Source organism: Scylla paramamosain, chromosome 32 (assembly GCF_035594125.1).
Source record: "Scylla paramamosain isolate STU-SP2022 chromosome 32, ASM3559412v1, whole genome shotgun sequence".
Taxonomy (NCBI): Eukaryota; Metazoa; Arthropoda; class Malacostraca; order Decapoda; family Portunidae; genus Scylla; species Scylla paramamosain.
The window spans coordinates 10313845-10385933 of NC_087182.1; the positions used below are offsets into that span (position 1 = coordinate 10313845).

At 40.1% G+C, this 72089-nt stretch overlaps 3 protein-coding genes and 1 long non-coding RNA gene across 20 annotated transcripts in view; 2 read left to right on the forward strand and 2 right to left on the reverse strand.

Annotated features, from left to right (window-relative positions):
* Window positions 1–20243: 20243 nt before the first annotated feature.
* On the reverse strand, window positions 20244–32528 carry LOC135089173 (transcription initiation factor TFIID subunit 1-like). 12 transcript variants are annotated; one of them, XM_063984479.1, is made up of 8 exons: window positions 32259–32520; window positions 28978–29080; window positions 28226–28421; window positions 26446–26487; window positions 26031–26227; window positions 25178–25333; window positions 23858–24835; window positions 20244–22411 (listed from the first exon to the last, which is right to left on the reverse strand). In XM_063984479.1, exons 3-8 carry the CDS (start codon window positions 28237–28239, stop codon window positions 22233–22235), a joined length of 1566 nt encoding a protein of 521 aa, XP_063840549.1. In that variant the 5' UTR covers window positions 28240–28421; window positions 28978–29080; window positions 32259–32520; the 3' UTR covers window positions 20244–22232. The 12 variants fall into 12 exon arrangements, 11 of the variants coding, with proteins under 11 accessions (XP_063840549.1, XP_063840548.1, XP_063840545.1 ...); XM_063984478.1 differs by having other exon boundaries at window positions 26434–26487; window positions 32259–32519; XR_010261403.1 differs by adding an exon at window positions 23266–23670 and having other exon boundaries at window positions 22271–22411; window positions 26434–28421; window positions 32259–32522.
* Window positions 32529–32841: 313 nt separating this feature from the next.
* LOC135089174 (uncharacterized) lies at window positions 32842–41116 on the reverse strand. Its single transcript, XM_063984486.1, has 5 exons — window positions 40948–41116; window positions 36435–36488; window positions 36032–36228; window positions 35234–35389; window positions 32842–34892 (listed from the first exon to the last, which is right to left on the reverse strand). Exons 3-5 carry the CDS (start codon window positions 36225–36227, stop codon window positions 34447–34449), a joined length of 798 nt encoding a protein of 265 aa, XP_063840556.1. The 5' UTR covers window position 36228; window positions 36435–36488; window positions 40948–41116; the 3' UTR covers window positions 32842–34446.
* Window positions 41117–42902: 1786 nt separating this feature from the next.
* Window positions 42903–45331, forward strand: LOC135089175 (uncharacterized). Its single transcript, XR_010261404.1, has 3 exons — window positions 42903–43043; window positions 44055–44174; window positions 44661–45331. It is a non-coding gene; the product is annotated as an uncharacterized LOC135089175 (long non-coding RNA).
* An 11262-nt stretch (window positions 45332–56593) lies between these two features.
* The window catches only part of LOC135089177 (protein C12orf4 homolog), a 116456-nt gene continuing 100960 nt past the window's right edge, over window positions 56594–72089 (forward strand). For 3 of the 6 annotated variants that reach the window (XR_010261407.1, XR_010261408.1, XM_063984489.1), the window contains exon 1: window positions 56594–56742. The gene's annotated coding sequence lies outside the window, so the exon portion shown is untranslated. Of the gene's footprint in view, window positions 56743–57758; window positions 57775–72089 lie in introns of all 6 variants that reach the window. The other 3 variants (XR_010261405.1, XR_010261409.1, XR_010261406.1) reach the window with 2 other exon arrangements.

The following is a 72089-nucleotide window of genomic DNA, read 5'->3' on the forward strand; positions in this document are numbered from 1 at the left end:
GGGATCCCTGTGGTATGTGGTGTCTTGCCGAGGAGGGGAGTTGGTGCTGAGTGGCTGTCCAGGGCTATTACAGTGAATCGCAGGCTCGCGAATCATTGTAGGAGTAATGGATGGACGTTCATCAACAACTGGGACCTTTTCTATGGCAGGGACACCTTGTACGCCAGGGATGGAGTGCATTTGTCACGCCAGGGTGTTCGTGTTTTGGCCGAAACACTCGAGCGGGAGGTAACTGCACTCCAGCACTTTTTTCGTTAGTCGGGAGGGAAGAAGGGATAGTGAGGAGAAGGCAAGGGGCAAATTAGTTAAATCTAGAAAGGAAGCTAGCTTAGGGATGGTGAGAAATAGCTTAAGTGTTTACTACACAAATTGTAGAAGTATTCTGAATAAAATAGACTTGCTTAGAGGAATAGCGAGTGTAGAGAAATTTGATATCATTGCTTTAACTGAAACTTGGTTAGATATGTCAGGAAAAGTATTTAATCCAGAGGTTAAGATAGATGGGTATACAATGTTCTATAAAGATAGAGAAAACAGGAGAGGAGGAGGTGTCGCGTTATACGTTAGGGACACATTACAGTGCGGTATGAACAATAGAATTAAAACAGATAACAAAGCAGAGTCGATATGGGTAGATATTAAGGAAGGATCGCAGTCAGTAGTACTAGGGGTAGTTTACAGACCACCGACCAGTACAGAGGAAATTAACACCTCACTGTGGCAGGAATTAAATAGAGCAGGCAGGTACAGTCAGGTATGTGTGGTAGGAGATTTTAATTTTAGGAATATCGACTGGAGTCTGATTGTGGGTAACAAGGAAGCAGAGGAATTCCTTAAGGTAATTCAGGATATTTTTTTAAAACAGGTAGTCGCAGAACCCACAAGGGGGAATAATATTCTAGATTTAATTCTTACTAACAGGGAGGAAGCAGTCACGCAGGTAGAGGTTGGAGGACAGCTAGGTAACAGTGACCATAGGGAAATTAGGTACAATCTAGAATGGGAAGAAACTGTTAGAAATAAAAACACTAGTAAAATACCTGACTTTAGGAGAGCAGATTTTGAAGAATTGAAAAGGTACCTCCAAGGAGTGGACTGGCAAAGGATGCAGGGTGAGGTCAGGTCAGGGACGGAGTTCAGAGAGATAAGGCAGGATGAGGGAGGTGAGGTGAGGCTCCAGAAGGGAGGAGGAAAGAGGAAGGGGGGAGATAGGTGTGAGTATGTTGGAATGTCAGGTCATGCTGAAATGAGAGAGGTAAGGTCGAGGCGAGTTGATGAGGGAGGGGAGAGGATGGTAGGGAACGAGATGAGGAGATTAGGTGAAGTAAATGTAGATGAATTGTATAAATATTTCGTAGATAAAGTTCATACAGGTCAGTTAGCAAATATCCCGTATAAAACAATAAGATCACAAAAAAATGACCCTAAATGGATGACTGCTAGGTTAAAGCATTATATAGGGCGTAAGAGAAGTATATATAAGAGATTAAAGGCAGGTGAGGAAGTTTTAAGGACACAGTATAATGAATTAGTTAGAACAGTCAGGAAGTTAACGAGGAAAGCTAAGGACAATTATGAATTAAAGGTAGCCAGCCAGGCGAAGACGGACCCCAAGGGATTTTATCAGGTATACAGGACGAAAAATAAGGATACTGTAGGTCCATTAAAGGCAGCAGATGGGGAGCTGGTTAGTTCTGGGGAGGAGATTAGTAAACTTCTGAATGATTATTTTTTAACTGTCTTCACTCAGGAAAACATGCAGGATATGCCAGATAGTGAACAGGTGTTTAGAGCAGATGAGTATGAGAAGCTGACGGATATTTCCATAACTAGGGAGATAGTGGAGCAGGAGATAGATAGGCTAAAAAAGTTCAAGTCACCAGGACCTGATGAAATATATCCCAGAGTACTGAAGGAATGTAAAAAGATTATTAGTGAGCCGTTAGTTTCTGTCTTTAGGAAATCACTGGAGTCGGGTGAGGTACCAGTAATGTGGAGGCAGGCTAACGTAGTACCCATCTTTAAGAAAGGGGATAAAACTTTAGCGTCTAATTATAGACCTGTCAGCTTAACTTCAGTTGTAGGTAAAATGTTAGAGTCAATAATAGCCAGGAACATTAGGGAACATTTAGACAAACATAACTTGATAAATCAGTCACAGCATGGCTTCACGAAGGGGAAGTCTTGCCTGACAAACTTGTTAAGTTTTTACAGTAAGGTGTACGAGGCAGTAGATAATGGTGATAGTTATGATATCTTATATCTGGACTTTAGTAAAGCATTCGACAAGGTGCCCCATCAAAGGCTCCTGAGAAAGGTTAGGGCGCACGGGATAGATGGGAAGGTGTTAGGTTGGATAGGGTCATGGCTTGGTAACAGGCGACAGAGAGTGCTAATAAACGGCTCGAAATCCGAGTGGGGTCATGTCATTAGTGGGGTGCCACAGGGATCAGTATTAGGGCCATTATTATTTCTAATATATATCAATGACTTGGATAGTGGAATTAGTAGCGATGTTAGTAAATTTGCGGATGACACAAAGATAGGTAGATTAATTAGGTCAGAAGCGGATGCCATCGCCTTGCAGACAGACTTAGATAGAATGAATGAATGGACGGATAGATGGCAAATGCAATTTAATATCAATAAATGCAAAGTGCTTAGCGTAGGTAGAGGAAACCCACACAATAGGTACACATTAAACACCCAAACTCTGGTAGGTACAGGGTACGAGAAAGATTTAGGAGTTATAGTTAGCTCTGAACTCCGTCTAGGGAAACAATGCATAGAAGCCAGAAACAAGGCAAATAGGGTACTAGGATTCATTTTTAGGAGTGTTAAAAGTAGAAGGCCGGAAGTAATATTAAAATTATACTTGGCGCTGGTCAGACCTCATCTAGACTACGCTGTGCAGTTCTGGTCCCCACATTACAGGAAAGATATAGGTCTATTAGAATCAGTACAGAGGAGAATGACTAAAAGGATACAGGGGATGAGGAGTATTCCTTACGAGGCGAGGTTGAAGCGGTTAAATTTACATTCTCTAGAGAGACGTAGGTTAAGAGGGGACCTGATAGAAGTCTTTAACTGGTATAAGGGTTATAACAAGGGAGATGTAAGCAAAATTCTTAGGATCAGCAACCAGGGTAGAACAAGAAATAACGGGTTCAAGCTTGAAAAATTTAGGTTTAGGAAGGAGATAGGAAAAAATTGGTTCTCAAATAGAGTGGTAGATGAGTGGAACGGACTCAGTAATCATGTAGTTAGTGCTAGGACACTAGAGAGCTTTAAGAGAAGATTAGACAAGTTTATGGATGGGGATAACAGATGGAAATAGGTAGGAGTGTTTCATACAGGGACTGCCACGTGTAAGCCTGGTCGCTTCTTGCAGCTTCCCTTATTTCTTATGTTCTTATGTACTCAGCCATAGACAAAGAAAGACTACTGACTGCAATATGGGAGCCTGTCTTCCAGGACGATGATGATGAATTTGAGGACAACGACACTGTGTTGGATTACCTTAGACAGTATGTAGACAGGATCTTCCCATATGACGCAGCAGACCCTATGAGACTGTCCGGTGCCTCAGCACTTGACTGTCACAATTCCTCTGAGGAGATCCGAAACGCCATCAAGACAAGTAAAGCAACCTGCCCCAGCAGGAGCTCGATCAGTAAGCTCATTTTAAGCAATGTATGTAAGCAATGTAAGCAATGTATGTAATGCAATGTAAGCAATGTATGGATGTAAGCAAAGCTTTCGATAAGGTGTGGCATCTTGGACTCAAGTTCAAGATATTACACCTCGGCCCCATAGAACGTTTGCTTTGCGACTTCCTGGGAGACAGGACTGCCAGGATCAGAATTGGCAACCACACTGGGCCACCGTTCCCTCTCTCCGCCGGGGTCCCCCAAGGGAGTGTCCTCTCCCCCACACTCTACGCCATCTATACCCGGGACTGTCCAAGTTCCAATGCTGGAATAAACGTCCAGTATGCGGACGACATCACTCAGCTCATCTTTCATCCAGGGAGGTCGTCCAGGATGCTCAATTCCAGGACCAGAAGGGAGATCGCCAGAGTCAACAGGTACGAGGAGGAGTGGCGAATCTGGACAAACCTGAACAAGTTCGCAGTCGTCCCCCTGGCCATCCACAACCCAACACCTCTGCTAGTGGAAGGAGATCTGGTCGACTTCCAACCACGTGGGAGGCTGCTGGGGCTTCAACTCTCTAGACGGGGCTACACCTCCCACGTATCAGGCCGGATCCAACAGGCAAGGAGGGCCCTGGGAGCTTTGTACCGCTTCAGGGACCTTGACCGCGAACTTAAGCTCCACCTTATCAAGACTCTGGTGATCCCGGTCCTCACATATCCCCCTGTCCCCACGCACGCCTTCAGCAGGTACGCCATCAGCAGGCTCCAACGAGTGCAAAACACAGCCCTACGATTTGCTCTGGATGTTCGCTGGGATGACTTCCAAACAGCGGAAGCCATGCACGAGGAGGCCTCCATTCCAGCCCTCAACGTCAGGCTCCACGACCTGGCAGCCAGAGTCTGGCAAAGACTGGAGGACATGGGCTGGGAACAGTTCACCGCCCTACAGGAACTATACAGAGAGGCCCCCAACCGCCAACATGCACGATTTCCGTGGAGCCTGCTGACACGAGATGGAGCCCACCCTTGCACCCAGGTACCGGTAGATGAGTTAAACCAAACCCATAACTTCCCTTATGTACGTCCTTGTGTTTTCCTTTTATTATTCGCTTGTTATTCATATATTTCATTCATTCATTTTTTTATTTATTTATTCATTTATTTATTTAATATCTATTAAATAATCAAATAAATAAATAAATAAATTATGGGGCATTAGGAAGGAGGCGATAATGGCTGCTGTCGCTACAATATATATATATATATATATATATATATATATATATATATATATATATATATATATATATATATATATATATATATATATATATATATATATATATATATATATATATATATATTTTTTTTTTTTTTTTTTTTTTTTTTTTTTTTTTTTTTTTTTTTTGATTGAAAGTGATGGCAAGTTCTGTATTTTTGTATTTTTTTTTAAGGTCTTTCTCTTTGTTTCTTAAAAGTGTCCAGTTCTCTTTCATGTGTTGTGTGATTGCTCCTTTATAGTGTGTTAGCTCTGCCAAATCACAATTTCAGGTCCATGACCCTTCTTCAGTGGCTGCAGTGGGATGCTTTACTCTCGATGGTTGGAAGAGGATGAGTAGCTGGTTGGAGTGGCTGGTATTTAATAGCTTGTGACTGGTTGTTCTGCAGTGTCACTGTCCTCATTCTGGACAGAGCTTCCAAGGCTTCTGATTGGATGTTGAGGTTCGGTTCATCTTCCTTGATCTACAGCACTTCTAGGATGGCAAGGCACTTGTCATCGGAGTAGGCTGTGATGATTTCTGTGCTTTCTTCTAATATTTTCCTTGTAAACTGTGACTTGTGTTCTTCTTGCAGATGTTTCTTCAGGCTGCCTGACATGAGATGATAACTGAAGCATCTGGACAGCTTCGTTGTAGTCATGCCAACATAAGTGAAAGGGAGGGTATCACAGTTCCCTTGTTTACAGATGAACCTATAGACAAATTTGTCCTTTTGTCTCACTTGGCCTGTTTCTGAAGAGGAGATGATTTGTTTTCTTATTTCTAGAGTAGATGGTAAAATTCATACGTTTTTTTAGGGTCAGTTGGCGTGATGTTCTTTGTAGGCAGTGGTGTACTCCGCTCTGTAGGATATGTCAGTGGCGTCTTTCTTCCCCGTAGCTCCTTCTTCTTGGTGCCAGCAGTCCATAATTCTCTTTGTTTTGTTGTCTATGTCTTTTCTGTTGAAACCATTGTTTAGTAGCACTTGTGTAGAGCATTCTATTTTTTGACAGACTTGCTTCCATGTGATACAATGAGTGAGTGTCCTTTGTATATACACCGTGATTGTAGAATCCTTGTATCGTTGGGGGCAGTTGCTGTTCTGGTTCAGGCAGTAGCCGGGGTTTGTGCGCTTGTTGGTATTGAAGGTTTCTTGGTCTTGTCTCATCAGGATGTCAGAAATGGTATTGTTCCATTGACATTGTGCTTGATGGTGAAGTTTAGTCTCAATGTCTCTTGCAGGCAGCATCTTATTTGTTCTATCTTTTCTTTCATTGTGGTTTTTATGAAGATGTCATCGATGTATCAGCAATAGATCTCTGCTTTCTTCATTTCCTTTAAGACTGTCTCTTCCACACTCCCCATAAGGAAGCTTGATAGTACTCCAAGTGAAGAACCGATAGCAATCAATTTGTCCATACTTTTCTCCACTGGGGTAGGTGAAGGGTGCCTCTTGGGTGCAGCATTAAAGGAGGTTGTGGAGCATTTTTTCCAGGGATGTCCAGGGTAGGGGTGCTGTTCTCGTGGTATACACTATCAGTTGTGTTTTTTTTTTTTTTTTTATGTAGGAGGGACACTGGCCAAGGACAACAAAAGTCCAATAAAAAATTTTTAAAAATGCCCACTGAAAAGCCAGTCCCATAAAAGGGTCCAAAGTGGTAGTCAAAAATTGAAGGATAAGTGTCTTGAAACCTCCCTCTTGAAGGAATTTATGTCATAGGAAGGTGGAAATACAGAAGCAGCCAGGGAGTTCCAGAGTTTACCAGAGAAAGGGATGAATGATTGAGAATAATGGTTAACTCTTTCGTCAGAGAGGTAGACAGAAGAGGGGTGAGAAAAAGAAGAAAGTCTTGTGCAGCAAGGCCGCGGGAGGAGAAGAGGCATGCAGTTAGCAAGATCAGAAGAGCAGTTAGCATGAAAATAGCGGTAGAAGACAGCTAGAGATGCAACATTGCGGCGATGAGAGAGAGGCTGAAGACAGTCAGTTAGAGGAGAAGAGTTGATGAGACGAAAATCTTTTGATTCCACCCTAGAAGAGCAATATGAGTGGAACCTCCCCAGACATGTGAAGCATACTTCATACATGGACAGATAAGGCTCTTGTACAGAGTTAGCAGCTGGGAGAGTGAGAAAAACTGGCGAAGACGTCTCAGAATGCCTAACTTCATAGAAGCTGTTTTAGCTAGAGATGAGATGTGAGGTTTCCAGTTCAGATTATAAGTAAAGGACAGACCGGCGATGTTCAGTGTAAAAGAGGGGGACAGTTGAGTGTCACTGAAGAAGAGGGGATAGTTGTCTGGAAGGTTGTGTCGAGTTGATAGATGGAGGAATTGAGTTTTTTTGAGACTGAACAATACCAAGTTTGCTCTGCCCCAATCAGAAATTTTTGAAACATCAGAAGTCAAGCGTTCTGTGGCTTCCCTGCGTGAAATGTTTACATCCTGAAGGGTTGGACATCTATGAAAAGACGTGGAAAATTGCGGCGTGGTATCATCAGCGTAGGAGTGGACAGGACAAGAAGTTTGGTTTAGAAGATCATTAATGAATAATGAGAAGAGAGTGGGTGACAGGACAGAACCCTGAGGAACGCCACTGTTAATAGATTTAGGAGAAGAACAGTGACCGTCTACTACAGCAGCAATAGAACGGTCAAAAAGGAAACTTGAGATGAAGTTACAGAGAGAAGGATAGAAGCCGTAGGAGGGTAGTTTGGAAATCAAAGCTTTGTGCCAGACTCTATCGAAAGCTTTTGATATGTCCAAGGCAACAGCAAAAGTTTCACCAAAATCTCTAAAAGAGGATGACCAAGACTCAGTAAGGAAAGCCAGAAGATCACCAGTGGAGCGACTTTGACAGAACCCATACTGGCGATCAGATAGAAGGTTGTGAAGTGATAGATGTTTAAGAATCTTCCTGTTGAGGATAGATTCAAAAATTTTAGACAGGCAGGAAATTAAAGCAATAGGACGGTAGTTTAAGGGATTAGAACGGTCACCCTTTTTAGGAACAGGATGAATGTAGGCAGACTTCCAGCAAGAAGGAAAGGTAAATGTTGACAGACAGAGCTGAAAGAGTTTGACTAGGCAAGGTGCAAGCACAGAGGCACAATTTCGGAGAAGAATAGGAGGGTCCATAAGCCTTCCGAGGGTTTAGACCAGCAAGGGCATGGAAAACATCATTGAGAAGAATTTTAATAGGTAGCATGAAGTAGTCAGAGGGTGGAGGAGAGGGAGGAACAAGCCCAGAATCGTCCAAGGTAGAGTTTTTAGCAAAAGTTTGAGCGAATAGTTCAGCTTTAGAGATAGATGAGATAGCAGTGGTGCCATCTGGCTGAAATAAAGGAGGGAAAGAAGAAGCAAAATTATTGGAGATATTTTTGGCTAGATGCCAGAAGTCACGAGGGGAGTTAGATCTTGAAAGGTTTTGACACTTTCTATTAATGAAGGAGTTTTTGGCTAGTTGGAGAACAGTCTTGGCATGGTTCCGGGTAGAAATATAAAGTGCATGAGATTCTGGTGATGGAAGGCTTAAGTACCTTTTGTGGGCCACCTCTCTATCATGTATAGCACGAGAACAAGCTGTGTTAAAACAAGGTTTGGAAGGTTTAGGTCGAGAAAAAGAGTGAGGAATGTACGCCTCCATGCCAGACTTTATCACCTCTGTTATGCGATCAGCACACAAAGACGGGTCTCTGACACCAAAACAGTAGTCATTCCAAGGAAAATCAGCAAAATACCTCCTCAGGTCCCCCCAACTAGCAGAGGCAAAACGCCAGAGACACCTTCACTTAGGGGATCCTGAGAAGGGAATAGAGCAATAGGACAAGATACAGATATGAGATTGTGATCGGAGGAGCCCAACGGAGAAGAAAGGGTGACAGCATAAGCAGAAGGATTAGAGGTCAGGAAAAGGTCAAGAATGTTGGGCGTATCTCCAAGACGGTCAGAAATACGAGTAGGGTGTTGCACCAATTGCTCTGGGTCGTGGAGGATAGCAAAGTTGAAGGCTAGTTCACCAGGATGGTCAGTGAAGGGAGAGGAAAGCCAAAGCTGGTGGTGAACATTGAAGTCTCCAAGAATGGAGATCTCTGCAAAAGGGAAGAGGGTCAGAATGTGCTCCACTTTGGAAGTTAAGTAGTCAAAGAATTTCTTATAGTCAGAGGAGTTAGGTGAGAGATATACAGCACAGATAAATTTAGTTTGAGAGTGACTCAAGAGCGTGGGCACGAGAGCAGGTTAAGTCATTGCACACATAAACGCAACATCCAGCTTTGGATCGAAAATGAGGATAGAGAAAGTAGGAGGGAAAAGAAAAGGGCTAACATCCAGCTTTGGATCGAAAATGAGGATAGAGAAAGTAGGAGGGAAAAGAAAAGGGGCTTATGTCAGTTGCCTTAGACACCTGAGTTTCAGTAAGGAAAAGAAGATGAGGTTTAAAAGAGAGGAGGTGGTGTTCTACAGAATGAAAATTAGATCTTAGACCGCGAATGTTGCGGAAGTTAATGGAGAAAAAGTTGAGGGGGTGTCAAAACACTTAGGGTCGTCGACAGAAAGGCAGTCCGACCTGGGGACATTTATGGTCCCCTCCCCAGATGGGAAATCCGAGGCTGGTGTAGGAGTCGCCATGATAATTTTGAAATTTTTGAGTGAAGAGTGTGTGTGTTATTAGGTGCTTGTAGTTTTGTGTAGAGGAAGAGAGTTGTCTTTAGAGGACAGGTTGTGACTGCCCCCTTATGTTATGATTTAGTGCCCTCTAAGGGGTGTGATGTTCCCTTGTGGCAGACGATAATTACAAATCCTATCACTGGATTAAGAGAAATACAAATACTGACACTTTTATGATTTTTAGTAAATAATGGAATAATCCGAAATAATAATAATAAAAAGAAAGGAATTCAGAAATACAAAATAAATGGTAGCGTATTCTTCAATTACATAAAAACTACGATGGAGATATTTTCGCGACTACTGAATTGCGGGGGAGACCAGAGAATGAATAAATAAATAACAAATATATACCCAAAAAGTATGTATAGACCTGAGGACAGTCTCACACGGTGATCTCGAACCAGGTGGTTTCACTAGTCCCGTGGAGAAAACCAACAAAAAAAAGAAAAAAAATCCGAATATCTATCCACTCAGAAACAGTTTATCAACAGGAATATCTGAGGAGAATCCGAGAGGGTCTGAGGAGAATCCGAGAGAGACTGACTTTAGTAAAATTATTGTTAAATAAACCTTTACTTAATATTACAGGAAATGGAGGAGGAGATTATCAGACTGCATGCTCACCTGAGGAGAATCCGAGAGAGACTGGCTTTGCTTGTGAGGAAAACGGCGGGAAACTAAGGATAAAGGTTTCCAATGGGGAAATTTATTAAGAGTTATAATTTTGTTTTTTAGTGGGGGGGGACGACTAGGTTGTGAGTTCAGGGATGAAAAATATGAATAATTAAGTTACTGTTTACTTTATAGTTGTTACTTTAAGAAGTTTAATTCAATGGACTTTTGAAATCAATTGGGGAATTAGTCAAAGTCTGGTATCTCTTCCCGGCTTGCGTAGCAACAGGGGTAACAGGACGGCGAAGCAAAGAAGACTTATCAGATTCGTCAACCTCATTGGCGCGGCGTAATTATCTGGGATTTGTTTGAGCTGGTTTAAGACCTTACCATTATAAAATTAATTTTATCGTATTAAGGGCTCCCCATTTTCTGGGATTAGGTGAAAAATTCGCCTCTATAACCTGGCCAAGCAGGAGAAATTACGTTTATTCACGGGGTAAATTTGTTATAGAAGTGGTCAACACAGTGACGCTGAGAGGGGGGGGGAAAAAGCAAGGACAAAAGGACACTGAGGAGAGGAGGGGAAGGGGGGGGGTAGTCACATGGTACTGAGATTCTGGTCATCCTCGCACATTACATGGGCCTTAGCCTAGGAAAAAAGTAGAAATATACATAATTAATTTCCCAGCACTACACGAGCCTTTCATCCGTTCTAGAATTTTTCACCTCTCTCTTTTCTCCTTACCAAAAAAAAAATAAAATAACACCTTCACATCCGAGTAATTAGAACCTCCCCTCACCACCACACAACCAAGCCAGGCTGACGAACTGCACGTGATCTCTGTCGGGAAATAACTCTGACCTTCTCTCCCATACAATGGCTTGTGGGCCATATCACCACAATGTCCCTTGGAGACATAACTCGGCTCTTTCTCTCATCTCAAGGAAAAAGAAAAGAAATTCCACCCCAACCAGCCTCTTGACCTCCTGTGGTGTGAGGACTTAACCTTAAGTCACTCCGTCACTCTCTGAAACGAGATTCGGCCACCCCAGTACTCGGTTCCTTCCACTCGGACAGTCATTTACTCATCCACACATTCACTCATACCACGAGATACTACAGATGATTACGCGAAGCGCTCGCCACGTCCTGAAGTAATCCACCACAGTATGGCCCGAACGGGTTGTCGAGTGCAGTAGTAGTCTGCGAATTAAAGTGGTTCCTTATTCCTTCTCAAATTCTTACATCACCTCTCACATAGTACCCATACCCGTCATACCACGATTCATTACAACCAGTCCAGCCAGACCATGCAAAAGTAAGGGGGGAGACTCTATTTACCCCAAGCACTCTGCTCTTTTCTATACCGTTTTTCCAGCGACATTAACATTCCTCAATATAGCGTCTGGGACGGTTATGCACTCTAGGCGGTAACACTTCAGTTTCTATATCAGGTTGGAACACTGTGTCTTGAGCCGCAACTACGTACTCTTCCTCACTGTGAAACTGTTTGATCTTTTCTGCCGCTCTTTGCACCATCTTTCCCGAGAAAGGGTCTTTCACCACATAACCACCGCCTCCTCTTAAAACTTCCACCACCTTATATGGGCCGTCCCAACGAACACACAGTTTCTTACACACTCCTGACTCTGTAGTTTCTCGCTTCACCCACACCAACGCCCCAATGTCTACCTTCTGCTCCTTGCGTTTCCTGTTGGCCGCATTACGGTATTTCCGAGTCATTTTCTCGTGTGTTTCCCGGATCAGCTGGCGGACCACATCCACGTCTTGCTCGTCACCATCAACTGCGGGTAGCCTGGCACCCACCACTCGGGGCGCATGCCGGGAGAAAAACGCGAAGAAAGGTTGTTGGGCGATACTGGTATGGACGGCGGCATTCATAGTGGCCTGACACACAGGGAGTAGGCGAGGCCACCGTAGCGGGTAACCTCGGCACATGGAAGCCAAGATGGATTTGAGCGTGCGATGGAGTCGTTCGGTGATGGCGTTCCCTTGCGGGTGGTAGGGAGTGGTGTAACAGAGGGTGATGAGGTGTTGCTGGCAGAATTGTTGGAAGATCTGGGAGGTGAACTTGCCCCCGTTGTCCAGGACGATGGAGTGAGGAGTCCCGAAGTCGGTAATGTAGTGCTGCAGCGCCTCTACAATTCCCTCTGATAGTTTGTTTTTGAGTGGATAGAACTTCACAAATCGGCTAAAGTGATCTACGATAGTCAACACATATCGGTAGCCACCACTGCCTGCAATCATATCCGTCAGGTCTATACCTATCCTATCTAAGGGCTTCTCTACTGAAGGTAATTCCTGATAAGGCTGCTGTAACCCTGGAGAGGTTTTAAATCTTTGACAGGTAAGGCAATTCTTTACGTACTGGGTTACGTCAAACTTGAGATTACACCAGTAAAACAATTCTTCGGCCTTTTTAATTGTCTTTTTCTGACCCAGGTGGCCAGAAAGCTCATGTGCATGTTCTAAAGCTTTAGGAATCAGAACCTGAGGAACTACCAATGAATAATGAATGCTGCCATCAATGTTTTCCTTAGCGTAGTACAGCAACTCATCAATTATAGTGAACTGGTGCAATATACTCTTATGATACTTTTTGGTAGGTATAGACCCTCCTTCCAAATACTCTATCATGTCTCTCCACTTAATTTCTTCCCTTTGTTGAATCTTGATTTGTTCTAAAGTCAGGCCTAAATAGTTTGGAGTAGGACATCGCTGAATGATCCTCACTGGGCGAGAGAGCTGATCGGCCACGTAGTTATACTTTCCCTTCACATATTGGATGTTGTATTGGTATTCTCTCATCTCTAGTATCCAGCGGTTCATCCTGGCAGATTTGGTCTTTCTCTTGAATATACTAGTAAGGGGCTGATGATCTGTGAATATAGTGAAGCTAGTTCCCCACAAATAATGATGGAAGTGTCTACAAGAGAGAAGTACTGCCAAGGCTTCTTTATCTGTAGCTGAGTACCTATTCTCAGTGGAGTTTAATTTTTTTGAAAAATAGCCCAAAGGTCTGACGGACCCATCCTCCTGAGTTTGACTTAAGACGCCTCCTACGTGGGTATTACTGGCATCAGTTGTTAAAATGAACGGCTGGTTACTTTGCGCTCTCGCTAGTATAGGGGCCTGGGCAAGAGATCTTTTTAAGGTATCGAATGCCTCCTGACACTTGTCTGTCCAAAGGAAAGGTTGATCTTTTTTCGTTAGGTTGGTAAGTGGAGTGGCTATTTGAGCGAAATTACTGATGTGTTTCCTATAAAATCCTGCCATACCTAAAAATCGTCTCACTTCCTTGACCTTAGTGGGCGGTTTCATTTCCAATACTGCCTCTACATTCTTTGGGTCGGGTTGACTACCTTCTTGTGAAATTTTATGACCAAGAAACGTAACTTCAGTCTTTGCCATTTCGCATTTAGATAAGTTAAGCTTGACTCCGTTTTCTTTAAGTAAAGCGAAAGTTTCACTGAGTCTTTCGCTGAGTGTGGTGAAGTCTGAAGCCCAAATGATTAGGTCGTCTAAGTAATTTTTCATCCAACCCTTCTTCACGAGAGGAGCTAACAATGAGGCCATATGTCTAGTAAAGATAGCTGGAGAACAGCTTAATCCAAAAGGTAGCCTTTTAAACCTATAGAGAGTCACCCCATCACTGAAGGCTGTGAGGTCTCTGCTACCTTCCTCCAATAGAATTTGAAAATAAGCCTCCCTCATATCTAGCGTGGCATAGAACTGATGGCCAGCTGCTTGTTCAACTAATTCTTCTAGGCGGGGAAGCGGGTAAATATCAGTAGTTAGGTGCTTGTTGACATGTCGGTAGTCAAGGCACATTCTTTTACTTCCATCCGGTTTATTGACTAATACTATAGGAGAGAGCCATGCAGATGTAGATTTTTCAATGATATCTCTGTTCTCCATATCTGTTAACATGTTTGATATCAGGGTTTTTGCTTCCTCGGGGTATCGGTACCTAGGACCACGACTAGGCTCTGGATTAGAGATATTAATTTTAGCAGGAGGCCCTTTCATTAATCCAAGTTCGTTTTTGTCTACTATGAATAAATCATGGTGATTGAGAATGATATTTTTTAAGATTGTTTTCTGCTCTCTAGTAAGGTTACTCCATTTCTGTTGTCTTATCAACTCCTCGAGTCTTTGTGGCCTACTCTTTGATTCCTGACACCTTGTTTGGTCGTTGTGTGGCAACAGATCATTGTGGATTTCTAGGGAAGGAGTGGCTTGCTTTTGGTGGATGACTCTGATCGTCGGGGAGGAGATGTTTTCAAAAGTGCCTAATAGGGTTCCTGGTTTGATTGTTTTCCGGCCCTTAGTATCATTAATAAATGGGAGGGGGACCTTTTTATTCTCATCTACTGTCACAATCAAGGGGTGATGATTAGGCGTTAAACATGGCTGAGGCTGGACTAACAAAGTTTCTCCTGGGTTTTCTTTCACCGAGATAGGAAGAAACTGAGCTCGGTAGGGATCAAGTTTGATGGTATGAGTTAGACGGATGTGATCTGTTTGACTTGGAGTGGTAGGAAGAATAGGTACCTCGTGAACTCGTTCCACCTTGCCTTTCTGCCTTTTGATATGATTAACAAGGTATGTGGTTTTACCCCACTTTACTGTATTTGTCTTACCATTCCATTGAAAAGGAGCTTGTGAAAGTATGTCTGTCCCGAGTAAGACGTCAGCGTCAAGGTAGCTATTCGGGACTACAGGGCACCATTGTTTGTGTATAGTCTCTTCACCTACTCCTATCTCTAGTAAGGTCATCCCCAAGATTCGTAAGGGTGAACCAGTTACCCCTTATAGTATAGGTACTGCTCGCCTTTGTGATATAGTTCCTTCTAATTTCTCTACCGCAGCCTCTGTGATTAAAGTATAGCCGCTACCAGTGTCAATGACAGCTTTAAGAATTTTCTTGTTAACTATGAGATTGATAGCGGGGGATGTGAATCCCTGGGTGAGTCATATATTCTGATTTGGTTTTCCGGGGCAGTTTTTATTTCCTCTCCAGCACCCATGCTGTCTACAGTCAAAGCATGATCCACGGGCAGGTTTTCTCCAGCACTCTCTCAGCGTGTGACTATGGGTTCGACAGTGTGAGCAATATTTAGCGGGTTGTGTTGGAGAGGGGGAGGTTCTCAACCTTCCTACTTGATCAGTGAGACTTTTAATCTGCTGCTTAAGTTCCCAAATTTCCTTTGATTCCTTGGATGTTGCATTTGTTAGGTCTGGGGGATTTTGAGTTATTGGGTCAGGGCTACCAATGAATTTTGAATTAGATTTTTCCAGTTCAGGTTTAATTCTAGCAATGGGGGAAGTATGGGCAGCCTCGAGCAGTTGGCGCTCATGTTCTACCCTGTCAATAAATTTATTAAGAGGATAATCCTCATCCAGGAAATCTTCTAGTCTAGCCTTTGCTTCTTGGGTTAAGCCCTGCCACAACTTTCTTTTGATAATTTTCTTACATTTAGGGAGTTTCTCTCCTGGAAAACTCATCTCTAGAGTGGCATATTTGCAAGTGAATTTGTCGGCAAATGCTTGGGGAGATTCTACCCAATCATATGTCTGTGCGTCTATGTCTCTCCACGCCCTGTCAAAGTTAACCTCTTGGGAGAATTGTGATAGAAGCAATTGTTTAATACTATTCCAGGTGTGACAATGATGTAAGGTTTGATGGTTATGTATGAGAGCCGCGAGCTCGCTGCTGACCCTACTCTTTGCAATTTGCACTTTGCGGGTGTCCTCATTGCTACTTTGCTCCACCAGTTCAATGAAAATTTGCAATTGGGTAGTTGAGTCAAGACCTTGTAGGTGGTGGAGTTCAAGAATTGGGATATCTCGGGGTTTGGTGGGAGTGCTAGGTGCTCTGTGTAAATTAGGGATGTTAGCCAAGCGCCCAATTACCTGATTTTGTTGATTTAAGATTTGCTTTAGTTCCTCTACTTCCTGTTCTAAAGTGTTCAAGTCTTTCCCTTTACTTTCATGTTTAACTGCTCCCAGGCTCTCTCTGGTGTTATGATCCATTAAGTCCTGCCACGGGTCTAATCCACGCCTTGGGAGGCGAACATTATCAGTCATCTTTGCTCACATGGAAGTTTAATGTACTGGGTGTAGAACACAATCTCTCAGGGTGATGGTTAGGTGACCTGCGATACACAGTATGCGCTCAGGTTTTCTTCTTCCAGGACAATGTGTTCTACTCCACTGCCTCTCTATTGCTACTGTGACCTTCAATAACTCTTTTGATCTTACTGATACTTGAGCTTGGCCTCTCTCGTCCCAGTGAACACCATCCTCGCTCAGTTCTTGTACAAATTGAATATTATTAAAATGAATGTTTGGGGTCTTCAGGGCTCTCTTTACTCTATTATTGATTCCTACTTGGAATTTCTTATATTTCTCCACTGATATTCCCCTAGGGTTGGTCCTGGGTTCAATTTGGCAGACATGCACTAGTGATTGGCATTTGGCAGTGATTTCTTTGATGATGTTCTTAACATCGGAGAAAATCCTAGCGGGATTGGTAGATGTTTCTATGTCGTTGCTGCCTATCCACAAGATGGTCAAGTCATGTTGCCACTCGAGTACTCGATTTAACCGATCATCCTCAAAGAAAGTCCTAGCCTTTGCTCCAGGGGCTCTGAATATCCTAATTTGCACATTTGTTACCTCTAGATGCCGGGGAATCTGGCTATGCCCTACAAGTGCCACCTTCAACATTTACACTTATTTCCAGTCTCCACCTCTTTCGGTCAGTCGCGAAATAAATCCCACCGCTGCCACCAGTTTAGTGCCCTCTAAGGGGTGTGATGTTCCCTTGTGGCAGACGATAATTACAAATCCTATCACTGGATTAAGAGAAATACAAATACTGACACTTTTATGATTTTTAGTAAATAATGGAATAATCCGAAATAATAATAATAAAAAGAAAGGAATTCAGAAATACAAAATAAATGGTAGCGTATTCTTCAATTACATAAAAACTACGATGGAGATATTTTCGCGACTACTGAATTGCGGGGGAGACCAGAGAATAAATAAATAAATAACAAATATATACCCAAAAAGTATGTATAGACCTGAGGACAGTCTCACACGGTGATCTCGAACCAGGTGGTTTCACTAGTCCCGTGGAGAAAACCAAAAAAAAAAGAAAAAAATGCGAATATCTATCCACTCAGAAACAGTTTATCAACAGGAATATCTGAGGAGAATCCGAGAGGGTCTGAGAATCCGAGAGAGACTGACTTTAGTAAAATTATTGTTAAATAAACCTTTACTTAATATTACAGGAAATGGAGGAGGAGATTATCAGACTGCATGCTCACCTGAGGAGAATCCGAGAGAGACTGGCTTTGCTTGTGAGGAAAACGGCGGGAAACTAAGGATAAAGGTTTCCAATGGGGAAATTTATTAAGAGTTATAATTTTGTTTTTTAGTGGGGGGGGGGCGACTAGGTTGTGAGTTCAGGGATGAAAAATATGAATAATTAAGTTACTGTTTACTTTATAGTTGTTACTTTAAGAAGTTTAATTCAATGGACTTTTGAAATCAATTGGGGAATTAGTCAAAGTCTGGTATCTCTTCCCGGCTTGCGTAGCAACAGGGGTAACAGGACGGCGAAGCAAAGAAGAGTTATCAGATTCGTCAACCTCATTGGCGCGGCGTAATTATCTGGGATTTGTTTGAGCTGGTTTAAGACCTTACCATTATAAAATTAATTTTATCGTATTAAGGGCTCCCCATTTTCTGGGATTAGGTGAAAAATTCGCCTCTATAACCTGGCCAAGCAGGAGAAATTACGTCTATTCACGGGGTAAATTTGTTATAGAAGTGGTCAACACAGTGATGCTGAGAGGGGGGGGGAAAAAGCAAGGACAAAAGGACACTGAGGAGAGGAGGGGAAGGGGGGGGTTAGTCACATGGTACTGAGATTCTGGTCATCCTCGCACATTACATGGGCCTTAGCCTAGGAAAAAAAGTAGAAATATACATAATTAATTTCCCAGCACTACAATGAGACACAAAGGGAAACGTTCAGTGAGGTCACAGCTGGGTTTAATGATAAGTTCTCAGCACCCCCTGAACAGTGCTTTAGACCTCACTGGGAGTAATTATCGTTTTGGCAGTTGTCTACTGCCTCCTCTTCCTGTAGCTGATGATTCAATGAACTGGGACATTCATGAAGAGGGACTCATCGTCTAGTGATGGAATGGTTCCTCTTGCCATGTTGGTTTTTAAGATGACCAGGAAATCCATGGCCGAATTCAGGCTGTAGGTGGCTGATACGTAGGTGGTCAGGATGACACAGAGCTCCATAGCAATATGGTAAGTAGGAGTGGTTATCTGCAGAATAATAGGTCTCAGTTTGTTTCCCTGCTTCTGTGCTTTTTATGTTGCTGTAGCAGTAGCCCATGCTGTACTCTCTGATGAGCTTGTTAAACCTGATGGTGTTGCTTTCGGTGTAACAGATGAAGATGAGCTTGTTGAGTTTTTCTTTGGGGCTTCTGTCGGATCTCTAGTTATTGTATCGCAGTTTTTATACTTGAGAGGGCAGAGATTACACTAGTCCTCCCTGAAAATCTATCATGGTCATCCCACTCACCTCCTATAATCTGTTCAGAGCATGAAGTCCGTTCAAGGTGTGGCAGATTCTGGAATTCCCATGAGTGCGACGCTGCCAGTTCGTCCGCCAATTATCGGATTAACAGTCTGTCTCCCTTCCTTCGGACCTGTTTCTCTCTCTCTCTCTCTCTCTCTCTCTCTCTCATATATATATATATATATATATATATATATATATATATATATATATATATATATATATATATATATATATATATATATATATATATATATATATATATATATATATATACACACACACACACACACCTACGTGGGAGTGCTAATCCCTTTTAATAGAATTTATACAAATCGTGTAATAATCCTAAACATCCACACTCATTGCACTATGTACCTTCCTTTACTATATACAGAATACATAAAATATCACTTTCAAACAGCACACGGATGGGAAACAAAAGAGAGAGGCCCATGTACGAAGGTTGATATGGAAGCATGGCAAGAGGTAAACCACCATATTTTCCCCACCTTGATTGGACTTCATGCTCTGAACAGACTATAGTCGCTTTGAAGAGCGCGCTGGACGTAATGCATTCAAAGTGGCCATGTAACTCACTAGAGCGAGAATTCTGCACAATAGTCATGCCATAGGAGGTAGTAGAAGATAAAAATATAGATCCCTGGGTGATTAAATAATTCTGATAAGAACCTCGGCGAATCACCAACCGCTAGGCTACACAGAAAAATGCCACCAACTTCGCCCAGGACCCACAGAGCCTCCCCCGATCTTTCTGGCCATAACATGCTTCCCAGGCAGACACACTTTCTCCTGTACCCAGGCCAGAAAACCAGACTCCAAACCAAGGCAGAAATGATGAGTAGATGACCACCATATGCCAACAACACCCAGGGGGACAGCCAGCAGAGAGGTGAAGGCACCAACCCAGTGGGCAAATGTCACGTAATTCACGTGGAATACACGTGGATCCTGCACGTGGATTACTCATGGATATTTGATGGAAAATGCTAAATCGAATTCACGTGAAAATGAACACGTGGAATACACGTGTACAAATTCACGTGTAATACACGGTAATATCTGGTGGAATAATCCATGTGTTTTTTTATCCGTGAATTATCTGAGCTTTTGTAGTTGATTCCAACAAGTTTGAAGGCTGCATTATCGTGCTCTGGTAATCTGCATGTCATCAGTGCATCCAGTCTCTCAGTATATGTTTCTGTATCATTTACGTAAGCTATAGTCGAATAGGCTATTATAAACAGAAACATATCCTTTACGAGACCGCACATTGTTGACAGGCAGGCTGGTAGAGCACGATAATGCAGCCTTCACACTTGTTGAATGCAACCATAGTACTGTGCAATTTCAGAATACAAGGTAGGCATGTAAAAAATACAAGTAATACAGAAAGTGTGTATATATATATTCTTCAGTCTTACACTTTTTCATAAATTTAATAATCTTCATCCTTGTAAAAATATCAAAACCAAAATAATTTCCATATTTTATGAAAAAAAAAAAAAAGTTAGTGCTTGCATTTTTATATATAAAGGCTTTCAAGATATCTGACTTGAATGAAGAATAACTGCAATATATAAATGGATGATCCCAGTAATACAAAAAATTAAAACTTTGTTTAGCCACAATCCATCCATAGCCTGACACCTGCTCCTATGCATTACCTCCCCATGCCATGGTCCAGAACAGCAGAAACCACCCTTGAACTGTGAGGGTGACCATCCGCCATCCCGGGCCACGACTCAATAAATGGGTTCCCATGGCACTTGTGCCTAGCATTATCCCTGGGCATGTGCCACAAGTGGGACTATAAAAGGTAGAGAAGAATGGGCAGATCCCCAGCCTAGTGTCACCCTAAACAGTAGAGGTATATAGAACAAGAGAAAGACAGAAATGGCTATGGGAAGTAAAGGACACCAACCCTCACTCTGACAAAGAGTCAGCCCACCACTCGGAAAAGTAAGAGAACGTAAAAGAAAATGGACAGAAAGCAAAGGGAAATGAGAAGGGAAAATATGTCAAGCGGTAAAAAGACCTGCTATGGGCTAGTAAAAGAGATCCCCACCCAGGGCCAGAATCAGTCGCCTCTTACGGCACACAGCCGACATGGAGAGGGCTACATTCTAGTATCTATGTAGCCCCAGGGGGAATATATGCAAAGAATACCAGGCCTGCCACAAGTACACAATATGCTTAAAACAATACAGACCACAGTTGTCAATGAAATTAAGCATTTTGTGAATTGATACTTGTGTAGCTCCATACTTTTTCATTTACGTAAAAATACATGGGAACCTAAGTGGTAGGCAAAAGCAAAATTATAAATTAAAATGTTATATCTATTACTAAATTACAAAATAAATCACTGTTAATAATACTAGTTTGCTTTTATAATCTGAGATCATTAATATCATCTCACATAAATATCATGAGGTAATATCCCAATCGGTTCAAATTTTACAGCAGTAAGTCTCTCTCCACATCTTAAAACCATTCTTAAGCTTGAATCCCATAACGACAAGTTGAAAGAACCAGGACCAGGTTAGCGTGGTGGCGGGAACAGCTTGTCTGAGGTTCGGTTCTCGGCGGTCCTGGTTCTCTCATTCTTAAGCTTCTCTAACATCCCCCCTTATACTGTTTACACATCAATAAATTTTGTCATTCTGATAGAAAAAGAGCTTCTTTAAGAGAGAGAGAGAGAGGGGGGAGGAAGGGAAATGTACACATAGTTACAATATATAAGGTCATCTGTGTACAATCAGTCATGAGATAAATTTACCAGCATTTTTTTAGTAACATACAAAATGAAAATACTTTATCTAGTCATACCCACTGCCACCAGAAGTCGAACCCGGGTCTCTTGAGTGAGAGCCAGGCAGCAAGACCCCTACACCACAGTGGTGTAGTGGTCTTGCTGTCTGGCTCTCACTCAAGAGACCCGGGTTAGACTCCTGGTGGCAGTGGGTATGACTAGATTTTTCACTGCGCTATTGCAGTTCATCTTGGTATGAAAATACTTTACTTCACCAAGGTCATGCATGAGACAAAGATTGGTTTGTTTTAACATTCTTGCAGATCTTAACTGATTGTAAGTACCATTTTACATCAGCTAATTTTCATTTTTCAATTTTGGAGCATTACGCAATTTTGCTGCAACTATCATTTGTATTTCTGTCACATTTGAATCTGAGAACTTTTTAAGCACGCTCTCCTGAATCACATTGTATAACTTTGTTTTTCTAAAAGACAACTTGCCTCTCTGCCCAAGCATGTTATACTGACACATGAGGTTTTTGGTCATAAACCTGCACATCAAATTAGAGACCATATCTCTCTTATTATAGCCACCTATGCGGACGCACTGGTTGCACACTTACATGAAATAACTGGGATTAACCAATTCATCCTCTAGATTCTGCACTTCTTCCAGGGAATTATTCCGTTTGATTGTAAGAGTACAAGCTGTGTCAGCTGGTTTACCACCACATGTGCTCGTATCCGAAACAGTTTTCCTGATGTCCAGCAGAAGTTGTAACACTCGCTTCTGAAATTCTATAAGAAAAAATAATACATAACTGAGGATGCTAAATAACTTCCCAATTACAAGAAAAATAAAATACACACACACACACATCAAGAGAAGAGTGGTATAACAAAGTGTGCAGAAGCCATGCAAGTTAAGGAGTGGGCATAGCATAAATGGACAAGGAACAGTAGTGGAGATTTATGGAATGAGTACAAAAGGAAGAGAGATTAATATGTCAAAATAAGAAGGCAGGAAAAAAAGAAGTTTGAGAAAAATATTGTAGATAAGTGATTATTAGTTTTTAAATAAGAAACTGAAAAATAGAGATGAGATTCTGAAAGTTAAAGTGAATGGTGAAATGTTTGGTAATATTAATGAGGTAGTAGAAGTATTAAATAAATGTTTCTAAAGTGTGTTCACAAGGGAGAGGGAGTTTGCTGAGATAGATACAGTGTCAGTGGCTGGAAGGGCACTGGAAAGGGTACAAACATTAACAGAGGAAATTATAAAACTATTGGAGGAACTGGATGCAAGAAAGTGAGGAGGGCCAAATGGGGTATCAAATTGGGTGCTAAAAGAGTGCATACAACAATTAGCGGGTAAATTGAGTAACTTGATATGTCTCACTGGCACAGGGCCGGGAAAATACCAGTGGATTGGAAGAGGGCAACCATCAAACCAATTTTAAAGGTGGCAGTAAAGAGGATCCGTTAAACTATAGGCCAGTGTCATTAACAAGCGTAGTGGCCAAGATGTGAAGAAAAAAAAAAAAAAAAAAAAAAAAAAAAAAAAAAAAAAAAAAAAACATATATATAAAGGACAGTTGGGTTAAATATTTAGAAAATTGAGAAACTGAAAATGGTTGTGGGAAACTACCTACTATGCCATGCAATATAAGGCTCCATCCACTCTAGCGGGCAGAAGCGAGTTGTTTGCCCGCCGACATTTTCTCCACTTTTGCAAAAGACGAGTAAACTGCCTGTGACAGAAGATGAGGAATTTCATCGGGCATAGCCCGTTGCACCTGGCAGTACACCACTGCCAGACATACAAGGTACATTGGGAGCTTTGGATCCATGGCTGTCAGTTTGCCAGGGAAGTACATACGGCTACACCAGATGGTCATGTCTACCCCTCCATCCGGCTAGAATCAGTGGTCTCATGTTGTCGTACCACAGTCTTCATCAGATTAAAGAGATCCTCTGCCTGACTGCACGGGCGCTCGTCTCTTGACTGGGGCTCAAGGGGCCTAGGCAGGCAGGCATTGCCACGTGGACGTAAGCTTCTGTGTGCCCGGAGGGATTTACCCGCTAGTGTGGACGGAGCCTAATACGTAATGAATATAACAGTGCAATAATGTTCCAGGGTATATCAACTAGGTCTATGTACTTAATATTGTTATGTTCAACTTTGTCATTTTGGGTACTAATCACTACATACAATTCCTCATAGTGATAAGAATTAGAACTTACTAGTTAGAGGGAAGCTGGATTCAGCATCTTCCTGGCTACCTTTGTGATTCTTTTGATTGTCATTACAAGGGTCACACATGCTCTTGTTGTCTCTCTGGTTGTGTCTATCACGTCTATTGTCCCAGTCATAGTGGTCATGACTTCTATTTTGATAGTGTTTTTCATATCTCCTCTCCTGCTGGCCAGGGCTATCACTTCGGTCAGGTGTGTCAAGCTGTCTCCTGTCACCTTGGTCATGGCTTCTTCTTCGGTAAAGTGTGTCATGGTGCCTCTTGTCATGCTGGTCGGGACTGTCACTATAGTAAGATAGGTGGTCGGGACTGTCACCTTGGTCATGGCTTCTTCTTCGGTAAGATGTGTCATGGTGCCTCTTGTCATGCTGGTCGGGACTGTCACTATAGTAAGATAGGTGGTTGGGACTGTCACCTTGGTCATGGCTTCTTCTTCGGTAAGGTGTGTCATGATGTCTCCTGTCACCTTGGTCATGGCTTCTTCTTCGGTGAGGTGTGTCATGGTGTCTCCTGTCACCTTGGTCATGGCTTCCTCTTCGGTGAGGTGTGTCATGGTGTCTCCTGTCACCTTGGTCATGGCTTCCTCTTCGGTGAGGTGTGTCATGGTGGTCGGGACTGTCACCTTGGTCATGGCTTCTTCTTCGGTGAGGTGTGTCATGGTGTCTCCTGTCATGGTGGTCAAGATTGTCACCTCGATCATGGTTTCTTTTTTGGTAAGGCGTGTCATGATGTCTCCTGTCATGCTGGCCACTGCCATCACTGTTGTCAGATGACTTGGATGTCTTGCTGGATACCGAATCTTTTGTTGCACTGCACTCCATCATCCCATGGGTTCTGGTGGACCGCATATCCAAAGACACCTTAGGAGGAGGTGTTGGAAGTACAACCTGTGAAGGAGCAGAAGCTACCTTATCTTGAGAGGTTGTGACCTGTGGCTTCTGTGAGGCTGGCTTCATGTGGACAGCTTCTGTGGAAAAATCATTACATATTACAAAGACACGAAAAAAAAAAAAAAAAACTGTGAAAGGGCTTGGTGTTGGGGGCTGTCAAAGACAAATAAAAGGAGTCAGTGAATAGTCCGGGGAAACCCTTCACCTGTAAATGTTTACAGTCAGACACTTTGTAGACAAAAATGAGATTGAAGAAATTTGCTAACCAAACCACTTTGTGTTTTCCCAGCTATCCCCCACCTCTCAGTTCTCTCAGTTTGTCAATCTAATTATTAATGAACAATAGTATTGCTGTTGTATTCACTGTTATGATTTTCTTCTTTCATAAATTGTTTTCAAATATGACCAGGTATGCCTACCATGTAAGTTTTCACTGCTGACAAAGTCATCAGGCAGATTTTTCTTACAACGTTTTCTCCTTTTTCTCATGAGTAGACCTTCATCAGGATCACTGTTGCTCTCAGAACTCTCCACCGTAGATGTCAGATGGTAGGTATCGCATTCTTGAAAACTATCTGAGGGGGAAAAAAATAAATTAAAAAAAAAAAATATATATATATATATATATATATATATATATATATATATATATATATATATATATATATATATATATATATATATATATATATATATATATATATATATATATATATATATATTATATATAGCGTTGATGAAGTTTCTTGAAATACTTGGGTTATGAACAAGACGTACTCAGTACCATAACTTTATTTTGCACTAAGTTTCGCCACTCAGACTGCTGGCATCTTCAGTCTAATAGAATAAAATACATATTAAATTTACAATTACACCAAAATACTTAAAATATTATAATATAAGATTCCACACCAATACCTCTTATATTAGCCTGAAGATGCCATCAAGTCTGAGTGGCGTAACGTAGCGCAAAATAAAGTTACGGTACTGAGTACATCTTGTTCATAACCCATATATATATATATATATATATATATATATATATATATATATATATATATATATATATATATATATATATATATATATATATTGCATACCTCGACCACTGCCCATCTCAGGCGCCAAACATTTCATTACCAGCCCTAAATTTTTGTGACATTTATCTCAATCAGGTACAGCTAAAAGGCAACAAAAATGAGCATTTCTGAGGTGAATAAACATGAAAGTGAACGTCATCCAATAACAGCAAGATAATAGTAAAACACCAACCAGAAGTGATCTTCACTTTTTTCAACATAAACTTTCTCCATGATGCAGGGTCTGGTTCTTGCTGATTATGAAGGGCATTCTCAGCATTAACTCCTTGTGGCCAAAACAAGGTTTGGTTCTCTTCTAATACCCAGCTGGATGGCACCACACCCTCTTCTTCTTTCTTACCCTCCAACCAAACTGCTCGTTTCCACATTCTAAATATAAAATATAATTAATCAATGGGCTATGTTCATGCTTTGCATATTTTGTTTCATTAATAACATCAGCAGTAAGATATTCAAGTACGAATAATACAATATTTAAAAGCTAGGCATGTTGGCAGTTTTACCTCTTCAGATAGGTATATGACAAGAATAAAAACCTAATTTCTATATTTTAAATGTAGTATAGAAACAATTACCCATGTCTCAACCTGACAAAATCCTCTTCATAAGCCGAAGAGCAGCACTCCGGGCTGTACTGGCACACAAGGCACAAGGGAGACGAAGAGGAGAGTGAAGATGTACGAGTAGATGAACAGTTTTGAGATAAAGAACAATGGCCATAAGAGAGATACATAACAAATACAACTTGTGTATGAAGACTAAAATCCTGCAGATCTGAAACGTTTTGCTTAACTTCTCTTTAGTAAACACATATCAGTCATGAGAATACACCATGTACAACTGCCCACCTAACTGGAAATGTCATGTGCAACTGGTACTAAAACAACACCATCTTTGTATGGCAATTTTATCACCTTTCTATGCAGCTGCTCTAAGTGAATTACTTTCTTTTTTAAATTACTCTTATTTTTCATAAACACAATGTTAATGAGTTTAGAATTGCATGGTTCAGTAAAAAAAATTTCAGTTTGGCTTTGACGAAGAACATCACATTCATAGTAGACATCATTTTTTAGTTTCCTAAGGAACACAAAATCTTCTTTTTTTAACATGAAACAATTATTTTTGTATTTTGTAGATATATATATTCTGTGATTAGCTTCTGTCACTTTTGATTCATTAAACATTTTCTTTTCTGCAAGTCTTTTGAAAACTTGAGAAACTGGATTGTTTGATGACCTCACTAACTGCTTTATTTTGTGAAGTTCATTCTCGTATGGGAAAGCACAAATGTCATTAAGGGAACACTGGTAATTCTCTACATCATCTACCAAGTGAAGAAGATTATGAACATTATATACAATAAAACTTTGACCATATATATCTCGACACTGTTGTACAAAACACTTAAGTAATTCTCTTGCATATGGTAAGTAAGAATTTCGTATTTCATCATTGGAATTCAATAAAACTGATAAGGACACAGTAAGCAAAAGACTGTTTTTGTATATAATATCAGGAACAACATCTTTCAGGACAACAATACTTGTGTATAATATATACTGTCTAAATTCGGTGGCCTTCCAGCGATCAATTACGGCTAGTGATCGTGGCTGTCTAGCAAATTCACTTGGTAGTTTGTTGGAAAGACTCTCTAAAGAAGAAGAAATTAAACTTATTTGAAGCTGAGAGAGTTTGCATTTCTTAGAACCTCTTATGAGGAAAAGTAGCATTCTTCTGGTAACACCAAGGCAAATCATATGCATGTAATCCAGTGGAAACCCTTTCACGCAAGATATTCCATACTGAATCAAAGGACTTTTTCCTAACTGATGAGAATCCCTGTACTGTTCCTGATTGAATTTCTCATCAGATCTTTCATTACAGGGTTGTGCAGAGTCTAATACAAGAACATGTGATTGCCAGGTTCCTTTAATTTCACATCCCTCACATGAGTAATACCCATTGTGCCCTTTTATGCATTTGATAAATGAGCGTGCAGGTGCATCACAAATAAATGCAACTATTCTTACTGCCAGTCTTTTCCCTTCAAAAACTAAACCATTTTCAGAAAGTTGCTTATATTCTTGAAGAAAATCTTCCAAAAAACTGTCAATAGAATCTGGTTTAGTCTTTCCACAATACAGAGCAACTAATGCTGGCTTAAAGCAGCTGAACTTTATCAGTATAGGCCAGAACTGTTCATTGCTTGATTTATGCAAAGGAATACCATCTATGTTTACACTGAGTTTAACCGAATCATTTTCTTTTACAAATGCTGGATGAGTCTTCAATATATTTTGCAAACATGAACCAATCCCAAAATAATAATAGTGTCCTCCACATTTTTCTAATACCTCTACATACCTTGGAGTTTCCATCAAAGTGCGTGAATCTTTAGGTAGATTATGCCCATTATTCCTCAACAGCTCCAATAATTCATTTGCTGCCTGGCGTGTAATGTTATTTTTTGATGCCCATAAAGCTAATCCTTCTTCAAGTGCCAAATCAGATATATGGTGGTGACTCTCATCATCTGTGCTTAATTCTTCTGGTGCAGTTACTATCAAGGGGGATAAGGATGTACTTTCACAACTGTCCTGGTCAGAAAAGCTTAATTAAAGATGGGTCAGAGTTATTATGGTAAAGTTTGGGAATTTTGGTGTTTTGATGAACCCAGTCAGCTTCCTCTTCACTACTACTAACCAACAGTTCCTTGAGCTCACGTTGTATCTGCCTGTATCTTTTATGGTAAGACATAATTAATTGAGAAGAGACTGTGATCAAAAGTCAGGGAAAAATAGGAGAGTTAGAGTAGTGATTTAGTACTCTGAAAGATAACAAATGAAATATATTAGTTTAGAGTACACAAAAACAAATTAAAGTAGTTCTGCAGTTTACACAAAACACAGAGTAGCTTAAAGATTACATACTACAACACAAACGAGCTCAATGATTACACACAACACAAAGTAGCAAAAAATTGCCTTCTGAAGAGAGTTTCAGTATGACAGTGATATAGGTGATCAGTCAGACTTTAAAGGTCCGTAAAGTAAATTTGAAGCAGTACATCATGCATAGATAGAACATTCAATAAGACATTATATATACATACTCACTTTAAGTTGTCTCAACAGAGGGAAAGAATTAATGGATGGAGTAGCTACCACCAGTTACAAGTTGAGGTTGATCCAGCCCATACAGTAGCAGGATACGCTCTTCCTGAAATTAATTGTTACTAATGGTCTGTCTGTGCAAATTTCACATCACATCCTAGTAAAATTAATTTCCTAAGTTTGAAAACATTCTATCTGACCTCTTCAAAACTAGTTACTATTCAGTAACTGATAATTTACAGACAAAAGTGGTTTTACCACTACACACATGAAAACTACTGCAGGTATATTAACAGGCTTAGTATGCATATGGGGAAGTAGAAATAATACCAGTGATGTTTCTGGCAGAAATGCCATAAAGAAATTGCAAACACTGCATTTTTAGCATAATGCATCCCAGTTAAAGAAAAATACATAGCTATATACATTTTCGTTGTCACTAAATTCATAACAGTATATCATGTTAGTAGTACTATAAGGTGTATTTCTGTATTTTATTATTAATAACGCATCATAGATCACTAATAACCACACAAGTGAGAAGTGAAGGGATCAAAACCCTCATGGTAATTGTGCCGAGTTCTCTCCCGACGTATTTACTGGTTTGTTTTTCTAACCAATCGGGCACAAGCCTTCACACACCCGTAAAACAGAAACAGAAAGTGGGGAGAAGTGCCACCTAGGTACCCTCTAACATAAAGTGAAATACCTTTCGCCTTATTGTGCCGCTTCTGCGTCTGCCATGCTTCATTGATTCTGTTTTTGCCAGCACCAGCAAACTTGGGGACCTGGCAGGAAAGTGAGGTTTTAGGGTGTGGGAAGCCAAAAAGGGCAAATTTGGCAAGACTCAAAAAGTCTATGGTAAATAAACAAAAAAAAATTTTTTAAAGGCTCCCCAAAAGGAAAACCATCATCTATGGAAGTTTCCCAATAATGTAGTGCCTCCGTGGTGCAGTGGTCAGCATGCCTGGCTACAAATCTGCGGGCCCAGTTTTCGGGTTCGATCCCGGCCTGGGCAGTCGGCGTACAGCCCACCCAGCTGTTCATCCATCCCTTTCGGGTTGGTCGATAAACGGGTACCTGGGGAAACCTGGGGAAGGTAAACTGTGGAAACCCGGATGTCATTCCCTGCAGCCATGTGTCCCGAGATAACGGGTTCTTACCCACCACAGGCTCCAAGGGCTAATGGGATGGAGATGAGTGCCGCAGCCACACGCAGCCACTGCGAATGCACCCACTTTACCTTTTTTTTTACTTAACGTTGCCTATTCTAACATCTTGGAGTACTCTATTTCATAATTACGGTTACATTCTACTTTAGCTATATCACAACATTACCATGCATTACATGTACTTGGTGATGGTAGGTTAAGGCAAGGTATCAGTTAATGTTACGTTAAGTTTAACTTGAGAGTCCCTAGGTTACGCACCAAAATGACTCAGTTAGGTCAAGTTAAACCCAAGTCCTTAAGTTGCATGGCCAAACGACTATCGGTTAGGTTAGGTAGAGGGGGGACGAGGGGGCGTGAAGCCACCAAATGGTAGGGGGTCGAGGGGGCGCAGTACCCCAGATAGGCAAGGGGGTTCGGGGGGAAGGGGGCGTAGCTCCGGATATGTTTTGAATTCCATGTTTACTTTACAAAACAAAAGTAGGGTGGGTCGATGGGAGCGCAGCCCCCCAATAGGTAGGGTGGATCGAGGGGGGCACAGCCCCTCCGTTAGGTAGGGTGGGTCGCTGGGAGCGCAGTCCCCTCATGGGGTACTCTAGGCTCATAGCGTTGCCACCATTGTATGATCGAGGATTTTCCCTAGATAGGGATTTTCCTTGTTTGGGGAATTTCTCTAAAAATGTTATAGTTTTCACAGTAGACTTTTTGGGTCTTGCCAAATTTGCCCTATGTGGCTTCCTCCACCCTAAAACTCCGTCTTCCCGCCACGTCTTAAAGTTTGTTGGTGCTGGGAAAACGAGGAAAAAAACAAACCAGTAATAACGCCGAGAAAGGACTCTACACTTTTACCCATAATGACTACTTGAACAAGGAAGGGGGTGGCAAACCCTTCCTTCCATTTTGGCAGGTAATTTCTGGAAAGGTTAGGTTAGGTTAGCTTAGGAAATCTTGGGTTTGGTTAGTGAACAATAATTAAGGCAATCATCTAAACTTTGTATATACTTGGCCTAAAATATTTTGCAGAATTATTATAGCAGAGGTCAGATTAGGATTTTCGGGTTGAAACTACTTTCTTTTTATAGATTTCGATGTGCTATTTATAAATTGGCAATTTTTTGGTTCGTAAAAAAAATACTTGCCCCTCACCACCACCCCAATACTTCGAATCAGGTTAGGTTAGTGGGTTAGGTTTGGTTTGGTTTGGTTAGGTTATTTTAGGTTAGGTTAGGTGGGGAAATGAAAAAAAAATTGCCTTCGCCCTGTAATTTAGGTTAAGTTAGGTAGGATAGGTTATTTTAGATTGTTTTAGATTAGGATTCATTAGTTTTAGTGGTAATATTTTACTTTAGCTACACCAAAAGATTACCTTACCTACGGCCTTGTTTGCCTTACTGGAGTCTTACATTATGGTTAAGGTTTCTATAAGTGTCCCCGCCGGGTCTCTATCCCCATTACAAGGTAAGATATTGCATTAATTGAATTAATATTTATCTTACTTTACGGGGTTCTCGAGTGTAGAGGTGTTAGACCTGTTTAATAAATGGGTGTCTTAATGACAAAAGATCTTCGGCCATGTATTCAAATATAAATAAGCGTTGTTCATTACCCCAAAACCGTGGCAAGACGGCCAGGTAGGCGAGTGATATGTGGCGTTAGGTTATGTGCACCCGACTATCCCTTGATGTTTGTACATACTTTGGGTGTATAGCACACTTTCCAGCCATTTCTTCAGTTTATAGTCCTCTGTTCTTTTAAAAAATTTCCGGGCTGGCGTGCTAGCCATTGTGGGGTTCCCTCGGGAGCCCAACCAGGTAAGAACCACTCCACTCAGGCCCCACCCCACTCCACTCCACCCCGGTAGGGTCATCTCTGGATAAGAGGTGACGAGCACACCTATCACTACCGTAGGGCAGACAGGCGTCTTCTCGCACAGCCGCTGCAACTCACATAGCCCCTAGAGCAGATGAAGAAACACTCTAGGACTAGATTCACTGCCGCCTAAAAATTCTTGTCCAACACTCTCTCCAATCACGCTCTCCCTTTCCTTGTACACTCCACTGACATCCTACACTTTGCCCACAGGTAATCCTCACACTTGAATACATCACTACATACCTGCTATTTGCTAGCACAGCCACGAAAGGCTCCAAAACAGCCTGAGACTTCCTGAACTGTCCCTGTCTTTCCCACAGTTTTCGCGCCAACGGCCGAGGCTGGCAGCCTGGCACGTACAAGGCAGACCATCCGAGCAGCGCGTTGCGCAAACTCCCTCGCCCTATTATTTTAGCTTACTATGGTGATAATTCCTTAATATATTCCAACAATGCTACCCTGAAATCTATTTCATAATACATAATATGATTACTTTGTGGTTTGCCAGCATTTACGGACAACAATAGAGAAAAATTCAAATTCAAATTAAAATAATTTATTGATGTAAAGAAAATAAATACATCAGAGAGAGAGAGAGAGAGAGAGAGAGAGAGATGAATACTCAATTTAATCTCCGTGTTTCAGTGACTGCATGGTGCATTGCCTGGCGGCCGGGTAGACTATTTGATTTAGCGGGCAGCTCAAAATTTTGTAGCCTATATATATGTATGAAGGTTGCGAATATATGGATTATCATTAGTAGGCTACAGATGAAATATAACAACTAAAATTAATCAAGGTGGATGTATAATGTTCTGGACTGACCTTATTTTTACTATTTTATTTTAAATTTAATGTTAACAAAAGCATATAATTAACGCCCAGAATGCCATTTTTAGTAATGTATTATCACGTGAATTCAAGTACCAGATTTATGCGTGTATAAAATTACTAAAGAAATCACGTGATTTCTTTTTCCAGTTATTCACGTGAATCTGGTAACCAGTTATCCATGTGGAAAAGACGTGGAAATTTAGTGAATACTTGCGTACTCAAGATTTCACCAGAAATCCATGAATAATCCACATCGAATTCACGTGCCGTGCCCATTGGGGTGCCACAAGTGGGACTATAAAAGGTAGAGAAGAATGGGCAGATCCCCAGCCTAGTGTCACCCTAAACAGTAGAGGTATATAGAACAAGAGAAAGACAGAAATGGCTATGGGAAGTAAAGGACACCAACCCTCACTCTGACAAAGAGTCAGCCCACCACTCGGAAAAGTAAGAGAACGTAAAAGAAAATGGACAGAAAGCAAAGGGAAATGAGAAGGGAAAATATGTCAAGCGGTAAAAAGACCTGCTATGGCCTAGTAAAAGAGATCCTCACCCAGGGCCAGAATCAGTCGCCTCTTACGGCACACAGCCGACATGGAGAGGGCTACATTCTAGTATCTATGTAGCCCCAGGGGGAATATATGCAAAGAATACCAGGCCTGCCACAAGTACACAATATGCTTAAAACAATACAGACCACAGTTGTCAATGAAATTAAGCATTTTGTGAATTGATACTTGTGTAGCTCCATACTTTTTCATTTACGTAAAAATACATGGGAACCTAAGTGGTAGGCAAAAGCAAAATTATAAATTAAAATGTTATATCTATTACTAAATTACAAAATAAATCACTGTTAATAATACTAGTTTGCTTTTATAATCTGAGATCATTAATATCATCTCACATAAATATCATGAGGTAATATCCCAATCGGTTCAAATTTTACAGCAGTAAGTCTCTCTCCACATCTTAAAACCATTCTTAAGCTTGAATCCCATAACGACAAGTTGAAAGAACCAGGACCAGGTTAGCGTGGTGGCGGGAACAGCTTGTCTGAGGTTCGGTTCTCGGCGGTCCTGGTTCTTTCATTCTTAAGCTTCTCTAACATCCCCCCTTATACTGTTTACACATCAATAAATTTTGTCATTCTGATAGAAAAAGAGCTTCTTTAAGAGAGAGAGAGAGAGGGGGGAGGAAGGGAAATGTACACATAGTTACAATATATAAGGTCATCTGTGTACAATCAGTCATGAGATAAATTTACCAGCATTTTTTTAGTAACATACAAAATGAAAATACTTTATCTAGTCATACCCACTGCCACCAGAAGTCGAACCCGGGTCTCTTGAGTGAGAGCCAGGCAGCAAGACCCCTACACCACAGTGGTGTAGTGGTCTTGCTGTCTGGCTCTCACTCAAGAGACCCGGGTTAGACTCCTGGTGGCAGTGGGTATGACTAGATTTTTCACTGCGCTATTGCAGTTCATCTTGGTATGAAAATACTTTACTTCACCAAGGTCATGCATGAGACAAAGATTGGTTTGTTTTAACATTCTTGCAGATCTTAACTGATTGTAAGTACCATTTTACATCAGCTAATTTTCATTTTTCAATTTTGGAGCATTACGCAATTTTGCTGCAACTATCATTTGTATTTCTGTCACATTTGAATCTGAGAACTTTTTAAGCACGTCACCTTGGTCATGGCTTCTTCTTCGGTGAGGTGTGTCATGGTGTCTCCTGTCATGGTGGTCAAGATTGTCACCTCGATCATGGTTTCTTTTTTGGTAAGGCGTGTCATGATGTCTCCTGTCATGCTGGCCACTGCCATCACTGTTGTCAGATGACTTGGATGTCTTGCTGGATACCGAATCTTTTGTTGCACTGCACTCCATCATCCCATGGGTTCTGGTGGACCGCATATCCAAAGACACCTTAGGAGGAGGTGTTGGAAGTACAACCTGTGAAGGAGCAGAAGCTACCTTATCTTGAGAGGTTGTGACCTGTGGCTTCTGTGAGGCTGGCTTCATGGGGACAGCTTCTGTGGAAAAATCATTACATATTACAAAGACACGAAAAAAAAAAAAAAAACTGTGAAAGGGCTTGGTGTTGGGGGCTGTCAAAGACAAATAAAAGGAGTCAGTGAATAGTCCGGGGAAACCCTTCACCTGTAAATGTTTACAGTCAGACACTTTGTAGACAAAAATGAGATTGAAGAAATTTGCTAACCAAACCACTTTGTGTTTTCCCAGCTATCCCCCACCTCTCAGTTCTCTCAGTTTGTCAATCTAATTATTAATGAACAATAGTATTGCTGTTGTATTCACTGTTATGATTTTCTTCTTTCATAAATTGTTTTCAAATATGACCAGGTATGCCTACCATGTAAGTTTTCACTGCTGACAAAGTCATCAGGCAGATTTTTCTTACAACGTTTTCTCCTTTTTCTCATGAGTAGACCTTCATCAGGATCACTGTTGCTCTCAGAACTCTCCACCGTAGATGTCAGATGGTAGGTATCGCATTCTTGAAAACTATCTGAGGGGGAAAAAAATAAATTAAAAAATATATATATATATATATATATATATATATATATATATATATATATATATATATATATATATATATATATATATATATATATATATAGCGTTGATGAAGTTTCTTGAAATACTTGGGTTATGAACAAGACGTACTCAGTACCATAACTTTATTTTGCACTAAGTTTCGCCACTCAGACTGCTGGCATCTTCAGTCTAATAGAATAAAATACATATTAAATTTACAATTACACCAAAATACTTAAAATATTATAATATAAGATTCCACACCAATACCTCTTATATTAGCCTGAAGATGCCATCAAGTCTGAGTGGCGTAACGTAGCGCAAAATAAAGTTACGGTACTGAGTACATCTTGTTCATAACCCATATATATATATATATATATATATATATATATATATATATATATATATATATATATATATATATATATTGCATACCTCGACCACTGCCCATCTCAGGCGCCAAACATTTCATTACCAGCCCTAAATTTTTGTGACATTTATCTCAATCAGGTACAGCTAAAAGGCAACAAAAATGAGCATTTCTGAGGTGAATAAACATGAAAGTGAACGTCATCCAATAACAGCAAGATAATAGTAAAACACCAACCAGAAGTGATCTTCACTTTTTTCAACATAAACTTTCTCCATGATGCAGGGTCTGGTTCTTGCTGATTATGAAGGGCATTCTCAGCATTAACTCCTTGTGGCCAAAACAAGGTTTGGTTCTCTTCTAATACCCAGCTGGATGGCACCACACCCTCTTCTTCTTTCTTACCCTCCAACCAAACTGCTCGTTTCCACATTCTAAATATAAAATATAATTAATCAATGGGCTATGTTCATGCTTTGCATATTTTGTTTCATTAATAACATCAGCAGTAAGATATTCAAGTACGAATAATACAATATTTAAAAGCTAGGCATGTTGGCAGTTTTACCTCTTCAGATAGGTATATGACAAGAATAAAAACCTAATTTCTATATTTTAAATGTAGTATAGAAACAATTACCCATGTCTCAACCTGACAAAATCCTCTTCATAAGCCGAAGAGCAGCACTCCGGGCTGTACTGGCACACAAGGCACAAGGGAGACGAAGAGGAGAGTGAAGATGTAGATGAACAGTTTTGAGATAAAGAACAATGGCCATAAGAGAGATACATAACAAATACAACTTGTGTATGAAGACTAAAATCCTGCAGATCTGAAACGTTTTGCTTAACTTCTCTTTAGTAAACACATATCAGTCATGAGAATACACCATGTACAACTGCCCACCTAACTGGAAATGTCATGTACAACTGGTACTAAAACAACACCATCTTTGTATGGCAATTTTATCACCTTTCTATGCAGCTGCTCTAAGTGAATTACTTTCTTTTTTAAATTACTCTTATTTTTCATAAACACAATGTTAATGAGTTTAGAATTGCATGGTTCAGTAAAAAAAATTTCAGTTTGGCTTTGACGAAGAACATCACATTCATAGTAGACATCATTTTTTAGTTTCCTAAGGAACACAAAATCTTCTTTTTTTAACATGAAACAATTATTTTTGTATTTTGTAGATATATATATTCTGTGATTAGCTTCTGTCACTTTTGATTCATTAAACATTTTCTTTTCTGCAAGTCTTTTGAAAACTTGAGAAACTGGATTGTTTGATGACCTCACTAACTGCTTTATTTTGTGAAGTTCATTCTCGTATGGGAAAGCACAAATGTCATTAAGGGAACACTGGTAATTCTCTACATCATCTACCAAGTGAAGAAGATTATGAACATTATATACAATAAAACTTTGACCATATATATCTCGACACTGTTGTACAAAACACTTAAGTAATTCTCTTGCATATGGTAAGTAAGAATTTCGTATTTCATCATTGGAATTCAATAAAACTGATAAGGACACAGTAAGCAAAAGACTGTTTTTGTATATAATATCAGGAACAACATCTTTCAGGACAACAATACTTGTGTATAATATATACTGTCTAAATTCGGTGGCCTTCCAGCGATCAATTACGGCTAGTGATCGTGGCTGTCTAGCAAATTCACTTGGTAGTTTGTTGGAAAGACTCTCTAAAGAAGAAGAAATTAAACTTATTTGAAGCTGAGAGAGTTTGCATTTCTTAGAACCTCTTATGAGGAAAAGTAGCATTCTTCTGGTAACACCAAGGCAAATCATATGCATGTAATCCAGTGGAAACCCTTTCACGCAAGATATTCCATACTGAATCAAAGGACTTTTTCCTAACTGATGAGAATCCCTGTACTGTTCCTGATTGAATTTCTCATCAGATCTTTCATTACAGGGTTGTGCAGAGTCTAATACAAGAACATGTGATTGCCAGGTTCCTTTAATTTCACATCTCTCACATGAGTAATACCCATTGTGCCCTTTTATGCATTTGATAAATGAGCGTGCAGGTGCATCACAAATAAATGCAACTATTCTTACTGCCAGTCTTTTCCCTTCAAAAACTAAACCATTTTCAGAAAGTTGCTTATATTCTTGAAGAAAATCTTCCAAAAAACTGTCAATAGAATCTGGTTTAGTCTTTCCACAATACAGAGCAACTAATGCTGGCTTAAAGCAGCTGAACTTTATCAGTATAGGCCAGAACTGTTCATTGCTTGATTTATGTAAAGGAATACCATCTATGTTTACACTGAGTTTAACCGAATCATTTTCTTTTACAAATGCTGGATGAGTCTTCAATATATTTTGCAAACATGAACCAATCCCAAAATAATAATAGTGTCCTCCACATTTTTCTAATACCTCTACATACCTTGGAGTTTCCATCAAAGTGCGTGAATCTTTAGGTAGATTATGCCCATTATTCCTCAACAGCTCCAATAATTCATTTGCTGCCTGGCGTGTAATGTTATTTTTTGATGCCCATAAAGCTAATCCTTCTTCAAGTGCCAAATCAGATATATGGTGGTGACTCTCATCATCTGTGCTTAATTCTTCTGGTGCAGTTACTATCAAGGGGGATAAGGATGTACTTTCACAACTGTCCTGGTCAGAAAAGCTTAAAGATGGGTCAGAGTTATTATGGTAAAGTTTGGGAATTTTGGTGTTTTGATGAACCCAGTCAGCTTCCTCTTCACTACTACTAACCAACAGTTCCTTGAGCTCACGTTGTATCTGCCTGTATCTTTTATGGTAAGACATAATTAATTGAGAAGAGACTGTGATCAAAAGTCAGGGAAAAATAGGAGAGTTAGAGTAGTGGTTTAGTACTCTGAAAGATAACAAATGAAATATATTAGTTTAGAGTACACAAAAACAAATTAAAGTAGTTCTGCAGTTTACACAAAACACAGAGTAGCTTAAAGATTACATACTACAACACAAACGAGCTCAATGATTACACACAACACAAAGTAGCAAAAAATTGCCTTCTGAAGAGAGTTTCAGTATGACAGTGATATAGGTGATCAGTCAGACTTTAAAGATTCGTAAAGTAAATTTGAAGCAGTACATCATGCATAGATAGAACATTCAATAAGACATTATATATACATACTCACTTTAAGTTGTCTCAACAGAGGGAAAGAATTAATGGATGGAGTAGCTACCACCAGTTACAAGTTGAGGTTGATCCAGCCCATACAGTAGCAGGATACGCTCTTCCTGAAATTAATTGTTACTAATGGTCTGTCTGTGCAAATTTCACATCACATCCTAGTAAAATTAATTTCCTAAGTTTGAAAACATTCTATCTGACCTCTTCAAAACTAGTTACTATTCAGTAACTGATAATTTACAGACAAAAGTGGTTTTACCACTACACACATGAAAACTACTGCAGGTATATTAACAGGCTTAGTATGCATATGGGGAAGTAGAAATAATACCAGTGATGTTTCTGGCAGAAATGCCATAAAGAAATTGCAAACACTGCATTTTTAGCATAATGCATCCCAGTTAAAGAAAAATACATAGCTATATACATTTTCGTTGTCACTAAATTCATAACAGTATATCATGTTAGTAGTACTATAAGGTGTATTTCTGTATTTTATTATTAATAACGCATCATAGATCACTAATAACCACACAAGTGAGAAGTGAAGGGATCAAAACCCTCATGGTAATTGTGGGTCTTGCCAAATTTGCCCTATGTGGCTTCCTCCACCCTAAAACTCCGTCTTCCCGCCACGTCTTAAAGTTTGTTGGTGCTGGGAAAACGAGGAAAAAAACAAACCAGTAATAACGCCGAGAAAGGACTCTACACTTTTACCCATAATGACTACTTGAACAAGGAAGGGGGTGGCAAACCCTTCCTTCCATTTTGGCAGGTAATTTCTGGAAAGGTTAGGTTAGGTTAGCTTAGGAAATCTTGGGTTTGGTTAGTGAACAATAATTAAGGCAATCATCTAAACTTTGTATATACTTGGCCTAAAATATTTTGCAGAATTATTATAGCAGAGGTCAGATTAGGATTTTCGGGTTGAAACTACTTTCTTTTTATAGATTTCGATGTGCTATTTATAAATTGGCAATTTTTTGGTTCGTAAAAAAAATACTTGCCCCTCACCACCACCCCAATACTTCGAATCAGGTTAGGTTAGTGGGTTAGGTTTGGTTTGGTTTGGTTAGGTTATTTTAGGTTAGGTTAGGTGGGGAAATGAAAAAAAAATTGCCTTCGCCCTGTAATTTAGGTTAAGTTAGGTAGGATAGGTTATTTTAGATTGTTTTAGATTAGGATTCATTAGTTTTAGTGGTAATATTTTACTTTAGCTACACCAAAAGATTACCTTACCTATGGCCTTGTTTGCCTTACTGGAGTCTTACATTATGGTTAAGGTTTCTATAAGTGTCCCCGCCGGGTCTCTATCCCCATTACAAGGTAAGATATTGCATTAATTGAATTAATATTTATCTTACTTTACGGGGTTCTCGAGTGTAGAGGTGTTAGACCTGTTTGATAAATGGGTGTCTTAATGACAAAAGATCTTCGGCCATGTATTCAAATATAAATAAGCGTTGTTCATTACCCCAAAACCGTGGCAAGACGGCCAGGTAGGCGAGTGATATGTGGCGTTAGGTTATGTGCACCCGACTATCCCTTGATGTTTGTACATACTTTGGGTGTATAGCACACTTTCCAGCCATTTCTTCAGTTTATAGTCCTCTGTTCTTTTAAAAAAATTCCGGGCTGGCGTGCTAGCCATTGTGGGGTTCCCTCGGGAGCCCAACCAGGTAAGAACCACTCCACTCAGGCCCCACCCCACTCCACTCCACCCCGGTAGGGTCATCTCTGGATAAGAGGTGACGAGCACACCTATCACTACCGTAGGGCAGACTGGCGTCTTCTCGCACAGCCGCTGCAACTCACATAGCCCCTAGAGCAGATGAAGAAACACTCTAGGACTAGATTCACTGCCGCCTAAAAATTCTTGTCCAACACTCTCTCCAATCATGCTCTCCCTTTCCTTGTACACTCCACTGACATCCTACACTTTGCCCACAGGTAATCCTCACACTTGAATACATCACTACATACCTGCTATTTGCTAGCACAGCCACGAAAGGCTCCAAAACAGCCTGAGACTTCCTGAACTGTCCCTGTCTTTCCCACAGTTTTCGCGCCAACGGCCGAGGCTGGCAGCCTGGCACGTACAAGGCAGACCATCCGAGCAGCGCGTTGCGCAAACTCCCTCGCCCTATTATTTTAGCTTACTATGGTGATAATTCCTTAATATATTCCAACAATGCTACCCTGAAATCTATTTCATAATACATAATATGATTACTTTGTGGTTTGCCAGCATTTACGGACAACAATAGAGAAAAATTCAAATTCAAATTAAAATAATTTATTGATGTAAAGAAAATAAATACATCAGAGAGAGAGAGAGAGAGAGAGATGAATACTCAATTTAATCTCCGTGTTTCAGTGACTGCATGGTGCATTGCCTGGCGGCCGGGTAGACTATTTGATTTAGCGGGCAGCTCAAAATTTTGTAGCCTATATATATGTATGAAGGTTGCGAATATATGGATTATCATTAGTAGGCTACAAATGAAATATAACAACTAAAATTAATCAAGGTGGATGTATAATGTTCTGGACTGACCTTATTTTTACTATTTTATTTTAAATTTAATGTTAACAAAAGCATATAATTAACGCCCAGAATGCCATTTTTAGTAATGTATTATCACGTGAATTCAAGTACCAGATTTATGCGTGTATAAAATTACTAAAGAAATCACGTGATTTCTTTTTCCAGTTATTCACGTGAATCTGGTAACCAGTTATCCATGTGGAAAAGACGTGGAAATTTAGTGAATACTTGCGTACTCAAGATTTCACCAGAAATCCATAAATAATCCACATCGAATTCACGTGCCGTGCCCATTGGGAAGAGCCACGAGGTCCACCAAGGACCACGTGGGACCGCTAGGGACCACTTTCGGATTTCCACCAAAGATATCGTTCCGCTACCCCTCTGCCCTAACATCACTGGCGAGAACATAAAATTATGGCCACCAGTGGCATCCTCCACCTAGACCCCAGCCTGCCTGAGGAAGTGAATGGATCATCCATTCCTATACTGCACAGATAAGCATTTTGGGATCCCAAAATTTTTGGTAGTTTAGTTAAGTAGGTAGTCCCACCTCAGGGTCTTCACCCCTAGAGAGAGAGAGAGAGAGAGATAGACTAAATAGCTAAATAATCTTTTTCGGCCTGGCTTCCATCTTCTCACTGTTATAGTAAAGGTATTCATTCATTTATTCGCTCTCTTTCACTCAAACGAAATGTGTCTCACCACATCAGAGAGTTCATAAACCGAAACCTGATGGATCAGACCCTGAGCGCCTTTATGGCAAATTATTAAGCTAAACCACAACCTGAATGGTAATCTAATCAACACCCATTGAATTCAGTTGAACCAGCGGTGCAAGGCGAAATGAGCCATAAGCAACAAATGGGGCAACAGGCGACTACTCAAATAACCAGCAAATAAGAACAACCTAAAATTAAATCCACAAATATGTCTGACAAAATCTTATGAAAATCCTTGGCAGCAAAGCAAGGTTGGGTAACAAGAAATACTGAAGCTAATACTCCGTGACCAACTAACTCTAGGTAAATTGCAAAAGTAATAGAATCTTTAAAGAAAAAAAATGAAATAGCTATCAGACTACTTTTAATCAGTTAGAAGCGTTTAGCTTCTAACTGAGGAAAATTCTGAAGGCTATTACCAAATTATTTCAGACTGAACAACAAGAAACAAATTATAGGGAACAGTTAACTGTTAATCTGGATATCACATCCGCGTTACATATAAGCACAAAACTCACATTTCATGGAGAAGGGTTCAGTGACCTTGCCGTAAGCGTAAAAAAATTGGGGGGCACGTGTCTAGTATGGCTGTAATAGCACTCGGGAGTCTGGAGAAATTCGACATTTTTAAGTCCAGCAAACTCTGCACCAGTCAGGGGTAAACATTGAAGTGATTTTCTGTTGTTTATAACTGGGGTTTGTGGGTTGCCTCATATTAGGATTTCATGGTATCTATACACCAGATCCCTTCAATCACTTGCTGCCACTGGCGAGGCCATTCGTGTGGGCACCAATTACGACTTTCCACGGTAGGTTCAGTTACACTTCTGATAGAGACTCACTGTCATTTATTAATATGGCTATCTAGTGGAGGAAGTTGAAGTGAAAAAAGTGCCAGTGTTTGGAAGGAGGAAAACTAGCTATGTGGGTTATTTAGCTACAGCTATGTTTACGATGCGGCATTGAGATGTGAAGATGTTTCATACCTTTTATCAACGAAGCCGCTAAACTGTACCGACCTCCATTGGTCTGGGAATATCAGCACCACACCGGTAAGGCATAATGGTATAATTTATGAGCTCCCTCATTAGGTTATGCTAGGTTAGGTTAGGTTATGCTAGATTAGATTAGGTTAGGTTATGCTAGGTTAGGTTAGTTTATGCTAACCTAACCTAGGTTAGGTTAGATTAGGTTAGGTTATTCCAGGTTAGGTTATGCTAGGTTAGGTGGTATGGTGAGAAACAGCAAGTCTGATAGTGTGTGTTGTATTATTCATTATTTACTTAGAAACCTTTGTAGAAGTAAGTGTGATGATGCTGGAGGTGTGTAGTGGGGAAATAGGTTAGGTACTAAGGCAGGTGTGGTGATGGTATGTGGTTGGGGCAGCAAGTGCCAGACATAATTTTGTGGTGGCGGTGGTGGAGGTGGTATGTGATTGTGTCAGTAGAATTTTGTAGTGCTGCGTGGTAGGAGCAGCAAGGGCCAGACAGGTGATGCAGCTGTAGTTAACTTGTATGAAGCCAGTGATTAAAAAGTTATAACTATAAGTTAACTTGTATGAAGCCAGCAATGGAAAAGGAATAATTATAAGTTGGGTACACTGATGGTTATGGATTAGTTAAAGTTAAAATTTCTTCAATATAATGACCAATATTACTCATGTTGCATTACTCTTGGCAAAAACTTATTGTTTCTTTGCAAGTTACTAAAGCTTTTGTAACTAACATTGTATTTTAAGCTGCTTTTAAGCATCATATATAATCTTTGTGCTTATTTGTTATAAAATAAGAAAATTTTTGTTGATATAAGTAACTTTTCAGCCTTCATGGAATTCCAGTGAACCATAGAACACAAGGTGTGTAGGGAGAGGGTCTTCAGAGATTGGCTTGATGCACTAGATGTTTACCTCACCATGAAATCCTGCATCTTGTAACTCCTTGGTAAGTAATCTTTCATTTGCTTCTGTGTATGCATTTTCACTTGATGTGTATGAAACTTCAAAACTAACTATTATGTTATTCAATTATCAAATTATATTACCAATTTACTTTTAGTGATAATGCATTACAAGATTGGTGCTAAAATTCTTTAGCAAAAATTTTGCAAGTAATTGTCAGCATACCAGTGTCACCTATGAAGTACTTTTTTTTTATTACACTATATTTTCATGTTTGTCTTCAGTAAATATAAAAGTTATTAAGCAGATTTATTTGAAAAACTAAATTATTTCTGTATAATATTAAGATTTTTCTTATGAGGCAGAAGATTAATCTTTATAAAAATTATATGGATTGGAAAGCAAGGTGAAGGTTAATTTCATGAACAAGAAATGGTATTAGAATAATGTGATGGTTAATTGTTTATGAACAAGATTTTTATTTTATTTTATTTATTTTTTTATTTTTTCCTGAATTAATCCTTTACAGGTGCTTCTATCATTCCAAATGATTCTAGTTATCCTCTGGAGCCCTTTTCTAATGATTCCTGAGCCAGCCAAGAAATTCAGGCAAGCATACCTAGAATGACCACACAAAGACATGTGGTGATACAGCAAACATATGGAACACCAGAATTCAGATTCTGCTGTTGGTATGAGTTAGGCAGCACCTTGCAGTACCACCCAGTTAAGTGCTCATAAAGCAGCTGTGTATGCAGTTACACAACATGTGCATCCAAAGAAGAATTCCCCTGAATGAGCCACTACTTGATGATGATGATGACTATAAAGCTTAAGAATAGAGAGGAAGCATCCAAGCTGGACTTGGCTCACTGCAGAGCTCTCAACAAAAATGTGTTTTCTTAGGCTTTCTCTCTCTCTCTCTCTCTCTCTCTCTCTCTCTCTCTCTCTCTCTCTCTCTCTCTCTCTCTCTCTCTCTCTCTTGATGTTTTATGCCCATTAAGGACAGCATCTAAGGAGATGACCTTGGCAGAAGAGCCTCCATGTCTTCCAGTTGAAATCTTCCTTCCTCACTTGTTCAAAGTGCTTTTTATCTCACATGCATGTACTACCTTAACATATCTTAACATCCAAGTGCCCTTCCAGTCTTTTTATGTGCTCATGTATACTTAAGTATTGTCAAAATAAAAGAGAAGTTTAGTTTATAGATTTACTTTCACCCAAAAAAAATTTTGCTTTATGTACTACACATAAAAAATATATAATACAAAGAAAAATAGTGAAAATCTTAAGAGCAACATGTTAATAATCTATTATCACATCTAAAAGAGAATAATCATACATTATACACAAACAAAATGTTTTTTGGAATTAATCTTGGCATCAATTTCTGCCAGAGAATTGGCTATAACTTCCATTACATTACAGTCATGGCTTCCATGCAGATGCTGAAAGTAGAGTTTGTTATGTCCAGTTGGCCATCCAACATATCCAATGAAGCCCTCGTGTTCCTTGTCTTGGTGAGGATGCCTTGTTAGATCTCTTGTCACAGGGGTTGGGGGATTAAGGTTAGGATTAATAGATTTTTTTTTTTCTTTTTTTTATTAAAAAATTTCATTAAATTTTAGGGAATTTATTTAAAGTGGGTACTGAATTACTTTTGCTTTGATTTAGTTTACTGTTCAATTTAGTTTTGATTTAGCTGTTGTTAATAGATATAGAAATACATGTATTAGATTAGCTACCACCAGTCATGGCTTTTGCCTAATAATTCTGACCTTGCTTTATAAGGTAGCCTTTTAGCTGGAGGTCTATAAGGCACTGGAAAAACTCCATGACAACCAGATTGAGTTTTGTTGATGTTTAGCTTCTAAATAACATATAAAGTTTTCAAATTATTTTTCTTACTTCTTATTTACAATGATATTTCTAAAAATGAATTCTGTCAACTTGGGGTTGTGGAACCTCCTATACTGGGAACAATGATAACTAATGAGCTCATAATAATAAATTTTAAATGAATCTGTTATAACAATTAATTGTTGCCTTAATTTTTGGTAAAAACATCCTATTTGTGTAGGTGTTACATTCAATTGTGTGTGTACCTTATCAAAGAACAATGTCCCTAATCCGTTTACATTCTAAATTTTGTTTCACCCTCCTCAAAAAAAAAAATAAATAAATAAATAAAAAATAACTAACTGGCAAAGAGAATTTTACATCCTTCTCTCTGTGGACAATGATGTCATTTAGTCTCTCACATAAATAATTAATACATATAGATACAAAACTGGTTCTTTTCATACGAACAACCCTTAAACAATCCAGGGTTTCGGGCCCTGACAAACATACCTGTGGGCAACAATGTCAGTTAGCCCCTGATGCCGAAATCTCGTGCCCATCATTATGTACTGGCTGCCTTACGTCCCAGGAATTAGTCCTCCAACTAAGGATAAGACATAATTTTGCAATATCCTTAATAGTTTAGACCCCTTCTACATTCACAAATTATTCTTGAACATTTTTGCTAATGGTCCCACATACTTCTGGATTCTAACACTGTCTAGTAATAATTTTTGATCTAAATATTAACAAAGAATTTCTCTCAAAATACATAATATTATCAGTTCTGGCATATTTCCTCTTAATCTACAATGTTTTGTGATAGGGATTTTTCATGTGACTGGCCCAGGAGAACCTAAGAATATGGCTATTTTCTAGCTGTCTTTTAAACCAAAGGATATTACTCTGGTCCATCTCCAAATATCAACAACTAATGTAACAATTTGTAGCTTACAGTTTCATTTAATTTTCTTGTTCTAAAATTTTACTGATTCCAAAAATATAAACAAAATTTTGTTTACATAACCAAGAAAAGTAAATTTTTATATTCATGACCATTCCTTTAGGCTATACAATTTATTTCATGGGGATTATTATTATTTGGATGGTATTGTCTTTTTTTTTTTTTTTTTTCTTACTGCTATTTTGACCCATGATACTCCAACATCTGAGGAACTGCTAGGCCTTCTGCCCTGGTTGCATGTCACCTGCTGGGACCAGCAGTAGGCAAGATGGCAAGTAGGCATGATGATGGTAATTGATATTGAGGGCTGGACAGGGAGAGTGCAGAGTGATGTGGGCTGTACTGCTGACAAAATATGGACAGTGGCTTTGCTGGCTTGGCTCTGGCTGAGGTGAGGACAGGAGGGATGATTCAGCCACAGCAGCAAGTGTGGCTGAATGACAGAGCAAAACATACTGTTCCATGTATGTTCTAAGTAACTCCATATCTTTTTTCTTCTCAGCAATTAATGCTCATCTGCATATGCAGATGTCTAATTTTTTTTTTTTTTCTATAAGAGTTACCGATCTAAAGGCATCTCAGGAGTGATCCCGAGCCATATTAATTTTTAAACACGTTAATTTTTAACTCGAACAGTACTATGGAAAACATAAAAGAAATAAAAGTTACTCATCAAATAAAGTATTTAGGAACAAAAATAACAAATAAGAGGAACTTTCTGCTTGAACATAAGAAAAAATACTATACAAGAAGCAAACAGATATGCAAACATGATACCATCCATCACAAGAAGAAGCTGCAATAAAATTCTCATAGGAACAATATATTGGGAAAGTGTTGTTCTACCACTAATAATGTTAGAGGGGAGAAGTGGTAAACTATACAAAGAAAGAAATAGATACAATACAAAAAATGGAAAACAGAGCATACAGATATGTAATGAATGCCCCAGTCTATACCCCAAACAGTGCAATGTGCAATAAGAGGAAAAATAAGAGCATCATCTCACACAGCAAGAGACATGAAGACCAAACTCAACTATATAAGACACATTATGCAAGGCAACAATACATTACTAAAAACAATCTTTGAAGATATAATGGAAACCTCGAAAGATCCATGGATAAAAACAGTTAAGACATATATGTTAGAAATAAATATAGATGTCAATAAAATAAGAGAAATGAGAAAAGAAGAGATAAGTAACAAAATCAAGGATTGGGACACAGAATGCTGGGAAGCAGAATTAGAAACTAAACACAGTTTAGCTATATACAGAAAGTATAAAAATTAAATAAAGACGGAGACAGCAATTTATAACACCTTACTACCTGACTTGCTGTTCAAGGCTACAACAAATATCCTGGAGTTAGGATGGAAGAGTTACCATAAAAATGAGGAAACAAGCTGTCCTCTATGTAACTACAATGAAGAAAACCTAGAACATTTTCTGCTATATTGCCCAAAACTACAAAACATCAGAAACACAACAAGACTCCTCCAACAACCCTAGCACACAAATATATTGGAAAAATTCTTTGATAAAGATAATAAATAACAAGAATATAAGAATATAATATCACTCTGGAAAAAAAGATCTATTTAATAAGACAAGCAGCAGCGACAGTAGAAAAAAATTTAGGGGTGCTGTCGCATGGGCAATACCCCAAAATACGAACTGAACAGAACTGTAGCATCAAGACCAAAATCAAGATCAAGGAACTAGTCTAGAAGACATAGAAACAGATTGGGTGAAGAGTGAGGGAGGAGTTATGCAAGGCTGTATATTGTCACCAACCTTTTTTAACTTGTATACAGAGGAGTTAGCAGCTAGAATGAGAAGAATGAATCTAGGGGTAAGTGTGGGGAATGATAAAGTATGTGTGCTTCTTTATGCAGATGATGTAGTTATGAGTGAATGAGCAGATGAGCTTCAAAGTTTGTTGGATGTTGTGGATGGGTATGGAAAAGATTTTGGAGTAAGATTTAACAGTGAGAAAAGCAAGGTAATGATTGTGAATATGTCAGAGGATAAAAGTAATGTGGTATGGAGACTTGGAGAGAATAAATTGAAACAGGTGCAAGAATACAAGTACTTAGGGATGTGGATGAGTCCTAGTGGGTGTGGAAAGGCAAAAAATGAAAAGATAAGTATGGTAAGCCAGTGGGTAGGTCAATTGGGAAGTGCAGCAAGGATGAGAGCAAGTAAGTGTGATGTGTTGAGAGAAGTGTGGAAGAGTGTGGCTGTGGCAAGTATTATGTATGGTATGTGTGTGACTGCATGGAATGAAAGTGAAATTGATAAGTTTGAGGTGGGCCAGAATAGAGTAGCAAGGATGGCACTGAGTGCATCAAGGTACACAGCAGTTGAAGCCTTGAGAGGTGATATGGGATGGAGCACCTTTAGGGAAAGACTCACAAAAGCCACACTTAGGTACAAGATTAGGCTTGAGAGAATGGATGATGCAAGAATAGCAAGGAAGGTGTTCCTGTGGAATGAAAGTCGAAGCAAATGGAGGAAGAGGTGCATGAGAACGACAGACAGGAGTGGATTACAAGTTGTGTGGGCGATGAGAATGGCTGGGTGGAATCAAAATGAGCGTGAATGGGTGATAACAAGAGGAGGCAGAGTGGAAGCTGAATGGGATGTGAGAAAATGGAATAATGGGATAGATAAAGAAGTTAAATGAGTCGGACTGAATGAATGAAAGAATGAGATGGAAAGAAAGAAGACCCTGTAATGGTACAAGGAGAAAGGGGCCCCGAGGTATGTAAGGTGGTATGATGGAAGCCTGGGGGTGGTGATCTCTTCCTAGCGAGAGCACAGTGTATGGATGTGAACGCAAGGAGTTAGAGATGGTCTGAGTCCTGCAACAAAGTGTGCCAGATGTGTTGTAGTGCTGGAAAAATAACTATGTATATTTCTACTTTTTTTTTTTTAGGCTAAGGCCCATGTAATGTGCGGGGATGACCAGAGTCTCAGTACCATGTGACTAACCCCCCCCCCCTTCCCCTCCTCTCCTCAGTGTCCTTTTGTCCTTGCTTTCCCCCCCCCACCTCTCAGCGTCACTGTGTTGACCACTTCTATAACAAATTTACCCCGTGAATAAACGTAATTTCTCCTGCTTGGCCAGGTTATAGAGGCGAATTTTTCACCTAATCCCAGAGAATGGGGAGCCCTTAATACGATAAAATTAATTCTATAATGGTAAGGTCTTAAGCCAGCTCAAACAAATCCCAGATAATTACGCCGCGCCAATGAGGTTGACGAATCTAATAAGTCTTCTTTGCTTCGCCGTCCTCTTACCCCTGTTGCTACGCAAGCCAGGAAGAGATACCAGACTTTGACTAATTCCCCAATTGATTTCAAAAGTCCATTGAATTAAACTTCTTAAAGTAACAACTATAAAGTAAACAGTAACTTAATTATTCATATTTTTCATCCCTGAACTCACAACCTAGTCGCTCCCCCCACTAAAAACAAAATTATAACTCTTAATAAATTTCCCCATTGGAAACCTTTATCCTTAGTTTCCCAAAATTTCCTCACAAGCAAAGCCAGACCCTCTCGGATTCTCCTCAGGTGAGCATGCAGTCTGATAATCTCCTCCTCCATTCCTGTAATATTAAGTAAGTGTTTGTTTAACAATAATTTTACTAAAGCCAGACCCTCTCGGATTCTCCTCAGACCCTCTTGGATTCCCCTCAGATATTCCTGTTGATAAACTATTTCTGAGTGGATAGATATTCGCATTTTTTCGTTTTTTTTTTTTTTTTTTTTTTTGTTGGTTTTCTCCACGTGACTAGTGAAACCACCTGGTTCGAGATCACCGTGTGAGACTGTCCTCAGGTCTATACGTACTTTTTTGGTTATATTTGTTATTTATTTATTTATTCTCTGGTCTCCCCCGCAATTCAGTAGTCGCGAAAATATCTCCATCATAGTTTTTATGTAACTGAAGAGTACGCTACCATTTATTTTGTATTTCTGAATTATGTAACTGAAGAGTACGCTACCATTTATTTTGTATTTCTGAATTCCTTTCTTATTATTATTATTTTTTGGATTATTCCATTATCAATTAAAAATCTATAAAAGTGTCAATATTTGTATTTCTTTTAAACCAGTGATAGGATTGTGATTATCGTCTGCCACAAGGGAATTTTTTTTTCCGTGGGCACTAAACTGGTGGCAGCGGTGGGATTTATTTCGCGACTAACCGAAAGAGGTGGAGACTGGAAATAAGTGGATGAATGGGGAAATGTGCCTGGGGGGTGTGTATAGACCTGAAGGACATAATTGCAGGCAGTGGTGGCTACCGATATGTGTTGACTATCGTAGATCACTTTAGCCGATTTGTGAAGTTCTATCCACTGAAAAACAAACTATCAGAGGGAATTGTAGAGGCGCTGCAGCAGTACATTACTGACTTCGGGACTCCTCACTTCATCGTCCTGGACAATGGGGGCGAGTTCACCTCCCAGATCTTCCAACAATTCTGCCAGCAACACCTCATCACCCTCTGTTACACCACTCCCTACCACCCGCAAGGGAACGCCATCACCGAACGACTCCATCGCACGCTCAAATCCATCTTGGCTTCCATGTGCCGAGGTTACCCGCTACGGTGGCCTTGCCTACTCCCTGTGTGTCAGGCCACTATGAATGCCGCCGTCCATACCAGTATCACCCAACAACCTTTCTTCGCGTTTTTCTCCCGGCATGCGCCCCGAGTGGTGGGTGCCAGGCTACCCGCAGTTGATGGTGACGAGCAAGACGTGGATGTGGTCCGTCGGCTGATCCGGGAAACACACGAGAAAATTACTTGGAAATACCGTAATGCGGCCAACAGGAAACGCAAGGAGCAGAAGGTAGACATTGGGGCGTTGGTGTGGGTGAAGCGAGAAACTACAGAGTCAGGAGTGTGTAAGAAACTGTTTGTTCATTGGGACGGCCCATATAAGGTGGTGGAAGTTTTAAGAGGAGGCGGTGGTTATGTGGTGAAAGACCCTTTCTCGGGAAAGATGGTGCAAAGAGCGGCAGAAAAGATCAAACAGTTTCACAATGAGGAAGAGTACGTAGTTGCGGCTCAAGACACAGTGTTCCAACCTGATATAGAAACTGAAGTGTTACCGCCTAGAGTGCGTAACCATCCCAGACGCTATATTGAGGAATGTTAATGTCGCTGGAAGAACGGTATTGAAAAGAGCAGAGTGCTTGGGGTAAATAGAGTCCTCCCCCTTACTTTTGCATGGTCTGGCTGGACTGGTTGTAATGAATCGTGGTATGACGGGTATGTGTACTATGTGAGAGGTGATGTAAGAATTTGAGAAGGAATAAGGAACCACTTTAATTCGCAGACTACTACTGCACTCGACAACCCGTTCGGGCCATACTGTGGTGGATTACTTCAGGACGTGGCGAGCACTTCGCGTAATCATCTGTAGTATCTCGTGGTGTGAGTGAATGTGTGGATGAGTAAATGACTGTTCGAGTGGAAGGAACCGAGTACTGGGGTGGCCGAATCTCGTTTCAGAGAGTGACGGAGTGACTTAAGGTTAATTCCTCATACCACAGGAGGTCAAGAGGCTGGTTGGGGTGGAATTTCTTTTCTTCCTTGAGATGAGAGAAAGAGCCGAGTTATGTCTCCAAGGGACATTGTGGTGATATGGCCCACAAGCCATTGTATGGGAGAGAATGTCAGAGTTATTTCCCGACAGCGATCACGTGCAGTTCGTCAGCCTGGCTTGGTTGTGTGGTGGTGAGGGGAGGTTCTAATTACTCGGATGTGAAGGTGTTATTTTATTTTTTTTGGTAAGGAGAAAAGAGAGGTGAAAAATTCTAGAACGGATGAAAGGCTCGTGTAGTGCTGGAAAAATAACTATGTATATTTCTACTTTTTTTTTTTTAGGCTAAGGCCCATGTAATGTGCGGGGATGACCAGAGTCTCAGTACCATGTGACTAACCGCCCCCCCTTCCCCTCCTAATCCTCAGTGTCCTTTTGTCCTTGCTTTCCCCCCCCCCTCTCAGCGTCACTGTGTTGACCACTTCTATAACAAATTTACCCCGTGAATAAACGTAATTTCTCCTGCTTGGCCAGGTTATAGAGGCGAATTTTTCACCTAATCCCAGAGAATGGGGAGCCCTTAATACGATAAAATTAATTCTATAATGGTAAGGTCTTAAGCCAGCTCAAACAAATCCCAGATAATTACGCCGCGCCAATGAGGTTGACGAATCTAATAAGTCTTCTTTGCTTCGCCGTCCTCTTACCCCTGTTGCTACGCAAGCCAGGAAGAGATACCAGACTTTGACTAATTCCCCAATTGATTTCAAAAGTCCATTGAATTAAACTTCTTAAAGTAACAACTATAAAGTAAACAGTAACTTAATTATTCATATTTTTCATCCCTGAACTCACAACCTAGTCGCTCCCCCCACTAAAAACAAAATTATAACTCTAATAAATTTCCCCATTGGAAACCTTTATCCTTAGTTTCCCGCCGATTTCCTCACAAGCAAAGCCAGACCCTCTCGGATTCTCCTCAGGTGAGCATGCAGTCTGATAATCTCCTCCTCCATTCCTGTAATATTAAGTAAGTGTTTGTTTAACAATAATTTTACTAAAGCCAGACCCTCTCGGATTCTCCTCAGACCCTCTTGGATTCCCCTCAGATATTCCTGTTGATAAACTATTTCTGAGTGGATAGATATTCGCATTTTTTCGTTTTTTTTTTTTTTTTTTTGTTGGTTTTCTCCACGTGACTAGTGAAACCACCTGGTTCGAGATCACCGTGTGAGACTGTCCTCAGGTCTATACATACTTTTTGGTTATATTTGTTATTTATTTATTTATTCTCTGGTCTCCCCCGCAATTCAGTAGTCGCGAAAATATCTCCATCATAGTTTTTATGTAACTGAAGAGTACGCTACCATTTATTTTGTATTTCTGAATTATGTAACTGAAGAGTACGCTACCATTTATTTTGTATTTCTGAATTCCTTTCTTATTATTATTATTTTTCGGATTATTCCATTATCAATTAAAAATCTATAAAAGTGTCAATATTTGTATTTCTTTTAAACCAGTGATAGGATTGTGATTATCGTCTGCCACAAGGGAATTTTTTTTTCCGTGGGCACTAAAGTGTGACATGGGAAAAGATGAGACGATGGAACATGTGATGCTGGAGTGTGTGAAGTATGCCAGAGAGAGGAATGAGATGATGCAAATGATACTGGATGAGTTAGGGCATGATAGGAATGAAAGAGTGGAGAAGACAGGAAAGGAGTGGTGTTGCTGGGACTGTTTAGAGAGGCGAATGAAATGATTGAGGCGGTGAAAGAGTTTTTGGAGAGAATGTGGTGTGCCAGATGTAAGAACAATTAGTGTAGAGGATGCTGTTCGTTTTTTTTTTTTTTTCTTCCCTTCTACAGGAGTTGCCTATCCAAAGGCCTGGCTTAGGAGTCATCCCGAGCCACCTGTACCATCAAGATCAAGATCGCAACAGCAATCAAAGGGTTCTGGGAAGAAGTAGGTGGGGTAGGTGAGATGTTTAGTGTGAGAGAAGAATGTGTAACACTGGAAAGGAAGAATGCAGATGAACTGGATGAAAGAATCAGTAGGGATGAAGTGGAGAGGTGTGTGAGAAGGCAGAAGAATGGCAAGGCAGCAGGTCCAGATGACATACCCTATGAGTTCTACAAGAATGGTGGGGAGGTAGTGATAGACAGAATGACTGAGTTATTCAACCGAGTGTGGGATGAAGAGAGAGTGCCAAGAAAGTGGAATGAGAGCCGAGTGTGTCTGTTGCATAAGGGAGGATTTAAGAGTAAGAATGAGCTGAAGAACTACAGGCCAATTGCATTAGTGAATACAGTAGGTAAAGTTTTCAGTGCAGTGTTGAATGAGAGACTGTGTAAATGGATTGAGAGAGCTGGAGTGCTGGGTGAAGAACAGAATGGTTTTCGTAGGGACAGGAGAGCTGAGGACAATATGTTTGTGGTGAATGAAATGATTGAGAAGAAAAAGAAGGATGGGGGTAAATTGTACCTAGGTTTTTTGGATATAGAGAAAGCTTATGATAGAGTGAACAGAGAAATGTTAGGTAGAGTCTTAGAAAAGATTGGATTGAGTGCAAAGATAGTTAACGTAGTGCAAAGTATGTATGTGGACACAAGAGCTAGATACAGGCTAGGAGACATAGAAACAGACTGGGTGAAGAGTGAGAGAGGAGTTAGGCAGGGCTGTATATTGTCACCAACCCTTTTTAGCCTGTATACAGAGGAGCTAGCAGCCAGGATGAGAAGAATGAATGTAGGGGTAAGTGTGGGGAATGATAAAGTATGTGTGCTCCTTTATGCAGATGATGTAGTTGCTCGAGTGAATCGGCAGATGAGCTTCAAAGTTTGTTGGATGTAGTGGATGGCTATGGTAAAGACTTTGGAGTAAGGTTTAGCAGTGAGAAAAGCAAAGTAATGATTGTGAATAGGTCAGAGGATGAAAGCAATGTGGTATGGAGACTTGGAGAGAATGAGTTGAGACAGGTGCAAGAATACAAGTACTTAGGGATGTGGATGAGTCCTAGTGGGTGTGCAAAGGCAAAGAATGAAAAGATAAGTATGCTAAACCAGTGGGTAGGTCGATTGGGAAGCGCGGCAAGGATGAGAGCAAGTAAGTATGATGTGTTGAGAGAAGTGTGGAAGAGTGTGGCTGTGCCATGTATAATGTATGGTATGGATGTGATTGCATGGAATGAAAGTGAAATTGATAAGTTAGAAGTGGGCCAGAATAGAGTAGCAAGGATGGCACTGAGTGCACCGAGGTGCACAGCAGTTGAAGCCTTGAGAGGTGACATGGGATGGAGCACCTTCAGAGAAAGACTGACAAAAGCCACACTTAGGTACAAGATTAGGCTTGAGAGAATGGATGATGCAAGAATAGCAAGGAAGGTGTACCTGTGAAATGAAAGTGGAAGCAAATGGAGGAAGAGATGCATGAGAATGACAGACAGGAATGGATTGCAAGTTGTGTGGGCGATAAGAATGGCTGGTAGGAATCAAAATGAGCGTGAATGGGTGGTAACAAGAGGAGGAAGAGTGGGAGACGAATGGGATGTGAGAAAATGGAAGAATGAGATAGACAAAGAAGTGAAATGTGTGGGACTGAATGAATGGAAGAATGAGATGGAAAGAAAGAAGACCCTGGAATGGTACAAGGAGAAAGAGGCCCCGAGGTATGAAAGGTGGTATGATGGAAGCCTGGGCGGTGATCTTCTCTTCGGAGCGAGGGCACAGTGTATGGATGTGAATGCAAGGAGTTACAGGTGGTCTGAGTCCCGCAGCAAAGTGTGCCAGATGTGTGACATGGGAGAGGATGAGACGGTGGAACATGTGGTGCTGGAGTGTGTGCAGTATGCCAGAGACAGGAATGAGATGATGCAAGTGATACTGACTGAGTTAGGGCATGATAGGAATGAAAGAGTGGAGAAGACAGGAAAGGAATGGATGGTGTTGTTGCTGGGACTGTGTAGAGAGGCGAATGAAAGGATGATTGAGGCGGTGAAAGAGTTTCTGGAGAGAATGTGGCGTGCCAGGTGTATGAACAATTAGGATAGAGGATGCTGTTCGTTTCTCTTTTTTTTCCCCCCTTTCTACAGGAGTTGCCGATCCAAAGGCCTGGCTCAGGAGTGATCCTGTGCCACCTGTACCATCAAGATCAAGATCAATTGCCACCCCTTTAGTGAAAAAGTAGATGACGGTTCTGACTTCACTTCCATTTATTTGTGCACTTTCACGTTTTGGTAAGCTTTCATTCATTGCATCATTATGGTATATACAGTTTCAACACAACTATTTGCGTTTGTGAAGAAGACAAAGCCGTAAAGCTCTTTTTCCAGGACCCTGAATGTATGTTTGGGTGTCTTCCTGCCTCTGTCTTACTTGTCACTCACCGTCACGACCAAACACAATAAAGACACACCCATTACACGAATAGCGGTGAAACGCTAAATATGTTGTTGTCGGTAAAAAAAAAAATGTCGTTATGGCTTTGCTTTAACAATAATCATCACCGATCCCATTTTTAGATAAACTGCTCTGATAGATTTCAACGTAAGCAAACTTGTTAGGGTCAATTTATATCAGTGTACCCGTATAACATTTTCGGACGAAATTGCATTTTTCTGGTAGATTTTAATGTGCTTCGAATGAATCCATGAAGTTTCTATTGCAAATCAGCCTTTTTTAATACCTCCACACATGTAAATCAATGTTTTGAGATGAAAACAAGCAGAGATTCATCCATAAAGCACCAAGGGAAATCAGGAAAATGTAGTTTCGTCTTCACGCATGACACTGAAAAAAAGGGAGCTTAACTAAAACTAACTTAACTAAACCTAACCTAACTAAACTAATCTAACCTAACCTAGCCTAACTAAACCTAACCTAACTAAACCTAACGGAACCTAATCTAACTAAACCTAACCTAACCTGCCTTATTGGTCCTCTGGTAATTCCTCATCACTGGAATCCTCATTGGGAAGAACTGAAGGTGGTTAAGCTTTGTTATTGCTGTGAAATTTTCTTATTGCCTCAAAGTAATTGCATTCACAGCCACTGCTCTGAGCCATCTTCCAAGATTGACTCATAATCAGGCTCTTCTCTCCCACCTTGCAGAATACAACCTACCTATTGGCTGTTTTTTATTAATATTTTTTGATTGGCCTAGACATTGTTTCTAACATGTGCTAATGAAATCCCCTCCTCTAACCTCCTTCCTCCTGTCCTTCACTCCCCTTCCTCCTGACACTGCCTGCAGACCATCACAGCACAAGGTAAGTTGGGTACGTGGAGGAAACAATAAATTTGATGAAAAAAAAATGTCTCAGGAATGAACAATTTGCAGTGATAAAGATATACACTACTGTAATATTATGTGATCCAAGTATTTCACTAAGAAGGAAATAAGTTTTCATGTACATTTGGTCCTTATTTATGAAAACTGATGATTTCCAAGGAAAATGCAAAGCATATGAAAAAAATAAATAATATATATATATATATATATATATATATATATATATATATATATATATATATATATATATATATATATATATATATATATATATATATATATATACATATATATATATATATATATATATATATATATATATATATATATATATATATATATATATATATATATATATATATATATCCACTGTAATGAGGATAATTGCAAATTGTTGACCCATAGCATGTTTTGACGACCTGCATGTTAAGGACTGGCGTCAAGCTGCCCTGTAGTGCATACCACCTTTCTGGGTTTGATGTCATTTTGTCAGGTTAGATCATGTAGCGACAGTCAAAGTTGTCCAAAAATCCACCCGTGTTGGTGATCATCTTGACCTGATCAATGTAGGTGTTGGATGTGTATTTCTGTGAGTGACCTAACCAAAACTCTGTCCACACTAGTGGGCAAAACCTATGGGCACACAGAAACTGACATTCACACACCAATGCCTGCCTGGCCCAGTCAGAGTAGAGCAGCTATTTAGCTAGGCAATGTATCTGTTTAATGTAATCAAGAAGACTGTCTGGTATGACATGTGAACCAAGAAGGACCACAAGAAGCTGTTACTGTGCACCATAATACTTTCTCTGTCCCTGAAAAAGAAAAAGGACAAAATGGAGATAGGAAGTAGTGGAAAGGCTGGCTCTGTATATGTCTATTTTCACTTACCATAGTCATGGGTGTTGCTGATAAAATTCAAATTAGGTGAAGGATTGCACTTCCTGACCACTGATTCTTGCTGGGTGAAGGGTTAGACATGATCTGGTGTAGATGTAGTGTAAATCCCTGACAAACTGACAGTCACGGTTCCAAATCTCCCTTTGTAACTCCGTAAGTCTGGCAGTGATGCACTGCTGGGCGGGATGGCCAGTGCCAGGTGAAATCGCTCAACTACCATCATGGGCAGTTTACTTGCCTGCCCACAGGCAAAGATGGAGAAAATGCCAGTGGGCAAACAACTTACTTTTGCCTGTGTGCATTGCCCTCTAGTTTGAATAGAGCCTAATGCTTGATTCCTAGCAGAAACCTCTCATGGATGATTTATCTGGCTTTCAGACTAATTTGTGATTGTTTCCTTGATTCTCTGTCATGCCCCCTTTATCCATCCCTATGGTTCACTTTTCCTGTAAATACAACCCAATCAAAATTTATCCAGGTTTACCACAAAATTACTACTTACACACTTTCCTTGTACTGAGGCAAAAAATTTATTTCATTGGCTTTGGGATTTTCCTTAAAATAAATACAGATACCTCATCCCTTCTCTGATAGATTATGAAATGGGTGGGCATAACCATTCAGAAGAACTCCCATCAATGAGTGTTGATGCATAACTGGGTTTCACTTCAGTTATTGCAGTAATATTAAGCTTATATTCTTCAGAAAGTAACTCAGTTTCTTCCTTTTTGTTAGCAAGAATATCAACATTGCTATATAAACAAGAAAAGTTACCCAAAGAATTATAAACAAACTTCACAAATCTCCAGAAATCATGTTATTCTCTGGATTGCCATAATGAATGACCTTATCTTTTACCTCTTACTGTACGGTTTATCTTCCTTCACTTAAAAATCTTTCTTACACACTTTCCCTTTTTAATATAGCAAGTAAAATCTTCATTGTGTTTTTTGTTTTAACTATGCTCATAGAATATTGTCATCTTTGTGTTGCTTACTTGTACCAGGAGGAGGCAGTAGGCATGTGCGGAAACGATAATTACTCCCAGTGAAGTCTAAAGCACTGAATCAGGGAGTGTTGTGAACTTCATTAAACCCAACTGTGACCTCAATGAATGTTTCTCTTTGTGTCTCACAATACAAGGGGGCAGTCACAGCCTGCTCTCAAAAGACAACTCTCTTCCTTCACACAAAACTACAAGCACCCAATTACACACATAACCTTCACTTAAAATTCAAAATTAACATGGTGACTCCTACACCAGCCTCAGAGTCCCAAGATGGGGAAGGGACCATAAATGTCCCCAGGTTGGACTGCTCTTCTGGTATTGACCCTAAGTGTCTTGGCACCCCCCCCTCAACTTTTTCTTCATTATCTTCTGCAACATTCGAAGTCTTAGATCTAATTTTCAGTCTGTAGAACACCACCTCTCCTCTACTAAACCTCCTCATCTTTTGCTCACTGAAACACAGATGTCTGAGGCAACTGACAGTAGCCCCTTTTCTGTTCCCTTCTTTTTTTTTTCTGCCCTCATTTTCCATCCAAACCTGGATGTTTCATTTATGTGTGCAGTGACTTAAGCTGCTCTTGTGCCCATGCTCTTCAATCTTCCAGGTTTTCCACCATCTGGCTACAACTACAGAGTCACTCTCAAACTAAATTTGTCCGTGCTGTATACCACTCACCTAATTTCTCTGACTATAAAAGATTCTTTGACTATTTAACTTCCAAAATGGAGCACATTCTGATTCTCTTCCTTTTTGTGGAGATCTCCATTCTCGGAGACTTCAGTGTTCATCACCACCTTTGGCTTTCCTCTCCCTTCACTGACCATCCTGGTGAACCAGCCTTCAACTTTGCTATCCTCCACGACCTAGAACAATTGGTGCAACACCTTATTCGTATTCCTGGCTGTCTTGGAGATACATCCAGCATTCTTGACCTTCTAACCTCTAATCCTTCTGCTTATGCTGTCACCCTCTCTTCTCTGTTGGGCTCCTTCGATCACAATCTTGTATCTGTATCTTGTCCTGTCACTCCAATCCCTCCTCAGGATCCCCCTAAGCAGAGGTGCCTCTGCTATTTAGGATGACCTGAGGAGTATTTTGCTGGTCTTCCTTGGAATGACTACTATTTTCATGAAAGAGACTCGTATCTGTGTGCTGAGCGCATAACAGTGGTGATAATGTTTGCCATGGAGGCGTACATTCCCCACTCTTTTTTTTTTTTTTTTTTTTTTTTTTGACCTAAACCTTCCAAAACTTGGTTTAACACAGCCTGTTCTCATGCTATATATGATAGAGAGGTGGCCCACAAAAGGTACTTGAGCCTTCCATCACCAGAATCTCATGCCCTTTATATTTCTGCCCGGAACCATGCCAAAAACTCCTTCATTAATAGAAAGTGTCAAAGTCTTTCAAGATCTAACTCCCTCATGACTTCTGGCATCTAGCCAAAAATATCTCCAATAACTTTACTTCTTTTTTTCCTCCTTTATTTCAACCAGCTGGCACCACTGCTATCACATCTATCTCAAAAGTTGAACTCTTTGCTCAAACCTTTGCTAAAAACTCTAACCTGCATGATTCAGGGCTTGTGCCTCCCTCTCCTCCTCCTGACTACTTCATGCTAAATATTAAAATTCTTCGCAATGATGTTTTCCATGCCCTCGCTGGCATGAATCCTCGGAAGACTTATGGAGCTGATGGGGTCCCTCCTATTGTTCTCAAGAAACTATGAAGTCAAACTCTTTCAACTTGGTCTGTCAACATCTACCTTTCCCCTCTTGCTGGAAGTTTGCCTACATTCAGCCTGTTTCTAAAAAGGGTGACTGTTCTAATCCCTCAAACTACCAATTTATTGCTTTAATTTCCTGCTTATCTAAAGTTTTTGAATCTATCCTCAACAGGAAGATTCTTAAACATCTATCACTTCACCACCTTCTATCTGGTCGCCAGTATGGGTTCCATGAAGGCCGCTCTACTGGTAATCTGGCTTTCCTTACTGAGTTGGTCATCCTCTTTTAGAGATTTTGGTAAAACTTTTGCTGTTGCCTTGGATATATCAAAATCTCTTGATAGAGTCTGGCACAAAGCTTTGATTTCCAAACTACCCTCCTACGGCTTCTATCCTTCTCTCTGTAACTTTATCTCTATTTCCTTTTTGACCATTCTATTACTGCTGTGGTAGACAGTCACTGTTCTTCTAAATCTATTAACAGTGGTGTTCTTCAGGATTCTGTCCTGTCACCTGCTCTCTTCTTATTATTCATCAACAATCTTCTAAACCAAACTTCTTGTCTACTCTTACGCTGATGATACTACCCTGCACTTTTCCACGTCTTTTCATAGATGTCCAACCCTTCAGGAGGTAAACATTTCATGCTGGAAAGCCACAGAATGCTTGACTTCTGATCTTTCTAAAATTTCTTATTGGTGCAGAGCAAACTTGGTATTGTTCTGTGCCTCAAAAAATCAATTCCTCCATCTATTAACTCGACACAGCCTTCCGGACAACTATCCCCTCTTCTTCAAAGACACTCAACTGGCCCCCCCTCTTCTACTCTGAATACCCTCAGTCTCTCCTTTTCTTATAATCTAAACTGGAAACTTCATATTTCATCTCTAGCTAAAACATCTTCTATGAATTTAGGCATTCTGAGATGTCTCCACTCCCCCCAGCTGCTAAAACTGTACAAGGTCCTTATCTGCCCATGTATGGAGTATGCCTCACATATCAGAGGGTTCCACTCATACTGGTCTTTTAGACAGGATGGAATCAAAAGTTTTTGGTCTCATCAACTCCCATCCTCTAACTGACTGTCTTCAGCCTCTTTCTCATCGCTGCAATGTTGCATCTCTAACTATCTTCTACCTCTATTTTTATGCTAACTGCTCTTCTAGTCTTCCTAACTGTATGCCTACCCTCCTCCTGCAGCCTTGCTGCACAAGACTTTCTTCTTTCTCCCACTCCTATTCTGTCCACCTCTTTAATGCAAAGAGTTAATCAGTATTCTTAATGGGGTCCCTCCTATTGTTCTCCAAAACTGTGCTTCCGTGCTTGCACCTTACCTAGTCAAACTCTTTTAGCTCTGTCTGTCAACATTTACCTTTCCTTCTTGCTGGAAGTTTGCCTACATTCAACCTGTTCCTAAAAAGGGTGACCATTCTAATCCCTCAAACTACCATCCTATTGCTTTAATTTCCTGCCTGTCTAAAGTTTTTGAATCTATCCTCAACAGGAAGATTCTGAAACATCTATCACTTCACAACCTTCTATCTGATCGCCAGTATGGATTCCGTCAAGGCCACTCTACTGGTGATCTTCTGGCTTTCCTTATTGAGTCTTGGTCATCCTCTTTTAGAGATTTTGGTGAAACTTTTGCTGTTGCCTTGGACATATCAAAAGCTTTTGATAGAGTCTGGCACAAAGCTTTGATTTCCAAACTACCCTCCTACTGTTTCTATCCTTCTCTCTGTAATTTCATCTCAAGTTTCCTTTCTGACCGTTCTATTGCTGCTGTGGTAGACAGTCACTGTTCTTCTCCTAAATCTATTAACAGTGGTGTTCCTCAGGGTTCTGTCCTGTCACCCACTCTCTTCTTATTATTCATTAATGATCTTCTAAACCAAACTTCTTGTCCTATCCACTCCTACGCTGATGATACCACGCTGCACTTTTCCACATCTTTTCATAGACTTCCAACCCTTCAGGATGTAAACATTTCATGCAGGGAAGCCACAGTACGCTTGACTTCTGATCTTTCTAGAATTTCTGATTGGGGCAGAGCAAACTTGGTATTGTTCAATGCCTCAAAAACTCAATTCCTCCATCTATCAACTCGACACAACCTTCCAGACAACTATCCCCTCTTCTTCAATGACACTCAGCAGTCCCCCTCTTCTACATTGAACATCCTCAGTCTGTCCTTTACTTATAATCTGAACTGGAAACCTCACATCTCATCTCTACCTGAAACAGCATCTATGAAGAAGCTGAGATGTTCTGAGACGTCTCCGCCAGTTTTTCTCACCCCCCAGCTGCTAACTCTGTACAAGGGCCTTATCTGTCCATGTATGGAGTATGCTTCACATGTCTGGGCAGGGTTCCACTCACACTGCTCTTCTAGACAGGGTGGAATCAAAAGCTTTTCGTCTCATCAACTCCTCTCCTCTAACTGACTGTCTTCAGCCTCTCTCTCACTGCCGCAATGTTGCATATCTAGCTGTCTTCTACCACTATTTTCATGCTAACTGCTCTTCTGATATTGCTAACTGCATGCCTCCCCTCCTCCTGCGGCCTCGCTGCACAAGACGTTCTTCTTTCTCTCACCCCTATTCTGTCCACCCGTCTAATGCAAGAGTTAACCAGTATTCTCAATCGTTCATCCCTTTCTCTGGAACTCCCTGCCTGCTTCTGTATTTCCACCTTCCTATGACTTGAATTCCTTCAAGAGGGAGGTTTCAATACACTTATTCATCAATTTTTGACCACTGCTTTGACCCTTTTATGGGACTGGCATTCCAGTGGGCATATTTTTTTTATTGGATTTTTGTTGCCCTTGGTCAGTGTCCTTCCTACATAAAAAAAAAACAAAAAAACATCTCTTTCCCTAGTAAATTCTAGAACTCCGTGCCTGTTTCTGTATTTCCACCTTCCTATGACTTGAACTCCTTCAAGAGGGAGGTTTCAAGACATTATCCTTCAATTTTTGACCACTACTTCAGACCCCATTCAGGGACCGGCATCTCTGGGCGTTTTTTTTTTTTTTTTTTTTTTTTTTTAATGATTAGACTTTTGTTACCCTTGGTTGGTGTCCCTCCTACATAAAAAAAAAGAAAACAAAATCTGAGGCAATCATAATTCTTCTCATATTTCTGACCTTGCATTTTTCAAATTCTTTCCCACAATAAGTGTGCTATATTTTTCTTTTGCATCTCTTAAGTTAACCAATAGTTGTTGTGGTCTCCCATTTTCTATTCTTCCTATGCTAGTTACATATTCTATATGAATGTCTTCTATTTTCAGTTCATTTGAAATATTTTGATGCACATATCCCTGTCATCTCTGTCTCCCATCATAGTCAGGATTACATGACTCCTTTACATTGAATATGATTAGGTTATTTTTCTCCACCTGATCTTGTTCTTTAATTTTCTCAGTTATCTTTTTAACACTTTCGCCATGCTTGCTTATAACCTTCTTTTTCATTAACTACATGCTCCAGCCTTTCTACTTCCAGAACATTTATTCTCTCCTCTGTTTGCTTCTTTTCATGCAATTCTTATTTTAAATGACTCCACATGTTCTCAATTTCTTCCTTGTATGATTTTTTCTTTAAACTGCATCTCATTTTTTTACTCCTCAGACATATCCATTTCTTTCCACTAGCACTTTATTATTTTCATCATCTGCTCCTTTTCTACCTTACTTTTCATCTGTGCTTGCATCTCATCTATTTTATAGTTTACTTTCTTGATTTCATAATTTAAAATGTCAAATTTCTTTTAAGAGGGGCAACAGTACTCATCATCTGCTTGCTGACAGCCTTATACACTAAGCAGTACCAAGTCAAGTCATCCTCTAGATTTATGGCAACACTGAGGATCTTATATTTAGTACTTGAAATACCTTGGCATCTTGGATCTTATATTTAATACTTGAAATACCTTGGCACTCAGCATGGAACCAGGTGTTGCATAAGTCACATAACAAGCCTTCTTCACCATCTTTTACCTTTTTCTCCACCTCTTCCCACTTTGACAAACTTCATCTGGTATGTTTACTTCATCAGCTGATCCACTTTCTGTCATTGCCTTCTTTTATCACACTGTATATCTATATACCCCAATATCAAAATCAACCACAATGTTAAAAGTATTCTGTTGGCTGGTTAGTCTATGACAGCTTGACTCTCATGAGTACAATATCACGTTATCACATAAATGATGCCACAGCTGTGACACATACCCAGTGTCTACCACTTTACCTCTAATCATTCACCAGTATTAGCCAAGATCTTACTAAATGTTTGTATCAGGGGTCACATGGGTAGCTGAAACAGTGAGTAGCTGATGTATTTGCTGTAGTCAAAAACAGTGAGCAAAGTAGAGGCAGGGTGAAGTGGGGCATAGAAAAGAATAAGATGATTATGTCATTATGTTAGAGGAAAAACAAATCATGCACTAGATGGCACTTTAATGGGTTCATCAAAGGATATCCCAGATATATAGGATCCATTCTCTTCCATTCAACCTGGTAGGTTGAATGGAAGAGAGAGAGAGAGAGAGAGAGAGAGAGAGAGAGTGCTGTTTTTCCTAATGAAATGGGGGATAGGCAGAAATTTAAGTGAGGAGGACTCGTGGATGGAAAGCAAGAAAGTGGTTTGGTTGTCATTATGGTTATGCCACTGCCACCACCCTGACTACCCACAGTAATAGTACTGAGCATGTTGTTACTGCTGCCTCCACCACTCCACCTGCCATGTTGCCACCACCAACACTGACATCTGCAGTGATAGTATTCAGCTTTGTGTGTAAACAGTGGCTTTATTCACTAACTTTTTGGTGTTTTATGAATTCCTTTGTATTAGTTACCTTTAGTTATATACATAAAAAAAATAGTGTAGGTAAAGTCTGAAAATGTTTGGTATAAATTTTTTTTCGAGAGTAATTTTTTGCCATTACTTTCATTATAACTTTACCCAAATCTTGTCTGATGTGGGCTGTTAATGAAACTGTAATTGTAGGTTATAGAAGTTGCAAGTGCTAAAATAGAGTGGTGTCTTGACTTATGAGTGCACCAACTTATGAGTTTTCTGAGTTATGAGCAGTTTTTCAGTTGATTTTTTTTGCTTTGAGTTATGAGCCAGAATCTGAGTTACAAGCGAGCTTCAGATATACCGCTACTAGTTGGTACAGCGAATGCTACAACATTCACCCAGCATTCCTTGTCCCACATGTTAATTCACACACAAAATTTAAAAACCGAAAAATAATATATATATATATATATATATATATATATATATATATATATATATATATATATATATATATATATATATATATATATATATATATATATATATATATATATATATATATATATATATATATATATATATATATATATATATATATATATATATATATATATATATATATATATATATATATATATATATATGTAATGAACCCCCAGTTTTTCGCAGGGTTACATCCCAAAGGCACTCGCAAAGTACTAAAATCCATGTTATGTGGACTGTGGTTCAGAAAGAAGAAGAAAACTAATTAAACCACTCATCTCTCCTTGCGGCAGTAATGGTGATTAACTGCCAACTCAGTAAATTAGGAACATGCACTGTATGCACAATACACTGACCACCACCACTGAACCAACGATAACTAGTATGTTTGCACAACACCTACGTAACACACCAAACCACTATCACCAGAAGGATAGCAACCCATACACAATATTGACTGGTGACAAAATCTGCTTCTGCATGATCATCTAACCCAACCACCAGCACCACTAAGCCAACAGTAACAGTAATGTACAGCACTCACACAAACATGCCAAACCACCAGCAACCCAAGTACATCAATCCACAAACAATGTGAGAGTGGCAACAAAAATTACTGCTTGCATGGCCGACGAACCAACACCAGCTAGTGTCTACTCTGCCTGCCAACAGCTGACTGACTGTCGGTGTTTCCTCCACCACATTATCAACAGGCAGTGTTGCCAAAAAAAAACATTACAAGTGTGCCTAGACCCTTATCTGGGTATTTCTTCAACCCACACCTTGTTTTAGCTTGTATTTTTTCAAATATAATAGCCCATTTTTTTGTGATAAAGTGGGATTTCCTCGATTGTAAACATAGGCTTCAGAGAAAAAAGCTGTTAAAGTAAACTGATGATAACTGAACCAGGAAAAACTGGGGTTTACTGTGTGTGTGTATATATATATATATATATATATATATATATATATATATATATATATATATATATATATATATATATATATATATACACACACACACACACACACACACACACACACACACAGTGGAACCTCTGTTAAAGAATGCCTTTCCAAACAGTTTGGTTTTCGAACAAAGTTACTTGATTTCAAATACAAAACAACATAGCAAAAGTTGTTATTTATTATTAATTTATGGTTTCTATAAATATTTCCTTCATTTTTGTATATTTAGAGGAGAGACACATTGGGTAAGACAGGAATTCAATCTTTGAATCAAGTTAAATGTGATACACTGAAGAGCATCGATATAAACATACGTGGTTCGGCACTCAGGAGTAATCCCGAGCCACCTGTGGTTCTCTTGGTGACCCACAACGGCATCACTACTTCAACTGAATTTTTCTAGTAACTTTTTCCACCAGCAAGATGTCTAAGTGTTATGATCACCTTCATTTTTGGTGGTGACCGGGTTGCTCCTCTCTGTATCATTGTAAGGCTTCCCTCACTTTATCAATGACAGAGAATACCTGCATGGTCTAAACAATATCTCATGAAGAGTTCTGTGTCACTAAATTCATTCAGTACATCCTTTCTCTATAATGATTTCTGAGCTGGAGATGTTGTGGAGCAGCCATCTTAAGCAATGGGAGCATCTGTCATAAGCTGAAGATAGGGTGGATAGGTGTCTGAGAATGGATTAATGCATTTTACATTGATTCTTATGGGGAAAATATTTTCGGTTTTCGAACATTTCAGATTTTGAATGGCGTTCAGGAATGAGTTACGTTTGAGAACCGAGGTTCCACTGTATATATATATATATATATATATATATATATATATATATATATATATATATATATATATATATATATATATATATATGTATATGTACGAGTATATATATATATATATATATATATATATATATATATATATATATATATATATATATATATATATATATATATATATATATATATATATATATATATATATATATATATATATATATATATATATATATATATATATATATATATATATATATATACACACACACACACACACACACACACACACACACACACACACACACACACATACAGTAGGGTATATGACAATAAACATGATTTGTTCTTGTGTAGCGTTCATTATGGCAAATGTGTGTTATGGCGATTGAAGAACAAATGGGAAAAAATTAATTTGTTCCAGGGAGCCAGAAAACAATGTAAAAAATTCTATAATTTTTGAAAAAAAAAACAAAAAACATCAAAATAAGCTCATTTGCACTACTGCATTTGGGATACACACAACAAATATGTACAGCACTCTCCTGAGTTTCATGCCTAGTCCTAAATTCTTACCATCCCAAGTTTCATGCATTAGCACCCCAAGTTCCATGCTGCTTTGACAAATACAGGTACTCCCTGTTATCTGATTCACCATTATACAATAATTCGCTTTTATGATCATTCTTCTTTGCTACCCCTTGCCCACTATAAGACTGGTTACGCTTCATTTTTATGATCACTCGAGCACACACTCACTCATTCCACATGCAAGTATAGCAGCACAGAGGCATTGTCGAAGCACATTGTCATAGCCAAATCCATTTGTCATACCGAAACGTAATGGCACATTTGAGACATAATTCTGTTATAAACTCATATGGTCTTACATAAACTCGTATTATTGGTCACAAAATGCTATGACAGGGTTCACCCCTTCTTAGCATTGCTTCTGACCATCAGAACCCTGTCAACATTATGACAACATGGCTGTACGTACAATAACATGATCCCCCAGCTGATTTATATAATAGATATGACAATAAGTATTAATAAATACAAGTAAATAATGCCCTTCTTTGAGGCAATAAAGTATAATAAATAATTGCTGGAAGCAGTACTATCAGTTTTCTTAAACATAAACAGACCTTGCCTTGTGCGGCCTGCATGTGTCGGGGTGTCAGCTGTAATCTTCTCCTATATATCTTGTTTCTTTTGATTAGATACACTGTCTAACTTCCCCAGGAGTTGTAATATATAAGTGATATGTCACACTATGTAGAATACAGGCCCTGGATATCCCTTAGCCTCAGAGGGGATATTAAGGCAAGGGGTCCTCCAGCCTTGAGGGGACATATGTACTTGACAACAGTAAGAGTAAGTACAGAAAATATTTTTATTTATTTTTGTTTTATTGCTTTATTCATATGTTTGTTTTATTTATGTAACATGTGTTTTATTACTTTGGGCAATAACTGTATTTACATACAATATTTCATAGTTTTTATTGGTTCTAGGGGATCTTTAGGTCTTGGAACACATCCCCATTTTTCTTGTTTAATCTTAAATTCGCTATATGATTGCTTTATGATTGCATTTTCAGGAACATAACCCAATTGTATATAAGGGAGGACCTGTATAAGTCACATTTTCCCACTGTTGGCTTCATGCGGCAACAGTAAATTCATACACGCAGTAAATTCCCTTAAGTTGGCTCTCTCTCTCTCTCTCTCTCTCTCTCTCTCTGAAAGTAAGAATAATCCTAAGGATTGCTAAATATATAGAATGAGACTGATTGAGAATGAAAATGGAATTACGTATACAAGAGTGAGAAAGGAGGAAGCAAAACTGACATAAAATGAATGAGGGGAAAGAGAGAGAGAGAGAGAGAGAGAGAGAGAGAGAGAGAGAGAGAGAGAGAGAGAGAGAGAGAGAGAGCTTTACCCGCTTTACCCGCACCCTCTGGAGGTGGGAGGCCGCCGACTGGGATGCCCTCTGTGCCACCCTGAGGACCACGGACTGGGGAGATGTGCTACGTGGCAACACTAACCAGCAAGTGAGGTGGCTCACCCAGCTACTCCACACCCTGCAGGCCCGATGGGTGCCTTACTCACACTACAAAACCAAGGCATCAGACCAGCCCTGGTTTGGCCCTGTGTGCCGCACTGCCTCTGATGCCAAGCACCAAGCCTGGCGTGCTCTTAAGAGACACCCCACTGCCAGGAACAGGTTAATACACCGAGAGGCAACAATGCACATGAATACCATACAAACATGGGCAGTGGAGCAGTGGAAAGCTAACCTCAAGAGTAAGCTAAGGGGAGGCCAGGTTGGTTGTAAACAGTGGTGGAGCCTTGTCAAGGACCGGCAGGGTGAGTCGCGGGGCACTTCCATCCCTGCACTCCACCGGGCAGATGGCAGCATTGCCCACACCGCTCATGACAAGGCGGACCTCCTGGCCAAGCACTTTGCTGAAAGATGTGCATCCCCAACCCTGAAAGACCATCTCCACTACTCCCTCAAATCATGAAAGAAATACTAGAGACAGAGTGAACACAAGTGAAGAGGAAGTGAAAGTGATACTGGCAAACTTGGACAAGAAATAAGCGGTGGCACCACAGGACATTAGTCCCTGTGTACTCCGACAGTGTGCTGTGGAGCTGGTGCACCCACTCGCTTCACTCTTTAATCACTGCCTCAGCAACGTCACATGGCCTGAAATGTGGAAGGGGAGTAGTGCGGTGCCTCTGCACAAGAAAAATGCAAAGACAGAGGCAAAAAACTACAGACCCGTGTTCCTGCTGCCTGTGCTGAGCAAAGTGCTGGAAAATGTTGTGGCCTCGAGAGGCACCACCTGCTGAACAACAGACAGTTTGGGTTCAGGCAGGGGAGGTCGGTGGCAGACCTGCACCTGCTCCTCCCAACGGAGTGGAGTGGGCCTCTGGACCAAGGGAAGACCACGGCTGTCATGGCTCTTGACATCGAGGGGGCATTCGACAAAGTGTGGCACGCAGCCCTCATAACAAAGCTCCATGCTGTAGGCATGGACAGTGCACTCCTCCAGCTCCTTGAAAATTACTTGAGAGACAGACATCTCAAAGTAATCATCAATGGGCAGGAATCGAAGCCACAGCCCATAAGGGCAGGTGTTCCTCAAGGGAGCTGCCTTGGCCCTTTGCTGTGGAATGTGTATGTCAGTGATCTGATGCACCTCGTTCCTACCGCGAAGGCGTTTGCGGATGACATGACACTATCCCACAGCTACAGACTGGAGGAGGAAGCTGCAGCCAACCGTGATATCAACGCCACCCTGAGCCGCGTTGCAGCCTGGGGAAGGAAGTGGCAAGTAAAGTTTGCTGCTCACAAAACCCAGCAGCTCACAATCAACAGGACAAGTAGAGCCCTGCACTTCACCTTCAACGGGGAGACACTGACGCCGCGGGATGAGGTGGAGGTGCTGGGGGTCACTTACTACCGTAAGTTGACCTTCAGAACCCACGTGGAGCGACTCGCCAGAGAGGCCTCAGGGAAGCTGGCATCCCTGAGGAGAATCTCCTACCTCCTTGACGCCAGGGGACTGGAGTTACTCTATAAGGTGTAGGTCTGCTC

What these genes read in the sequence shown, in the direction of transcription:
- LOC135089174 (XM_063984486.1), bottom strand. Translation starts at nt 36,227, where the DNA reads ATGTGGAAACGAGCAGTTTGGTTGGAGGGTAAGAAAGAAGAAGAGGGT. An exon ending in AAAAGTGAAGATCACTTCTG is followed by an intron (nt 35,390 to 36,031) that starts GTTGGTGTTTTA and finishes TTTCCCCCTCAG; the next exon opens with ATAGTTTTCAAGAATGCGAT. An exon ending in CAGCAGTGAAAACTTACATG is followed by an intron (nt 34,893 to 35,233) that starts GTAGGCATACCT and finishes ATTTTTCCACAG; the next exon opens with AAGCTGTCCCCATGAAGCCA.
- LOC135089173 (XM_063984474.1), bottom strand. Translation starts at nt 26,591, where the DNA reads ATGTATCTCTCTTATGGCCATTGTTCTTTATCTCAAAACTGTTCATCT. An exon ending in TTTGTCAGGTTGAGACATGG is followed by an intron (nt 26,228 to 26,433) that starts GTAATTGTTTCT and finishes TTTTATATTTAG; the next exon opens with AATGTGGAAACGAGCAGTTT. An exon ending in AAAAGTGAAGATCACTTCTG is followed by an intron (nt 25,334 to 26,030) that starts GTTGGTGTTTTA and finishes TTTCCCCCTCAG; the next exon opens with ATAGTTTTCAAGAATGCGAT.